At 61.2% G+C, this 65151-nt stretch overlaps 5 protein-coding genes and 1 non-coding gene across 11 annotated transcripts; 3 read left to right on the top strand and 3 right to left on the bottom strand.

Annotated features, from left to right (window-relative positions):
- The first annotated feature begins 9108 nt into the window (after positions 1-9108).
- LOC125917086 (PDZ domain-containing protein 4) lies at positions 9109-15272 on the top strand. Of its 2 annotated transcripts, none has more exons than XM_049623347.1 (7): positions 9109-9341; positions 10285-10375; positions 10886-10984; positions 11971-12033; positions 12503-12604; positions 12882-12992; positions 13153-15272. In XM_049623347.1, the coding sequence occupies exons 1-7, from the start codon at positions 9289-9291 to the stop codon at positions 14671-14673; spliced, it is 2040 nt and encodes a 679-aa protein (XP_049479304.1). In that variant the 5' UTR covers positions 9109-9288; the 3' UTR covers positions 14674-15272. The 2 variants fall into 2 exon arrangements, with proteins under 2 accessions (XP_049479304.1, XP_049479303.1); XM_049623346.1 differs by having other exon boundaries at positions 9109-9359.
- Positions 15273-17793: 2521 nt separating this feature from the next.
- On the bottom strand, positions 17794-21790 carry LOC125917083 (translocon-associated protein subunit delta). 2 transcript variants are annotated; one of them, XM_049623338.1, is made up of 6 exons: positions 21692-21790; positions 19695-19813; positions 18829-18903; positions 18539-18628; positions 18152-18217; positions 17794-17959 (listed from the first exon to the last, which is right to left on the bottom strand). In XM_049623338.1, exons 1-6 carry the CDS (start codon positions 21756-21758, stop codon positions 17855-17857), a joined length of 522 nt encoding a protein of 173 aa, XP_049479295.1. In that variant the 5' UTR covers positions 21759-21790; the 3' UTR covers positions 17794-17854. The 2 variants fall into 2 exon arrangements, with proteins under 2 accessions (XP_049479295.1, XP_049479296.1); XM_049623339.1 differs by having other exon boundaries at positions 19695-19810; positions 21692-21773.
- A 132-nt stretch (positions 21791-21922) lies between these two features.
- LOC125917084 (isocitrate dehydrogenase [NAD] subunit gamma, mitochondrial-like) lies at positions 21923-31869 on the top strand. Its single transcript, XM_049623341.1, has 13 exons — positions 21923-22231; positions 26342-26380; positions 26682-26693; positions 26927-27024; positions 27450-27562; positions 28803-28863; positions 28962-29094; positions 29211-29344; positions 29666-29768; positions 29864-30010; positions 31154-31248; positions 31334-31394; positions 31676-31869. Exons 1-13 carry the CDS (start codon positions 21938-21940, stop codon positions 31775-31777), a joined length of 1392 nt encoding a protein of 463 aa, XP_049479298.1. The 5' UTR covers positions 21923-21937; the 3' UTR covers positions 31778-31869.
- A 51-nt stretch (positions 31870-31920) lies between these two features.
- On the bottom strand, positions 31921-36626 carry LOC125917082 (SRSF protein kinase 3). The gene is made up of 15 exons (XM_049623337.1): positions 36499-36626; positions 36282-36412; positions 35982-36090; positions 35756-35843; positions 35459-35546; positions 34833-34939; positions 34588-34753; positions 34455-34480; positions 33861-33990; positions 33538-33780; positions 33343-33443; positions 32865-32972; positions 32703-32772; positions 32530-32622; positions 31921-32387 (listed from the first exon to the last, which is right to left on the bottom strand). The coding sequence occupies exons 1-15, from the start codon at positions 36624-36626 to the stop codon at positions 32203-32205; spliced, it is 1773 nt and encodes a 590-aa protein (XP_049479294.1). The 3' UTR covers positions 31921-32202.
- Positions 36627-38111: 1485 nt separating this feature from the next.
- On the bottom strand, positions 38112-54516 carry LOC125917085 (plexin-B3). 4 transcript variants are annotated; one of them, XM_049623344.1, is made up of 36 exons: positions 54427-54516; positions 52890-52996; positions 50090-51130; positions 49518-49697; positions 48697-48825; positions 48514-48614; positions 47825-47954; positions 47466-47622; positions 47269-47377; positions 47065-47179; positions 46854-46979; positions 46664-46780; positions 46261-46354; positions 46008-46177; positions 45620-45771; positions 45261-45366; positions 44433-44563; positions 43999-44175; positions 43694-43889; positions 43314-43553; positions 43048-43209; positions 42816-42967; positions 42556-42656; positions 42247-42470; positions 41948-42126; positions 41589-41655; positions 41078-41405; positions 40845-40948; positions 40661-40754; positions 40153-40331; positions 39825-39985; positions 39451-39598; positions 39152-39216; positions 38988-39063; positions 38797-38871; positions 38112-38486 (listed from the first exon to the last, which is right to left on the bottom strand). In XM_049623344.1, the coding sequence occupies exons 2-36, from the start codon at positions 52947-52949 to the stop codon at positions 38382-38384; spliced, it is 5751 nt and encodes a 1916-aa protein (XP_049479301.1). In that variant the 5' UTR covers positions 52950-52996; positions 54427-54516; the 3' UTR covers positions 38112-38381. The 4 variants fall into 4 exon arrangements, with proteins under 4 accessions (XP_049479301.1, XP_049479302.1, XP_049479300.1 ...); XM_049623345.1 differs by lacking the exon at positions 54427-54516 and adding an exon at positions 51430-51502 and having other exon boundaries at positions 52890-52975; XM_049623343.1 differs by lacking the exon at positions 54427-54516 and having other exon boundaries at positions 38810-38871; positions 52890-53041.
- Positions 54517-61834: 7318 nt separating this feature from the next.
- Positions 61835-61938, top strand: LOC125917087 (U6 spliceosomal RNA). The gene has a single exon (XR_007456090.1). It is a non-coding gene; the product is annotated as a U6 spliceosomal RNA (small nuclear RNA).
- The last annotated feature ends 3213 nt before the right edge of the window (positions 61939-65151 follow it).

Genomic DNA, 65151 nt, shown 5'->3' with positions numbered 1-65151 from the left:
TTGCTGAATTCATGGATCAGTTCTAGCAGTTTTTTGGTGGAATCTTTTGGGTTTTCCATACAGAGTATCATGTCCCCTGTGAAGAGTGAAAGTTTGAATTCCTCCTGGCCGATTTGGATGCTTTTTATTCCTTTGTGTTTTCTGATTGCTGAGGCTAGGCCTTCTAGTACTATGTTGAATAACAGTGGCGAGAGTGGACATCCCTGTGGTGTTCCTGACCTTAGGGGGAAAGCTCTCACTTTTTCCCTATTGAGGAGATATTAGCCATAGGTCTTTCATATATGGCTTTTATGATCTCGAGGTATGATCATTCTCTCCCTACTTTCTTGAGGGTTTTTATGAAGAAAGGATGCTGTATTTTGTCAAATGCTTTCTCTGCATCTATTGAGAGGATCAAGATCACATGATCTTGTCCTTTCTTTTATTGATGTGATGAATCACATTGATTGATTTGCAGATATTGAACCAGCCCTGCATCCCAGGTATAAATCCCACTTGGTTGTGGTGAATAATTCTTTTAATGTGTTGTTGGATCTGGTTGGCTAGTATCTTGTTGAGGATTTTTGCATACGTGTTCATCAGGGAAATTGGTCTATAGTTCTCCTTTTTAGTGGGGTCTTTGTCTGGTTTTGGAATCAAGATAATGCTGGCTTCATAGAATGAGTTTGGAAGTTTTCCCTCCATTTCTATTTTTTGTAACAGCTTCAAAAGAATAGGTGTTTACTCTTCTTTAAATGTTTGGTAGAATTCCCCTGGACAGCCATCTGGCCCTGGTCTCTGGTTTCTTGGGAGATTTTTGGTTACTGACTCAATTTCTTTACTGGTTATGCCGACCCTCCTTTAAGGCCTGGGTTGTGGTAGGTCCCTGCCCTAGTCACGTCTTGTCTCCTCACCCCACTACCTGACTGGCTACCCCAAGCCTGTCCACCCCCTGGTGGGGAGGGGTCCCACCCCTGCCACCTGGCTTGCATTGAGGGGCTGGGGTGGGCATTGTGGGTGGGATGGGCACGGGCTCCTTCTGAAGGCAGACCTGGGGGCCTGTCTGCTCTGCCTCCCTGCCTCTTGGCTGGTGCTTACGGAATCAGTGCTCTCTCCCAACCCCAGGGCCCTCCTGTCGTCTTCTGCTGAGACACTGGGACCCACACCTTGGTCACCCACAGAACACCTTCCGTAAATCCCACCTTAGAGGGAGCCAGTAGGGAGCAGACAGGGGGGGCTGGGCCGGGGGAGGGGGGGGGGGGTGTCTGCTCAGTCCTGTCCTGTACCCCTAGTTAGCCTCTTTTTTTTTAATTTTTAAAAATGTTTTATTTATTCTTGAGAGAAAGAGAGACAGAGCATGAATGAGGGAGGGGTACAGCGAGAGAAGGACACAGAATCTGAAGCAGGCTCCAGGCTCTGAGCTGTCAGCACAGAGCCCGATGCGGGGCTCTAACTCACAAACCATCAGATTGTGACCTAAGCCGAAGTCGGACGCTCAACCGACTGAGCCACCCAGGCACCCCCCGCCCCTAGTTAGCCTCTTGAGGCTAACTGGCCAGCCCCGTGGTCAGGCCCAGTTGTCTTCCGGAGCCCATTTCCCAGTGGCCCCTGCAATGGGCGTGGGGCCCTCTTGGCCACTTCGTCTAGGGGGTGGGTGGCTGTGATCCATCCCCCCGACATGGGCCCACAGCCCAAGGGCCCCCCGGGGCCTCCTTCACTCCCTCTGGGACTCCAGGCACCTGGAAGCCGCCTCTTCCTTTTGTGGGACACCCAGGCAGGGCAATGAAGGCAGTAGAGGGACAAAGGAGTGTCTCCTGAGCCTCGTCGGATCGGGTGTGGATGTGGAGTGTGATGTAACTTCATTACCACCACTCTCCTTTAATCGGCACCCAAGGGGCTGGAGCCTGGAGGCTGCAGTCCCGGCTCGGGCTGCCCAGGAGCCAGGAGCACAAACCAGAGCCTGCCACCGAGTCTGGAGCCATGGGGAAACTGAGGAAAGCTCGGAACATATCACAGGCCACATTGTTTCTGTATGTATTCTCTCTGATTATAAAGGTGATGTTCATCGGAGAAAGTACTGTAAAAAACAAAAGAGAGAAGAAGAATCCCCTGTAAATCCATCTCCAAGATACAACCACTGCTAACGCTTTTCTGTTTTTGTGAATTTCCTGATAGTCTTTAAAGAAAGTATTGTGTAACGTTGAACCCATTCGCACATACGCACGTACGAGTGAAAACTCAGCCAGCCACCTGTCCCTCCCTGCCTCTGTCCGAGCTGGGCTGCCTCCTACTCACTGAGACCCTTGCTCCCAGAATTGGGGTCACACTGCCTTAAGCAGATCTTTTTGCTTAATATTGTGTCGTGAGAATTTTCCAGCCACGTTCTTTTTTTTTTTTTTTTTGAAGTTTATAAGCATTTTTTTTCCCAAAAACAGTATAGGCATGTTCTATACAGTTTGGGAAAAGGGGGAAAAAATCTCAGATTTCCCTCGCACAGTGTTTTTATATATTCTTTCTCAGCCTTTGTCCATAAACAGATATTTTATAAGATAGGCCTCAGAGTTCCCATGTCATTTTATATCTTTTTTTGAGAAACAGGCTTGCTGTTGGCAGACTGCGGTAGGGCAGCCGTATGCTTCAGTGAGGTCGACACTTCATACCAAAGATCGTTGCCACTAAAACGAATTTTGGTACCTCAATAAGTTCAGTATAGAATGACCTCAGGGCCCGGCAGTTGCACTCCTAGGCATGCACCCCAAAGATCCGAAAACAGGGACTCAGACGAAAAGTCGCACACAGGGGTGCACGGCAGCACTGTTTGCAGTGGCCCCAAAGTGGAAACAACCCAGTGTCTACTGACGGATGAACGGGCCAGCGAAATGTGGTCCCTGCGTTTGGGGGACTAGTAGGGAATATTCAGCCGTAGACAGAATGGAGTGCCGATGCCTCCTGCAGCCTCGCGGGAACCTATAAACCGTGCTAAGGACATTGTTCAGTTGCATTTATGTGTGGACAGAAAAGAGAGCGGTAGGGGCTGGGGTGAACGTGGAGACAAGGGGCAGGGGGTCACCTTCCGGGGGGATGAAAATGTGCCAGAACGAGATACAGGCTGTGGTTGCAGAAAAATGTGAATGAGCTAAGTGCCACTGAAGTGTATACCTAAAAACTTGTTTTAGTTTATTTAGTTTTGAGAGACAGAGAGAGAGAGAGAGAGAGAGAGAGCAGGAGAGGGGCACAGAGAGAGAGGGAGAGAGAGAATCCCAAGCAGGCTCCACACTGTCAGCACAGAGCCCGATGTGGGACTCGCACTCAGGAACTGTGAGATCATGACCTCAGCCAAAGTCAAGAGTTGGACGCTTAACCGACTGACTGCCCCCCCGCCCAGGCACCTCTGAAGTGCACCCTTTAAATGGTAAAAATGGTAAATGTTATGTTAGGTATATTTTACAGGAACACAAAAAACTATGCTGCTCTGCACAGCCTTGTAATTCACGTGCTGTTATTATCATTTAGGATCTACTACTTAGAGATGATTTATTGGATCAAAGGGGAAATGATGAACATTTTCAAGATTCTTTAGAGTTATTAACAAATTTCTCCAGAAAGTTTCCCCTTTTAACAGCGGGTGAGATTCAGACAGAGTGTGTGACTGGGCGACAGGGTCAGCCAGGATGAGGGACCCCTTAGTGCCGTGGGGTCTGCGAGGGGCCACTGCCCTTGGGACCTGTGGAGCCGGGGCTTGCCAGGTGCTTTGGTGTCTGGGGACCCAGGGCAGCGAGTGCTCTCCCAGTGTGTAAATGGGAACTGGGCCACGTGCCAGGAGAGTGTGAGGGCCGCCTGGGCCACATTAGAGCAACGGGGCGTGCCTCCAAGGCTTCGATCCCCTCTCCCCACCGTGGAAGTGGAGTGACTTCCAGCTCAGCCTTGGGTCGGAGCGGCAGGTCTCTGGCCAACCCGCCTGGGCCCATCTCGGCAGCGGGGACCGGCTCCGTGTGTGCGGCGTCCTCAAGCAGGGAGCACCGAGTCGCTCTCCGGAGGGGCAGTGCTTGACGATCCGCTGGCTTTGCGAGCGCACCGTGACACCAGCAGGATTGGCAGTCGGGGGGCCGTTGAGGTGGGCTTCGGGCGTGTGTGGGTGTTGCGAGACGAAGTGGATTTCTTCTGGATTGTTCCAAAGGCGGGAGGTTTGTACTTGATGAAAGCAGCATCTTCTAATAGAGTTTCTGACAACGAGCGTGGCCAGCAAGCACCGCTCTCCCCGGATCGGAAGTGACATCGCCAGTGTGATCCTAATTGTGGATTCCCTCTGGATAGAAGGCTCCCTGGCCTGGTGGGAGAGACAGACGTAGAAGCAGAGCTGAGGGCCACCTCGGAGGCTCGGGTGGGGCCCCTCGGGGCCTGGCTTCCCCTCTGAGCTGTGGATGAGGACGTCTCGCCTGCCCGTGGGGAGTCGAGTCACAGGCCTGTCAGGCCACGTCCACATGCTGGGTCTCCTCTTTGTCCCGGGGTGTTCGTTGGGCCTTTCGTGGCGCCCTCAGCATGTGTCTGCTTGCCAGCGAGTGTGACTCTTCGGCCAGGGATGGATGCACCTGGCACCCGTCCTTGCCTGGGTGTGGGTGACAGGAGGGGGCCAGGCAGTGATGAGCGGCTAACAGGGGGGAGGAAAGAAGGATGTGCGAGGCAGGGGACGGAGGAGACCGAATGATAGAGGCTCACCCAGCTTAAGCAGGGACATGGGGGGGGGGGGGGGGAGGGGAGGAGGAGACCCTCTGGAAGGAGAAGGGGATTCAACACAGGGTCAAAACCCGCCCCCCTACCACCGAGCACTAGCGCCCACCCACACGCGCCACCCACTCCCACTCCCCGCCCACAAAGGCCACCCTCACACACGCTCTACCCACACCCCTATGCCCGTTCCCCCCCCCCCCCACTCACATGCCCCCAGCCCCCACCCCTGCCACCCTCGTGGGCACCTACCTCCCACGTCCCCCCCAACCGCTGCTTGTCTAGAGAGGACGGGCTTTCTTCCACGGTGGCCTGAGATGCCCCGGCGCTGGGCCCCCGCTTCCTCTGCTTCCCACCCGACGCGCTTGTGCGAGCACTCTGAACACAGCCTGGCACAGTCGCCCTTCGGCAAACCGGAGCCGCTCTCTATTCCTGCTTTGTGGCTGTTCGCAGTAACAGCCGTCAGGCCACCCAGCCCAGAAAGCTCCATGGCCCCAAGCCCCCCAGTGTCGCCCTCCAAGTAGGCGATGGCATCGTGAGCTGCCCAGCGGGCCTCCCTGCCCCCGGCTGCCCCTCCACACGCAACCGTTTTGAAATATTTCTCAAGTACGGAAAAGCATACAGCCGTCCGACCTCGCCTCTGGCCTGTTGGCCTCAGCGTCTCTCCCCTAAAAAGGCAGGTCCGAAGCCGCCTGCACACACCCATCCCTGACCCCATTCTATTCCTTCCCTTGTGGACAGATTTGGGTTTGTCATCCTGATGTCCGTTTTCTCCTACTGATACCCTTAATGAGCACAAGTGTTTCCATACGCCACACGCACGAGCGAGCCCGATTCTTTGATCGATCCTACCCACGGCACATCCTTGGGCTGTTTCCCCGCCTTGGCCATTGTGACGCGATGCTGCTGACACCCCAGCGGCCAGAAGGGGCATCTTCCCAAATGCTTATGGCTTGCTTCGGGCTCCCTCTTCCGCGAGTGTTGGTTTTCCTGTTGAGTTGTTTGCATTTTCTTATTGTTTTGTTGGAAATCTTCTGTGTTTTGTTGGAAATCTCCTTACAGAAGATAGGATAGTCCTTTATCGGTTCTATGCTTGTAAGGATCTTCTCACAGCCGATCTTCTCTTTTCACCGTGCTTATGTCCTTTGTTCAAATTTGTGTCTTTTCCATTCTTGCTTGTCTGTTTTGTAATCTTAAGAATCGCTTTTCTGTTGCAACATCATTGACATTGGTCTCTCGCCTCCAAGGTAGGCGATTTTGCTTTGTCCATTTAGGACTTTGATCCATTTTGGATCGCCTGTCGGGGGCTTGGAGTGTGGGCAGCAGGGGAGGAGCGGGAGTGGGTCCCGGGTGTCTCCGTGGGGACAGTCTCTGGCGTGTGTGCACGTTTGTGTGTGACCCGAGGAGGGGAATCTGAGGGCAAGCCGGCCTGGTTTCGGACAATGTTGAGGCTGGTGTGCACGACTTTAACTCGAGATGGCAGGACGAGGGCAGGGCTCGAGGCAGGACGAGAAGAGGTCTTAACACAACACTGGGTCCTCACTGTGTGCCTGCCCCCGAGATACTCTGCCCATCCCCCACACTTCCGTAGCCCGCCAGTGGCTCTCACCCCCTGTGGGAGGGGTCATTTCTTACTTGTCACCGGCTGTCTCTGCCCCACTTACCTTCATTGGCTTGGGGGGCCCACCCTGCGTGAGGAAGGGGAAAGAGAGGAGGCTGAAGGAACACGCGGGTCAAAGGGAAGGCTTCTGGGCTGCCCAGGTGTCACTCTGATGACTCATGACCCATCTCTGCGGGCGCCCATCCTCCTCGTGACATCCCAGCCCACCCCGTATTCCCCTCCCCACTGTCTGGTCCCAGTTTCCATAGCAACGCTGCAGCCGGAAAACCAACAGATTCCAGGGAGAAAGACATTCCTGCATTTCTCAGTGTCACCTGAGCATCCTGTTGCACACTTGTGGCTCTGCGCCAGGAGTTCCAGGGAGACACCTACCCCTTGGAGATCCCGAGGACAGCCCAGCCCTGTTGCATTTTAGGGAAGCACTTGACTTAAGGGCGCTGGGGCGCTGGGAAGCGTCCGAAACAAAAAGCCCCACTTTGGAGCGGTTGCTAATTTCTGTGGTGCAAGTACTCCCATCACGGCCACCAGCGTGATGTCACTGAACACGGAAAGAGATGCAGGTCCCACGCCATTATATAGGATGTCCTCTTTCCAGACACGCGACGCATTAGGAACCCTGAGAGTGCAAACAGGAAAGGGTAGGGAAGATCATTAGACAGTCGTGAGCTTGGAGTACTGGCTGCCTTTGCTTGTAATATAATTCATTCCGTTGTAAGATTAGTCCATCAAAATGGCGATAAGGGCTGTGTTTAACAAGGGGCTTGCAAATTTCCTGGCAGCTTCACAGTCAGTTCTGCTAAGGGCTCCAGGGCCGTTCCTGCCATCCCTGTGTCTACAGGCTTTCCCAGACGGCCCTTTCCTCGCCTTTCCAATGCACACCTGCAGCGGGCCTCTCCCCTGCGCGCTCAGCCGCCCTGCCTTGACCCTGCAGCCTCTAGGGCTGTACCTGCCACATTCGCACACTTACCATTAGTTGCAAACCAATACCTTCTTGGCTGGTTTTTGTTTTCTTCTTTATGATTTTCTGTGTTTTTCGAATGCTCTGCAATGAACCTTTGTTTCTTTGATGATTAGACCCGACTGATTAAAAAAATCTTTTCTGACTATGGAGAGTTTGGGGAGAGGGAGATCTAAATACTGAGATTATTATCTACAAGGACATAATCAAGCAGCAGATAGGTAATTATTTGGGCTCCATGGCTCAGAGGAGCCACTGGTTGGCCAGGGGGCCCTAGGACTCCCTGTGCTTCCTAAGACGGCCTTCTTGGAATGACAGCCAGGGCTCGATCTGTTACGCGGCAGCCAGAAGACACGATTTTGCAGTTGGGTTGGGCATCTGTGTGAAGAACCCCATCCCCCTGAGACACCCAGGGACAGAGGTGGCACTGTGGGAATTCGGAGACTGGGACCTGTGCCCAAGTGCGGCCCCTCCCCCCTCTTCTTGCTGAACCTCTGTCCTTGCACGGGTGCTGGGTCCGTGGGCCCTGCACTCTCCGTGCTGCCTTCACTTCCCCTTGCAAACCAGCCTCCCCTCTCCTTTCTCCTGATGCGGGCCAGGTGCCCCTGCTCGGGGAGCCTTCCCTACCCCCTTCCTAGATGGGGTGTGGCAGGCCCTGTGCTTCCTTGGTAGCAAAGGTCTGCTTCAGTGGCGACCCGCTGGGTGTGGCCGTTTGCGGTACCCCCACTAGTGCGTGTGCTCCCTTCCGTGAGCTGCCGCTGCCATTTCCCCTCCTTCTGGAACTGCTTCCCGATCCTCACCCTCCGCCCCTCACTGGCCTCGTGGCACGTGTCCTGAACTCTGTCCGTGTCTGTTGGGGCCTCAGTCTACTTGCCTCCGCGCCAAGGAGCACATGGAGGTCACAGCGCGTGGTGCCGGGTTCGCAACCCCACCTTGGCCATCCCAGGGCCCAGCGCACCCAGGCTGCTGCAGAAATGAGCAGAAACAAGCGGCCAGGCTGGGGCCGGCCCTTTGCCCCCGGTTGCCTTGAGGGCACACCTTGCTCCGCCCAACGGGGCCCAGAGAGCACTCCGCCCTCCGCCCACCACCCACCACCCACCACTGGGGGTCTCTTCCTGGGAGGCTGCAGCAGCCCAGCCTCCTTGAACACCGCCCCCAACTCTGACCACTACAGCCCCGTCTGGTTCATGACCTTGACTCACTCCCTCCCTTCTGCTCCCTCAGTTTCCTCATCTGCAAAATGGTGGTTGGGGTCAGGATTCCGGGGGAGACGCACATCAAGGCACCAGAAAAATGGTGATGGTCTTGTAAGGGTCACTTCCTTGGCACCTCCCTTAGGTTGCCTTGCAGTGTCAGGAGGGAGGCTCTGTGTGTCACCTTCTCTCTTCAGCAAGTCTGTCATTGCCTTGACGACAGAGATCCTGCCCTTCGTGTCTGCGTGCTCTTTCCAGCCCTCCGGCCTGAGCCCATTTATTGACTGACTTCCGTTGGGAGAGGAATCAAGGTCTTCCTCCAGCCTTGCTGTCAGATGAGCTTCTAGACACCAGCTCTGGCCTCAGTACTGCCCGAAGGAGTGAGGAGGACGGAGGAGTGGGTGGCTTCTGCTGGAGGAGGGCCAGGGCGTGTTCCAGGGCGAGGGCAGAGCCCCCAGACCCAGTGCACGGTCGCCGGGGCCCCCCGACCCCCGGACGGCACCGTGTAGGGCAGGGCGAAGGGGGCTCGCTTGGGAATGAGGGTGGAGAGCCCACCCGCCACCGGTGGCAGGTGGCGGAGAGCGGGGCGGGGCTCGCCGCGTGCTCACGGGGGCGTGTCTCTGCCGCAGGTGAACGGGAAGGAGCTCTCCAAGCTGTCTCAGGAGCAAACCCTGGAGGCCCTGCGCTCCTCCAAGGAGCCCCTAGTGATCCAGGTGCTGAGACGCAGCCCCCGCCTCCGGGGGGACAGCTCGTGCCATGACCTGCAGCTGGTGGACAGTGGCACTCAGACCGACATCACCTTTGAGCATATCATGGCGCTGGGCAAGCTGCGCCCGCCCACCCCGCCCATGGTCATCCTGGAGCCGTACGTCCTGTCTGAGCTGTGAGTCGCCCTCAGGAGGGCCCCGGGCCCTGCCTCCAGAGAGGGCACGCCACCCAGACGCTGCCTTGCCGCAGCTCTGGGCACGGCAGGGAGACCCCGACTGGCCTGTCCTCTCAGGCGGGAAGCAGGCTCCTTGGCCTCCAGAGCTGACCGTGGCATCCACGGGCTCAGAAATTTCTAGGCTTCTAGCCTCAGGCTGGACAGCAGCCGGTGAAGGGACCAGGGGAGGCTGACATACAGGTTCCCTGTGGTAGCTACCGCAGGGCCAGGGGACTTTGCTGCCTCGGCCCTTCCTTCTTCCTCCTCTGTCCCCCTCTGCCGTCCATTGTCTTCTGCCTCTCAAGCCTCCCTCTCTGAATCTTCCACCATCCTGGTCTGTCCCATCCATCTCTTCGGCTTCTTTCTGGCCCGCTCAGAAGAAGGGCCTCTCGTCCAGGCCCGTGGCTCACTCCGCTAATCTAAACCCGGGCTGCAGGGAGGTAGTCCCGGGATCCCCTCCTCTACCGAGAGCGAGGCCCCTGGCCGCCAGCAGCCACGCTTAGCCTTGGGGCCAGGAGGGCTGCCCCTGGAGTATCCTGCCCTCCCCAGCAGTCCTCTGGGGCCTGGATAACTCCTGGGGGCGTTGCATGAGCGGGGCCAGTGCCAGGTGGGAGGGACACCTGTAGTTTGGAGAAGTTGGTACCCTGTCGGCCGGCGGGGGCTGGGCGACAGGGTGGGGTGGGGGGGGGAGAGGTAGGCATGCCTGTGTCCTCAGTGCAGTCCCCTGCACACTCCTGTCCAAGAAGCATTCCCGGCCTTTGCATGGATGCATGTAGCTCAGAAGCAGGGGCTCCGTGCTGAGCGCGCTGGGACCGGCCGGCCTGGGGGCTGAGGCTAGGGCACGAGAAGACCAGACGGTTGGCCTGACCCCCCTTCTCCTGGGCAGCCCCCCCATCAGCCATGAGTATTATGACCCAGCGGAGTTCATGGAGGGCGGCCCACAGGAGGCAGACCGTATGGACGAGCTGGAGTATGAGGTGAGCCAGGCGGCCAGGCCAGGGCGGGGCCCACAGCCGGCTCCAGGGGCCAGCCCCGGGATGGCTGTCTGTAGCCCGGCTCAGGCCTGGCTCCTGTTGTCTGCAGGCGGCTGAGCCTTGTGGCCCTTGCCCACGCGCGACTGGTTACTCAGGCTCACGGGCCAGGTTGGGTCAGGTTGGACTGAGTCGGGGAGGGTACGGGAGAGGTCCCTCAGCCAGTCCGTGTCAGCGAGTGTGTGTCCCACGCATGTCCGTGTCCCGTGCGTCCCGTGTCTTGTGTGTGTCTCGGGCATTTCCCGGTAGGGTGGGCCGTGGCACACTCGCGCCCTGGGGATGGCAAGAGAGACCCTCTGAGTCGGAGGCTGGAAGCTTGGCTCAGGTGATGTGCCGCTGCTGGGGGTGGGGCTGGGCTGCGGGGCGGGGCTGCGGCTGCCGGCCCTGCAGCACGCCTCCGCGCTCACACGTTCTGGGGGCTTCCTTCCTCCGCGCCCCCCATTCCCCACGTGGCAGGAGGTGGAGCTGTATAAGACCAGCCACCGAGACAAGCTAGGCCTGATGGTTTGCTACCGCACGGACGATGAGGAGGACCTGGGCATCTATGTTGGAGAGGTACGAAGGCGGGGCGCAGGAGTAGAGTGTTCTAGGAGGCGGTGGAGCCCCACGCCTCCTCCCTGTGTGCCAGGACATCAGGGCCAGACTCTGACGGTGTCCACCTGCACGGCACCAGCAGCGGGGGGAGGCACCGTGGTGGCGGGTGCTGACGCAGGGTCTGGTACGCGGAGAGTCCCCGCACCTACCCCTGTGGCCTGTCCGTGCCGCCCAGGGCACTGAGGCTGCACATAAAGAGCCGACCGCTGGGGATGGGGCCTACTTAGCATCACATAGGGCAGCTGATGGCTTCCGTGTGTGTGTGTGTGTGTGTGTGTGTGTGTGTGTGTGTGTTCATCCCGGCAGCCCTCCCCAGGAGGGGATGGGGACAGTGATGGGGACAGTGAGTGAGGCCGAAGTCCCAGCCAGGCTTTGTTCCCCTCCCACGCCCTGCAGCCAGCCTCTCCCGGTACTCACGGGATCCTTCTTCCCCAGCGGCCCCTGGCAGATGTCTGTGTGTCCGCAGGAGGGTGGATGGCTCCCCAGCTGCCCCCCACGTGCTGGTAGCGCTCTGATCAAGTCAGCCTCCGTATGACTGTCTGACTGTCCACCAAGCCCCAGGGCTGATATTTTGGTGTGGGTGTATGCAAGGGAAAGTGTCCGGCTGCCGCCATTTACCCAGCCAGTGACAGGTTTCCATGCAAAAAGAGTATACGAGTGCCAGCTGGGGGCATGGGCCTGGGCCTGGGGGTGGTGGCCGGGGGCTGGGAAGCTCTCGGCTGGCAAGTTCGCGGCTCGTGCTGGGGAGCGGTGACTAGCCCAAGACCCAGTTTTGTTCCTGCCTCCTGGAGCTTGGAAGCTTCTGGTCTGAGCTGCAGACGGAGCAAGCAAGGAGGAGGCTTCAGTTTGCTTTGGGGGTTTGGGGGTCCCCGAGGTGAGGCTGCCCCTTGCTACAAAGGGAACCTTAGCGAAGCGTGCCGGGCCACCGTGATGCATCTGCCTTGCAGGTGAATCCCAACAGCATCGCAGCCAAAGACGGCCGGATCCGCGAGGGCGACCGGATCGTCCAGGTGAGCAGGGCCGGCAGGCCTGACCGAGGCCTCGCTGCCCTGGCCGCCCAGCTACCGGTCCTCGGCCAGCCCCAGCTCTCTCCGGCTGTGCCTGAAACCAGGGCTGGGTCTCCTCCCTCTCCTGTACTGCTGCCCCTGGTGGCTCCCGTGTGCTCATGGGATCTGCTGGCATCGAGGAGGGCCTGTGCCACTCTGGCACCTAGTCAGCCTCTCCGTCCATCCTGCAGGCATGAGCACCCCCCCCCCCCACGCCACATTGTCCTCGGGGCACAAGTGCTCTTGCACGGGCCGGGCTGTCCTGGTCCTGAGCACCTTGCAGCCAGTTTCCATCCTGTCGGAGCTCCAGAGCCTTTCCTGGCTCACGGTGCTCTGCCTGGAGCTCCCTGTGAGGGCATCCGAGCAGTTCGGCCGGGGCCCGTGCCACAGCCAGCCCTGGCATTCTTGTTGATGGTCCCTTGGCTTGTCACAGATAAATGGCGTGGACGTCCAGAACCGGGAAGAGGCGGTGGCCATTCTGAGCCAGGAGGAGAACACCAACATCTCGCTGCTGGTGGCCCGGCCTGAGAGCCAGGTGTGTGTGCCCAGTGGGATACTCTGGGACCCCTGGCATCGGGCTTCTGCCTTGGAAGCTGCTGATCTGTGACAAGGGCAAAGATATGCCAGCGGCCCGGCCCCGCTGGAGGGTGGGTAGTGTCTTTGGGGCGCGTCTGCCCTTCTGGCCTCGGATGGCTGAGTGTTCACCTTCACTGAGACCAGGAGGCTGGGTGTGAGGCCTAGAGGCCGCTGCGGGGGGCGGTGTCTGGGGAGGTCCTTAAAGCAGAGGGGACAGCACGGGCCTGTCTCTGCAGCTGGCAAAGCGGTGGAAGGACAGTGACCGGGATGACTTTCTGGATGACTTTGGCTCTGAGCATGAGGGGGAGCTGCGCGCACGGAAGCTGAAACCCCCCCCTGCCCAGCAGGTGAGGAAGGAGGCCAGAGGCGGGTCGCGGGGAGGGCAGATGGGAGGCCGGGGCGGGGGGGGGGGGGGGGGGAAGGGCTGGACCCAAAGGCCCTTCCGACCCTCCGACCCTCCGGCCTCCGCGGGCCGCACGCTGAGTGGGGCTCGTCTCTCTGCCCCAGCTTGGCAACGAAGAGGAGAAAGGGGTCCCCGATGTGGGCACGGGCCTGAGCAACAGCCAGGAGCTGGACAGTGGGGTGGGCCGCACCGACGAGAGCACCCGCACCGAGGAGAGCTCCGAGCACGACCTGCTGGGTGACGAGCCCGCCAGCGCCGCCGACACCCCCGGGGCCCTGCGCAAGAGCCGCGACCTGCACTTCAGCATGGACTCCCTGCTGGCCGAGGGGGCGGCGCTGGGCGGGGGCGACCTCCCGGGCCTCACGGAGGAGGAGTACGAGCGCTACCGCGAGCTGCTGGAGATCAAGGGCCACCTGGAGAACGGCAACCAGCTGGGCCTCCTCTTCCCCAGGGCGTCCGGCGGCGGCAACAGCGCCCTGGATGTGAACCGCAACGAGAGCCTGGGCCACGAGATGGCCATGCTGGAGGAGGAGCTGCGACACCTGGAGTTCAAGTGCCGCAACATCCTGCGGGCGCAGAAGATGCAGCAGCTGCGCGAGCGCTGCATGAAGGCCTGGCTGCTGGAGGAGGAGGGTCTCTACGACCTGGGGGCCGGCGAGCCCAAGAAGCACGAGCTGTCGGACATCTCCGAGCTGCCAGAGAAGTCGGACAAGGACAGCACCAGCGCCTACAACACCGGGGAGAGCTGCCGCAGCACCCCGCTGCTCGCAGAGCCCCTGCCGGAGAGCCCCCTGCGGCGGGCCGCCGCCGGCAACTCCAACTTGAACCGGACCCCTCCCGGCCCCGCCGGCCCCACCCACCCCAAGGCAGCCCCCCCGCAGGGGAGCCCCGCCAAGTTCCGATCTCTCTCCCGGGATCCCGAGCTGGGCCGGAGACCGCACTCGGAGGAGCGAGTCCGCCGGAGCCCCAAGCCGGGCGTGACCCTGGAGCGCGTGGGCCCTGAAGGCAGCCCTTACCTCTCGCGGCGCCACCGCGGCCAGGGCCAAGAGAGCGAGCACTACCACAGCTGTGTGCAGCTGGCCCCGCCGCGCGGCCTGGAAGAGCTGGGCCACGGGCCCCTCACTCTGGCCGGCGGCCCCCGGGTGGGCGGGGCAGCGGCGGCCACCGAAGCCCCCCGCATGGAGTGGAAGGTCAAGGTGCGCAGCGATGGGACCCGCTATGTGGCCAAGCGGCCGGTGCGCGATCGCCTCCTCAAAGCCCGGGCCCTGAAGATCCGGGAGGAGCGCAGCGGCATGACCACCGACGACGATGCGGTGAGCGAGATGAAGATGGGCCGCTACTGGAGCAAGGAGGAGCGGAAGCAGCACCTGATCCGGGCCCGGGAGCAGCGGAAGCGGCGCGAGTTCATGATGCAGAGCCGGCTGGAGTGCCTGCGGGAGCAGCAGAACGGCGACAGCAAGGCCGAGCTCAACATCATTGCCTTGAGCCACCGCAAAACCATGAAGAAGCGGAACAAGAAGATCCTGGACAACTGGATCACCATCCAGGAGATGCTGGCCCATGGCACTCGCTCCGCCGACGGCAAGCGGGTCTACAACCCTCTGCTCTCCGTCACCACTGTCTGAGCCCCGCTGTGCTCCGGGGCAGGCCTTCTGCCCCCCCCGCCCCCCCAGGTCCAGGGAGCCTCCCAAGACCCTGTCCCCTGCTCTCCCTTAGAATCTAGTGTGTGTCTGTGTGTACGCACGGCGTGTGTGCACCTGTCTTTGTGTGTGTGCACAGGACCTTGTTGCCAGAGAGAAGCCCCTGAGGAGGAGGGACGCCTCTCTCCACCGGCTACTTCCTGCTCCAAGCACAGCGGCAACGTCGCCAGCTGGCACGGGGGACACCCTTTCCGCTGTGTGCCGGCCACGTGTGCCTAACGCGAGCGCAGGCACACGCACACGCACACGCAGTCCCCTCTCCGGAGCTCTCGGCCTGGGTACTTGGGGACGGGAAAGGACTGAAAAGGAGAGACGAAGAGGACTGTCCTAAGCACAAGAGAATGCCTGGCTGTGAAGCTGAGCACGGCCTCGCCCCCTGCCGGGAGACTTGGTTATTTGTAGACAAAGGCACCCCTGAGTTTTGTGGTTTTTCTCCCTTTCTGTGCTTGCCGGTTGTTGTTTTTGTTTTGTGGACTTGCCCTGGGGGATGGCGGCTCCTTCAGGCGGCCTGACAAAGCGGACCCCCAGTGATGGCTGGGAAGGAGGTGGGGGGGGGGGGAAGGAAGAGAGGGAGGGCTGGGGCAGGGGGAGGGAAGGGTCGGGGGGAAAAAGAAGGGGAGAAGGGGAAGCAGCTTTCTTGGTGGTCTCCGCCGTGAGGTGTGGGGATGGGCAGCCTTCGATGTGGCCTGCGAGGCCCACTCCGGAGCCCACGTCCTTCCCTGATGACCGAGGGAGAGCCAGGACGGAAGTAGCAGTGGAAGAACTCAGTGACAAGACCCGTGCTGACCTTAGGGAGCTGCCGCACCCAAGAGGGACGGGCCGGCCAGCCGGGTTGCCTGGGGAGAAGACGCTCCCCAAGTGTGGACCCGGCCCAGGCTTCGGGGCCATCCCGGCTCAGAGAGCCTCAGACCGGAGGCACACAGGCTGCCTGCCCCTGCCCCCCCATTGGCATTGGGAGAATAAAGTAAGCTGCCTTTTTGAGGGGACTCCTGGTCTGTGTTCATTCTCGTTGGGCCAGGAGACGGGAAGAAGGTTTTGGGGGGCGGGCACGGGCAAGGTATGGGTCAATTGAAAGCTATGCTCTGTGCCTTCTCGGTGTCACTGAGGAACGGCGAGGTCTTAAGTCCGTCGTGTACTCTGGGAGCACACACAACAGTCACCTGAATTATTTCAGAAGTGTGACGTGGTCACAGGGATGGTGCCCAGATGCAGGAAGGATGGCAGAGGACTGGCTTAGCGCCGGTGGCAGGCCTGCCTCCGGCATGTGGGTGAGGCCGGCACTAGGTGCCGGGGTGCGGGGTGAGAAGGCCCGGTGTGATGTGCCATCACACCGCAGGCCTGGAACCCCAGCACATGGGGAGGGAGGAAAGGGCTTGTTGGTGAAAAGGGGCAGATGGGAAAGGAAGGGGTTGGGGCTGGGGACAGGCTTTCTCAGCCCTCCTAGGCCTCTGGAGCCCAGCACTAGGCACATCTGTTCTGCAGAGGGGCCAACTGGGCCCCAAGCAGGCCCCATAGAGGATGGGGCCCCAAAAGCCTGGCCCCGGCTGCGGGAAAACTGGCTGGAAGCCAACTGGAGACGGGCCAACCTCTCTGGCTGCTGAGGGACTCACTTTGATGGCTCTAAAGGCACCCCATTTTTGTCTGGGAGGAGAGAGTGCCGGAAGCCCAGTGTTCTTGGGATGTGGGCCAGGACAGGCCCATAAACTGTGTGGAGTCCCTTGCCACGTGGAAGCTGGCACCAGGGGTCCTGGGAGAGGTGGCACCAGGAGGGCCAGCAACCCTTAGCTATTGCTGCCCTGGAACGGACGTCACTTTTGGGTCCTATTGCCGTGGAGCGGAATCAAAGAGCCACCGGGCAGCCACAAGCGACCACTGTTCGCCCTGCGTGCCTGGCACAGGTTGTTGGCAGAACCCCTCCCCCTTCACCCCTCGGCAAGGCGGGGGAGCAGCAATCCCTGCCAGCGGGCGCCCCCCGAACCACCCACCGCTGGTTTCCCGGAAGTTCGGGAAGCCCATCAGCCAGCAGTCCTAGCCTCGCCTGACCCTCGGGGGACTCTCGGCCCCAAGTCTCCTGCTGCACCCCTGTTTCTGGGAAGGAGTCAGCCCTTCCCCACAGCCTCCATTCCTGTCACTTTGTCCCCACCCACTTCGAGGACTGAGAGTCAAGGAGCGGGGAGAGGCTGGTGTCCCCTAGCCCGAAGGAGGTCCCCAGGCAGTCCCAGGTCACAAGCCACCCTCCACACACCCGGGCCCTCCCAGTGCCACAGAGCACTAGGTGCTCAGGGGAGACGGGGCACTGAGACGAGATGCAGGACGAACTGGAAGAGGCGAGATTGGCTCCTCAGAGACGTGAGGACTCACGTCACCTTTCCTTCCACTTTCCTGTGCCTTCTATGCGTCCCGCCGGACACCATGAAGTGAGAGCACAGGGGGAGGCAACACAGAGGTGGGGTGCGGGACCTGGAGGGACCACCCCACCGCCCGCCACCAGGTGCAGCGGTCTTAGCCGCACCAGCGAGTAGGGGGGCCCACGACACCCCACGGCAACAGCGCGGGAGGTACGCGCTCAGGAGCGCGGCTCGAGCCCGGGGCTCCGCGCAGGTGGCGCTGTACCTACGCGTGCTGCTGACTGCCACGTTCCAGGGAAGCTGGCCACGGCCCCTGACTTTCTCTGGGCAGCTGCCCTTCTGCTGGCAGGTCACCGGGCCCTCTCCCAGGCGGGCCACAGAGACCTTGCCGTGCAGCGGCCAGGTGAGGGCAGGAGAGAACGAGGCCGTCCCCTCTGCCAGAAGACAACAGGTGCTGGGTAGAAGCGCAACCCCACGGCCTGCCCAAACCTATGCGGGTAGCTGGGAGAGGCAGAAGGCAGACACCGTGGGCACCGGGCAGGGAAGGCCTAACTGGGGCCAAGGAAGGACAGCCTGTGGCAGCAGAGTGAGGCCCCAGCCAGTGCCTGCGCCATCCAGGTGGCTAAGGGGACCGGTGGCCCAGCTCTGCGCATGTGCAGAAGGCACGACAACGCAAGTCGGGAGCCCACGTCCCGAATACCGGTGACAGCCAGCAACTGTTTATTGAAAGTAGCAAGGAGGGCCCCTCGGTGCCACCTTCAAGCCTGGATGTGACTCTTGGCACTGAAGGCCAGGTAGTAGATCACCAGGCCGATGGCTGCAGCCAGTACCTCGGTAGAGACCCAGGGTCCATTCCAGGTGCCCTGCAAGAAAGGAGACCAAAGCCACCTCAGGGGAGAGAAGGGCGAGGAACCAGCCAGCCCCGGCCACCTGCCCTCTAGGGCGCAAAGGCACACCGACCCTCTCCCGGCCCGTCCCCACCCCTCAAAAAGGGCAAGGCTTGCGGCACGCTCCCTGCTTCCCCTGAGACCGGCCGGCCTCTTCAGCACGCTTACCCGATGGTCCACACTGACTGTGAACAGGGGTGGGATGATAGAAATGTCCTCATTATTTCTCTGAGCCTGCAAGAGATGCTTGGGTCAGGGGTGCCGCCAGGCAGGGTGGGGAGAGGTTGGACGAGCGGGAACATTGGCCCAAGCCACGGAAGACAGAAGAGCCGGGCAAGAGAGAAACACGGAAGGTGCGAGCACAGGCGTGGCAGGTGGTCAGGAAGGCGTGCCACCCCCCCACCCCCGACCCTGGGTCAGCCTTCTCTGTGAAGGCAAGGCCCCTAGTGGCCCGGAGCTCGGGTAAGAGGCACTACAGGGCGGAGGTGGCCGTGGAAGTGAGGTGCACCCTCCCTCCTGTAGGCCTGGGCGGGGCTCCGGGTCGCTGATACTCACCTTCCTCAGCAGACTGTAGGACTCCTCGTCAAAGAATCTGACCTCATAGGTGCCTGCATGGGCACTCTTGTGGTCTAGGCTCCAGGACACCTGGGTTGGGTAGGTTTGACCGAGGTGGGCACAGTGGACACATCCAGGCCCCCCGGCAGCACTGACACAGTACCACCACCCGCGGCCTGAGTCAAACAACCGCAATCCTGCTCCACTGGGCCATCCCTAGGGCTTCAAAGTCATGCCGGTGGGCAGGTGGCCTCCCCCCAAATGACAACCGCGGCATCAGCATCCCTTACCTGATAACGTCCCACGTCCTGGCCCCGGGTCACGGGAAATTGTTTTCCACTGACATCAGCATAAAGAGCCATATTCTGGGACGGGACAAAGAGAGAGTCACCTTCTCCTCCCCCCCCCCTCCCCCCCCCCCCCCCCCCCCCCCCGTCAGCAGAAACCCCACTGTGCTGTTCACAGCAGCACTCGTGGCCTGTGGGCAGGGAGGCTGGGCACACCAGGGGACCACACTGTGTCTGGCAGGGGGCACCACGTAAGAGCCATGGAGTTAGGCCTGCCGCAACCGGAGCGATGCCAGGAAGCCGACCCCCGTTGATGCTGTTACTGCCTCTGCACATCTACCTATGAGGGGGGCTCATCCCCGCTATGGCCCAACCTCCCTAACCCACGGCAAGCCTGTTAACTGTGAACACGGGTGGGGTAACTGAAGTGTACTCATTCCTCTGAGCCTGGGAGAGGGTGTTGGGGTCAGGGGGTGCCCCCGAGCCACCCAAGGAGTGTTGTACTCAGAAAAGACCACCTAGGCAAACAGCAACCAGTAAAGGGCTCCGGGCTATGGGCGCTCAGGGGCCAAACCTCTGCTGTTTCTCATTTCCCAGTACCCTTACAAGGCACAGCAAGACGTCTACCTACGTTTCCACACCGAGGCAGACTAGGAAAATGTTCTCTTAACACCTGCTTCACACAGTCTGGCCTGGTTGTGCCCTACCCTCTCTCCTCTACCCGTTAAGTCAAAATCCTCAATCTCCCTCTGTCTACATGGGTCCCTGGGTCTGATCCCATCAACTGCCCGTGAGGACCTGATGCCCAAGGTCCCAGGCTCCCTGTGGACCTCTGGCTCTGGCTGAATCCCCCCTGGACCCTGCCTCACCTGGACCCTGTTCTTGCACGTCAGGGAGATCTCCACGATGAAAACGGTCTCGGTGGAAATGACGGCATCCGAGGTGGTGTAGTAGGAAGGGGTGATCTGGGGCTCCACGCAGGCCTCTGCTGTGGGGAGGAGGCAGACGTGCTTACGTAAGGCCCAACTGGTGGGTGCTGGGCTGGGGGGCAGAAGGGACCGCCCAGACCCACTTCCCAGACCTTGTCGGCTGACAGACGGGGCCCTTTGGAACCTGTCAGGTGGGATGTGAGAGACAGATCCGAACACTCAGTCAGAAGTGCAGTGGCGGTGGAAGGGGTAGGGTGGGATGGCCTTGAAGGAAGGCCAGGGCTGCGAAGGCTTTGTACAGGCGGAACCTCAACGTAAGGGCAAAAGAAGAGCAGGTGAGCGAGCACGCACGTGAGAGGGGGTGGAGGCGGCAGCAGCAGGACAGACTCACTGCACAACTGGGGCCTGTGGCTGGACCTATGGACACGGAAGCCATGCGAGGGCTTGGGGTTGCAGCCGGACCTCGATTCAGAGCCGTGCACAGCCCTGGCCGGTTTATTGAAGGCACCCTCCACAGACACCAAGCATGGTGCAGCTTGCAACCCGTGAGGGCTTGAGATGCAAGGGTCTCTGCCCCCACCCACGGCTGGCAGAAGGCCAAGACTGGCCCCAGTGTCTCCGAGGGAAGAAAACGGGCACAGCTTGTACCCTTTAACAGGGCTGCCCTGAGAGAAAAGAGGCTGCCTCAGCCATCATCACGCTGCTCGAGGCTGCAGGGAAGGAAGGACACTGCCTAAATCACAGGGTGCCAAGCAGATGCTACCAGTGGGAAAGTTCTCAGCCAGCTGCTCTCTGAATGTGTCCTGGCACAGCCACGCATGAGGCAGACAGAGAAGCTTTGCAGCTGGGCAACAGGAGGAAGATGCCTGGGAATGTTAGTGGGGGCTGGTTCTCAGGGGCCACATCTGTGCCCCGCTAAGCTTGGCTTTTTTCCTAAGGACCTTGTGGAGCACCACAGGGTTTTACAGTCAGGTTTGTCCCTTCCAGACACCACTGGCTACACCATGGGTAATTCCTGAGGGGCAGGTGAGAAGGGCGCGAGTAGGGAAGCCAGTTAGGCTGATGAAACCCTCCAGGCACCAAAGGCACTGGCCCAAGTGGCGGCGTGGTGTGGCGCATAGGTAAAGTGAATGTGTACGAAGTACCCCTGACTCAGGCCCCCCAGACTTAGCGCTGGCTCCTGCAAGGACCTCCTCCTCAACACGCTTCTGGACTCCAGTTCCTGAGTTCAACCCCGCCACCAGGTGTTAAGAATCTCTCAAGAATGTACATGTAGATCTAACCGTGGCTCAACTCTGCTGAGAAGCCCTGTAAGAATACACCAGGGCCTCAGAGAAAAAGTCAAGGGTCTGGCCCGGCACTCAAGCCCTCCCCCACCCTTTTCCCCTTCCTTCCCTCTTTTCCAATCTAACTTGCCCACGTTCATGGTCCTTCTGCCGGGCCCCATCCCCGCTTCCTCTCTTCACTTACAGCTCCCTTCCTGGGGAGGCCTGGCCCCACTGCACCGGGTCAGGTGGCTCCTCTCCCACTAGCCTAGTCTTTCACTCGGATAGCCCTGCGCTGCCGAGTTTTGCTCTTGTCCGACCACCCCCACCCCCACCCCCTCCAGGACTGGGAACTCCGGTGGGAGCAGGGACGTATGTCATTTTCCCTGCTGGAGCTGGGAACGAGACAGACTCTGGTACTCTTCCTCGGAGGGGCGGACGGGGCGGGGGGGGGGTTGGGAAGTTTTGGCTGTTTCTTCCAGCAGCCTGGCTGCTGGGTAAACGTGTGTGGTGCAGGAGCGTGTGGTGGCCTCGGTCGCCGCGCCCCGGGGCCACCTGCCTCTCGGAGGAAGAAGGCCCAGAACCCCGCTTCGCCCGCACCCCTCCTCCCCCCACGCACCACCAGTCGTGGGAGAGAGGCTCGCCAGAAAGGGGCTCCGGCCAGGCCGCTACCTGAGCAGCAGGAAAGGCTGGACAGCAGGAGTAGCGCCAGGGCGCCGAGAGATGCCAGCGCCGCCATCGCCTCTTCTCTGCCGAGGGAAAAAGGGAGAGACTCCCCTGAACACGAGGGGCAGACGAGGAAGCGCGACGCGTAAGCAGCGGGGGCAGCCAATCAGGCGCCGGCGGGCCAGTGACGCCACAGGCGGCACTGACGTGTCCCCTCCCCAGACCAGAGGCCTCGGTGGCCGCCCCATCAAGATGGCGACGGCGACGGGCGGCGGCAGCGGCGGCGGCGGCAGCGGCGGCGGAGGCGGCGGCGCTCTCTGCGCCGGAAGGGGGCGTGAGAACCGGCGCGTCAGCGCGCGTGCGCACTACTGGGTCCATGCCGGCTCCCGGCACTTCGCGCCCTGCCAAGCTCTCGCGAGAGCGGTGTCTACGTGTCTGGACGTGCGGCGGTTCTCACTTTCCGTCATGGCGCTGAAGGTGGCGGCAGTCATCGGTGGCGCTGCGAAAGCGGTGCTCAGACCGGCCCTCCTCTGCCGTCCTTGGGAGGTGAGAAGGGGCAGCGGTCCGCGGGGACAGCCTCAGCGCTCGCTGGGCCAGGCCGAGGGCGGCTGGCTTGCGGAGCGTCTTGGAGCCCGATTGGCTGTGGGCCCCGTGAGGGGCGGGGTGAGGGCTACGCGCCGGAGTTGATTGGCTGCCTCCGCTGTCAGTGAGGGGATTGGATCAAGTGGGCCCTTTGTTGGGCTTTCCCAGGGGTCTCGGTCTTGGGCGGGGGGAGCCCCGGAGGGGCGGGGAGAGCGGGCAGCGGCCGGCAGAGTGTCAACTCCCTAGTATATTGTGGGAGCCCTGCCGAAGCGGTCACGTGTCCCGGCCCGCCTTCCTCTTGCGGCCTCAGGAATCCTGTTCCTAGCCCCAGTACCTCCTCGGGTTTTTCTGTTGCGGACCTTTTTGTCACTTGTCCCAGTGGAGTTGGAGAACCGAATTTTGCCAAGTGCATCACCCCCCCCCCGACATTTTTATAGTTCCAGATGCTTTTTCATCCCCCAGGCGTCCGGAATGGGAGGGAGTTAGATTTTCTGACGCTGGTGAGGTGGGGTGGCCGTGGGGGCTTTGTTTCCGCAGTTCTCCGTTTAGGACCTTGGTTATTCACTCAAGTCTCATTCCTCTCTCTTTACACACTTAAATGAGGATAACTTAGTCCCTGGGTGGGTCAGAAGCCATCCGAAGCATCAGCGAGCCAAGACTGATTTTAGGGGACAAGAGGTATGACCTCCTGGCCTGGCTCCCCCCAACTAACCTACAGTGTGGCCACCCTCCTGTCTCTGGGTTCCAATTTCCCCCGTCTCAAAGGATCTAGCCCACCCTGACCTTCCAGAATCCTGTGACTTTGCTGACACTCCTGTGGACGCATGTGCTATGCCTCTGCCTTCTGACCCCTCGGGAAGACTACCCTTTGACAGTTTATGCTTTATGAAATTTTCATTTCTCTTAACTTGCTGATGAGGGACTTGCCAGAGGCCCTGATGGCTCTGGCAGCTGGGCTCCCTTGGTGTCTTGGTGAAGACTTTTGTGCCCTCCCTGACCTCCCCTTCTATGTGTGCTTGTGTCCACGTTAGGGTGGGGGGAGGGCAGTGAATGGTTGGTAGCTGGGCAGTGCCTTGCCCTGAGACTGGTTGTCCTGGGTATGGGAAGCTTTAGAGATGAACCGTAGATCTTTGGTCCGACTGATTGGGACCTTGTGGGAAAACATGCAGCCACCATCGGCACTTGATGTAACATAAACATGCCAAGGAAAGGAGCCTCGCTAAGATGTGGAGCATGGGAATCCTTTGTCAGGAACACATACCACCCAGGACCCCTTTCTTTCTGTGGCGCCATCACAGCATGGCTGACGGTCCACCTCCCTGCTTAACGAGTGAGCGGCAGGCCTGAGCATATGTCCCATCCTGCCTTCAACTGGGCGTCTCTGATGGGTAATGTCACAGGGTGGCATAGGTGTGAGGTAGAACCTGTGTAAGCCCTCGAGGGAAGGTGCCTGTATCTGTCCTGAGCAAGGTCAGGGGAGTAAGTCTATCTTGAGAGCTCTCTGGGGCTTTGGCTAAAGCCTGAAGGAAACATCTAGCATCGGGACCAGGTGAGGGAGAGGTTTAGCCCAGGTGGTGATGTGATCCAAGGTGGGCGGTGGGGGTGGTGGCCCAGATACAGAGCTAGGTGAAGGGGCAGCTCACCACCGTGGCCGAGTTACCTGCGTAGCACCAGCGGACTCCCAGGAGGATTTACTGCTGGGAGCTGTAGGGGTCCACCGCATGCCGCCCCCACCACTGGACATCAGCCATGAAAACTGGCCTAAGGGGCTGGTGTAGTGAAGGAGTGGGCCTGCCCTGCTGGGGACCAAATGGCTTGCTGCGTCCTCCCAGCAGCCACGTGAAGTGGGTGCCTCTGTTCTGTGGGTTTTAGACAGGAAGCTCAGCAAGGTTAAACTGTTTGCTACCAAGAGATGGTGGGTTTAGACCGAGGCCTCCCTGACCCCCAAGCCCACCATCTCTTCCTTCATTTTCTGGCGTGTTCATTAATTCAGGAAATGTTTCTTATGTCTGAGCTCTGGACCGGGCATTCTGTTCGGTCTTGGGATGACAGTAGGAAATTGGACCAATATGGCTTCCACCCTCAAGGACTTCGGGGTTGGGGAGGGACCGAGGCAGTTGCTAGGGACAACCTAAGTATATTGTGGTTGGTGGGGTGGAGGGGGGAGACAGTGAATGGTTGGTAGCTGGGCAGTGCCTTGCCCTGAGACTGGTTGTGTCAGCCAAGGGGGACCAACAACTTGGCAGCCTTAGGGCATCAGAGAAGGCTTCCTGGAAGAAAGGCGGTGGAAGCCTCCTTCCACAAGTCATATCGAGAGCCTACAAGTAAGGTGAATCCAGGGGTGCCTGGGTGGTTAAGCATCAGACTCTTGATTTCGTCTGCAGTCGTGACTTCATGGGTTGGGCTCCACACTGAGTGTGGAGCCTGCTTAGGATTCTCTTCCTCTCCCTCTGCTCCTCCCCTGCTTGTGTGCCTTCTCTCTCTCTCTCTGTCTCTCTCTCTCTGTCTCTCTCTCTCTCTCTCAAAAAAAAAAAAAAATGAGTCCAGATACTGATAGGTGCTAGAAAGGAAAATTGGAAAGCCCTGAGTGTGCCTGTGGCTGCAGATCCAGGGGCCACATGGATGAGCAGATACCCCGAAGCCTTTTGTCCTAGTAGTCACCCCCCTCCTGGCCCCTGGCTTGGCTGAGTGAGTGGCACACCTATGCCGCCAGAGCCTGTGCAAGTGGCCGCCTTGTGAATACCAGCGTGGGAAACCCAGAGGGGATGATCAGCCTCTGTCTGAGCTTTCTAGACTTCTAGCAGGAAGGTATGGCTCTTTGCAAGATGGCCACGGTGACCCTGCTGTTGGCTGGAATACTCTGATGCTGCCCCAGTGGGAAATCGGCAGAGCATCTCCAAGTGACAAAAAGGACCTTGGCTCTGCCCCTGCCTCTTTGGATTGAGAGACACCGGGTGTGTTCCCAGGTGGGGAGCAGGAGGAGCAGAGTGAGGATGCCTAGGCCCTCCGCAGTGGCACGTGGCAGACAGGTGTCTACCTCCAGGACTGTGCGGGGACCCTAGATGGATCACTGCTCAACAGCTGTCCCCTTTGACTCGGATGGCTTTTACTCTGAAGCTGTCAGACGTGGCATTGGGGTGGCCAAACATGGCTGTTTCTGAGTCGGGGGGTTGGGGACATTCATCTTCCACGTAGGCCACAGAGCAGTTTTGCAGTCCTTTGTGAAAGCCCTCTGAGAGATTGGCGTCTGTTATTCTTCTAAAAATGGTTAGATTTTCCCTGGCGTGTTTGCTTTGGACTTGTGATTCCGGAGGGCCGTTCCCACGATGCCAACAGTGGCTGTCTCTGGGTGGACAGGGGACTGGGTGCTATCTTTTTGTTCTGATCTCCGTGTTAGGACTGTGTGTTGTTTTTGTAATAAGGAACAAGATTTATTTATAAATTTTTAAGTTTCGCTCGTTTATTTTGAGACGGAGAGAGAGGGAGAACCCCAAGCAGGCTCCGCACTGTCAGCACAGAGCCCGACGTGGGGCTCGATTCCACGAACCGTGAGATCATGACCTGAGCCAAAATCAAGAGTCGGATGCTTAACCGACTGAGCCACCCAGGCGCCCCATAAGGAAAAAAGATTTTAAAAATGACAAAATGATTGTTGTGGCCGCCCCAGGGTTTGCCACGTGCAGTGTGCCAACTTTTCCACGTTATAGACAGCAAACATCACTGGGCAGGACTAATTATTGGCTAATAAAGAATCAGACAACACAAGAGAGAAACATTTCTTAAGTTGATTAAGAGCTGATTGCAGAGCTGACGGAAGCATAGAGGGTCGCCACGACCCTCCATGATGATTTGACTGGCTGGTCCTTGGGAAATGGAGGCTCTCGGGCCATTTGGGTGCGTACCACGTGCCGTTCACCACATGATGGTGCAGGGGTGAGGCGGAGGGATGACGCGTGGGACCTGGCTGGGCATGGTGGGGACGGTTCCTCTTCCCTGCCAAGAGTTCAGCTGGCCTTTACCGAATCGACTTTCTGGGCCGGACAACAACCACTGGCATCTGGTTCTCTTCGCCAGGTTCTAGGTGCCCACGAGGCCCCCCGGAGGAGCTTCTCCGTAAGTACCTGCCAGAGCGTGTACGCGCGTGTGTATGTGTGTGCGCCCGAGAACGCTAGTGTTTATGCACATATGCACCTGTCTGTGCGTGCGTAGGTGTGTGCGTGCATGCACGTATGTGTGCTGTGCCTGCCTGTTTGTTCCCTGGCGCTCCGGGTCCTTCTCTCTGAGGCACAGTCTCAGAGGTCACCCACCCCTCCTCACCCAAAGCGCACTACACAGTATCCCCGTTCCCTGGGCACAGCCTCGTTCCTCCAACCCTGGCTGATTCATGTCTTCTTCCTTTCTGTCCCTCCTCTAGCAACAGACAATTGTGAGTATTCCTCTCATCTGCCTGTTAAGTTTTGGGGCTTTTAGTTGCTCTGGGATTGAGCCAAGTCCAGGCGGGGGTGGGGACTGCTTCTGCCGCCACTCTCCCGACCAAGGAACCCCCCCCCCACCGTGATTAACTTGTCTGGGCTGGGGTGGCGGGGTCAGGTAACCCCAAGCTGGAACCTCATGACTGGCCGGCCCACCGGGCCCACCCTCACCTTCCCGTCTCTCCAGCCTCCGTCAGCTAAGTATGGTGGGCGGCACACGGTGACCATGATCCCGGGGGATGGCATCGGGCCAGAGCTCATGTTGCATGTCAAGTCTGTGTTCAGGTACACGGCCCTTGGGCCTACCTCCCCTTGACCCGTACCCCTAGGGGAGCTTATATCCCGGCGGGGGGGCGGGGCTTGAGAACTGTGCCAAGAGGGACCGTCAGCCCAGAAGCCCACTGGCCAGGGCTCTGCCCCAGCGCCCCTTGAGGCAGCGGCAGGAGGGCTGAAAGCCCAGGCCTTTTGTCCCAGTGCCTGTGATCCCGGGCACGAGGAAGGTGGCAGCGGTCCTGCTGCTAACTGTGTTGTAGAGTTCAAGTATCTCCCCGTCAGTTGGCGCAGGTCGACCCCGTCTCCCCTCAGGCAGAGCCAGGTCAGGGTGGACAGCGGTGGTGGCCAGGCCTCTGCGCCCAGTAGTCCAGGCGGGCTTCCTAGAAGAGGCGTGGGGGAGGCCTGGGGCTCGCCACCTTGACCCAGTTCTGCCCCAGGCATGCATGTGTGCCGGTGGACTTTGAAGAGGTGCACGTGAGCTCCAACGCTGACGAAGAGGACATCCGCAATGCCATCATGGCCATCCGCCGGAACCGTGTGGCCCTGAAGGGTGAGTGCGGAGGCCATGGCGGGGCACCGTGCACGATCCCTCTCATTTCCAAGCCGACACACACTTGTCCCTGGGGCCGCACGACTTGGACTTTAGGGTTTTTTTTCTGGCTGGGGAGGACCCTTGGGCTTGGAGAGTGGACAGAAACTTTTGGGGTCTGTGCCGCGATTCTGAGAGCATGTGGAACTAGGCTGGACAGGAACCTGTTCAGTAAAGGGCTTCCCCCACCCCCTTCTCTCCTGGGGCGCAGCCCTCTCTGCCGGGGTCAGCTTTGACCCTCGGGGTCTTTTTCTCACGAACCGTATGTCACAGGGATGCGGTTTTAACCCTCTCCCGCCGCCTTGCCCGTAGCTGGCACAGCCGTGGATGTTACAGACAGGAATTTTAGCCCTTCCTCTGTTTGCCTGGGTTTGGTACATGTTCTTAAAATGCTTGCATTACTCGTTCTGTAAGCTATAGTCCATCACCTGCTCTGTGTGAGCAGAGCTGAACCCGGGTGGAGCCCCAGCCCCTGGCAGTCAAGCAGAGGGGCCAGCGTGGCAACTGAAGGGTGCCTGAGGCATTGTGGGCAAAGGTGGTGTGGGCAGGGCGTGACTTGGAGGGGGCGGTGGCCCCAGTGGGCCCTGAGAAAAGCCTGCTCTTCGAGGCACCCTCTGACCGCCTTTTCTTGAAGGCTGCTGACCTCCTCTTGCGCCCGTTCTTTTTGCCCGGGTCCGCCCCGGCCCAAACTATAGTCTTTTCCAGGCAGCCACCACCTGCCCCTGAACTGGGGCTCATGTGGCACCTCGATGCAGGGCCTGACGGTGACGCCAGCCAAGGTCACATTGCTGGCGCCAGGCTGGCTAGCCAGCCGGTTAGTGAGCAGGAGTGGTCACTTTCTCTCCAGCCAGACCCCGATCTTGCCATTTCCTGCCCGGGGTCTGGCAAGGTCTCCTAGCCAGCTGCCAACCCTTGTTCACTCATTCATCTGTTCATTCATTAAGTATTTATCGAGTGCCCGCTGCGTGCCAGTCCCTCTCTAGGCCCTCAGAACCCCTCAGTGAACCGCACGCACTCTCTGCCCTCACGGGGCTTACGTGAGAGACCACCCTGGCGCTCTGCGAGGTACCTCTGCCGGTAAAGCCACCTCCTCTGCTTGATGCTGCCTTGGGCACGCGTTCCCTTGCTCAGGATGGGGAATGTGGTGGCATCGCTGAGCCCAGGGGCCCCCTCTCCAGCCTGTCTTTTTTCCGTCCCGCAGGTAATATTGAAACAAACCATAACCTGCCACCGTCCCACAAATCCCGAAACAACATCCTTCGGTGAGAGCCCAGTGCACAGGGTGGGGGCTCGGCAGGGGCGGAGTGTGGCAGCAGACGGTCGTGGCACTGGCCGGCTGCTCTTCTCTCTGTGTTCCCAGTACCAGCCTGGACCTCTATGCCAATGTCATCCACTGTAAGAGCCTGCCAGGAGTGGTGACCCGGCACAGGGACATAGATATCCTCATTGTCCGGGAAAACACAGAGGGCGAGTACAGCAGCCTAGAACACGAGGTGGGTGGGACCCAGGCTGTCCCCTTATTGTCTTGGGTCGTGGGGGCTGGGGACAAGCCTGGCCAGGCCCAAGGAGAAGCTTGTGCTGGAGGGACTCTTCTCCCCGTCTGTCCCAGAGTGTGGCTGGAGTGGTGGAGAGCCTGAAGATCATCACCAAGGCCAAGTCCCTGCGCATCGCCGAATATGCCTTCAAACTGGCCCAGGAGAGCGGGCGCAAGAAAGTGACAGCCGTGCACAAGGCCAACATCATGTATGTCCCACCCCTGCCGTGTCCCTGCCCGTTCTGCAAGCAGTTGTGAAACGGCTGAATTGAACACTCTCCTCTGCCCTGCTGTTAGGGACTTGGGGCCCCGGGCCCCGCTGCCCCCCAAGGGGGCGTGCCCTCTTGCCCCTTTCCCAGCCGCGGCGTCACCACAGCGCATACTTTGGGCAGGTAGAGCAGGATCGTGCCCGTCGTACAGGCGGGGGACTGGTCAGGGGTCAGAACCCAGCTTCTCTGGCCATCTGTACACCCCGTGCCTCCGGCTGACTGTTCCAGTGGCCAAGCTGGCATCTTGTGCCCCCCTCCTAGGAAACTGGGCGACGGGCTCTTCCTTCAGTGCTGCAAGGAGGTGGCAGCCCGCTACCCCCAGATCACCTTTGAGAACATGATCGTGGACAACACCACCATGCAGGTAGGTGGCCTGCCGGGTTCCACGGCAACCTGCCTCCGGTGCGGTGGGCTTCCCGTGCGCTCTAGCTTTTCTGCCTGTCCCCCCTTGCCCTGCAGCTGGTGTCCCGGCCCCAGCAGTTTGATGTCATGGTGATGCCTAATCTCTACGGGAACATCGTCAACAATGTCTGCGCAGGACTGGTCGGGGGCCCCGGCCTCGTGGCTGGGGCCAACTACGGCCACGTGTACGCCGTGTTTGAGACGGTGAGTGTCGCCAGGGCCGCTGGCCTTTCTGTGCTAGAGAGCTCGCATCTCATCCAGTTCGCTGAAAGTATAGGATACGGTGTGGCCATCGCCACTGTCTCGTCCCAGAATGTTGTCGTCCCCCCAGTATTGGGGGTACCTGGGGGGCTCAGTCGGTTGAGCAACTGACTCTTGATTTCTGCTCAGGTCATGATCTCACGGTTTGTGAGTTCGAGCCCTGCACTGGGCTCCGTGCTAACAGCGTGGAGCCTGCTTGGGATTCTCTCTCTCCCTCTCTCTTTGCCCCTACCCCACCTGTACTCTCTTTCTCTCTCAAAGTAAATACATAATCTTTAAAAAAAAGAAGAAACCCTGTGCTTGTTGGTTGTTACTCGCACCCCCCGCCCAGCCCCTGGCCACCACTCATCTGCTTTCTTGTCCCTCTGGCTTTGCCTTTTCTGGCCATCTCCTACACGGAGTCATATACCGTGTGGCCTTCTATGATTGGCTTCTCTCCCTTAGCACAGTATTTTGTTTTCCTTAATTTTAGAGAAAGAGCGTGTGAGCAGGGGAGTGGGGCAGAGGGAGAGAGAGAATCCTAAGCAGTTATGCTCAGCGTGGAGCCCGACGTGGGGCTCAATCACACAACTCTAGGATCATGACCTGAGCTGAAATCAAGAGTGCGAGGCTCAACCGACTGAACCAACCAGGCGCCCCATTAACGTAGTATTTTTAAGGCCTATCCACACTGTGGCATGGCTCTATGCCCCAACAACATTTCTTACGGTGGCTGAATAATATCGTGTTGTACAGAGAGACCACGTTTTGTTGGTCTCTTAGCTTCTATTTTTAGGTCTTTTTTTTTTTTATGAGGTAAAATTCACATAACACTGTGAAACCATTAAAAAAATTTTTTTTAATGTCTATTTTTGCGAGAGAGACAGACAGACACATACACACAGCTCATGAGCAGGGGAGGGGCAGAGAGAGAGGGAGACACAGAAGCGGGCTCCAGGCTCCGAGCTGTCAGCGCAGAGCCCGATGCGAGGCTCGAACTCACGAACCGTGAGATCTGAGCCGAACTTGGGACACTCAGTCGACTGAGCCTCCCGGGTGTCCGACCCTGCTTTCTTACCATCCCCTTTCCTGTCTTGCCCTCTCGAGGCTACGAGGAACACGGGCAAGAGTATTGCCAATAAGAACATCGCCAACCCCACCGCCACGCTGCTGGCAAGTTGCATGATGCTCGACCACCTCAAGTAAGCAGCTCCGTGACCCCCAGCTGCCAGCCCCCCCCGGCCAGCCCCCAGGCCCCAAGCACCGAAAGCTTCCCTCCTTCCTTAGGCTCCACTCCTATGCTGCCTCCATCCGTAAGGCCGTGTTGGCGTCCATGGACAACGAAAACGTGAGGCTCCTCTTTCCCCGCCTTCCCCCAACCCCCCCCCCCCAGTGGGGGGTTGAGCTGGTGTGCTACCTGAGGGGCCGAGGTGATGACCTGGCACTTCCTGCTGTCCCCAAGGGGAGGGCGGTACCGGCCAGGGTAGGGCTCTCTTGGCCTTAGCTGGTACCACCGCCCTCCCGCTGGCAGGTCCCGCCCCTGCAAGCCACGGGAGACCACGGGCGGCCCCGGGTAGGGGTCAGGGCTCAGGGCTCAGGTGTGCGCTCAAGTTCGCACGTCTCCCGCAGATGCACACCCCGGACATCGGGGGCCAGGGCACTACGTCGGAAGCCATCCAGGACATCATCCGCCACATCCGCATCATCAATGGCCGGGCTGTGGAGGCGTAGGCTGTCCCTGGGCCTGCCTCAGCTCACTCCCTCCCGCTCCCGGCGCCCCAGCTTGGTGGGCGGACCCAGAGTAAATCAGCTTCCGTCCCGGGGCCCGGGTCTCTGCTCCTGTGTTTCTGTCACTCCGGGACGCTGACGTTTCAGTTCACACTTTATTAAGAAAAGAAACACGCACACTTCCCATCCGGGGCCCCTCTGTGAGGGCTGGGGACAGAATGAACGCTGAATGGCGGGCCTGGCTCCAGCATCTCTCCGCCCTGCCGCGGGGCGCGGGGCGGGAGAGAGCTCGTACGCTGCCGGGCGGAGGAGGGCAGCTCCCGAAGGGTGGCTCGCAGGGTGGCGGGAGCCGTCCGGCTTTCCCTGAAGGCACTGGGAGGGGGTGGGGGGGCGGGCACGCCTCAAGCTGAGCAGAGTGCCTGTGGGGCCTAGGGGTTGAGCCAAGGGTGCCGGAGGCAGTCGGCCGCGCTGGCCCGCTTCTCGGGGATGTACTCCATCATGGGCAGCAGGAAGGCGCTGAACTGTGTGGCCTGCTCCAGGGGCCACTCGTACTTCTCCATGAGCACCTCGTACAGGCCCCAGTGCTTGAGGTTGTGGATGTGCCGCAGCTCTCCTGGGGGCCGGCCAGCGGGCCGGAGGTTAGGCTCTGCCAGGAAGGGGGCCTCTGGACCCCGTGCCCCCCTCCCCCCGTTCTGGAGCCCGTGCTCCCTGCCCTACCCCCCACATCCAGGGGGCCCGAGCCCGCTCGGCCCTACCTCTCCGGTTGAAGAACTCCCGGGAATAGCGGCCCGAGAGGGCGAAGGCTGGGGGGATGTCTCCCAGAAGCTCCACGATGTGGGCGATGTGGTCTGTGGACAGAGAGGAGGCTGGGCGGCGGCCGGGCGGCCGGGAGGCCCCCAGGCTGAGCCCAGGGCCGGCCTCCCCCTACCCTCGTCACGACTGTAGTCTTCTCCAGAGTGAGGCTCGAATAGGTAGTCTCCGGTGGCCAGCTCGAAGGCCTGGAAGGGGGAGAAGGTGAGGCTGCCGGCTGGGGGGGGGGGGGGGGGGGGGGGCGGGGAACGTGCCCTAGGCCAGGGCAGCTGGGGCGTACCATGCACGCCGTGCTCCAGATGTCGGCGGGGGGGCCGTACTCGGCTCCGATCAGCACTTCCACGGCCCGGTACTGGCGTGTCTGGATGTCCTCGGTGAAGTGCTTGTGCTGGAGGCAAGGGGAGCCCTGGGGAGGAGCTGGGGCCGCGGCTGGCCCGCCCCCAGCGGCCCCCACCATCTCCCACCTCTGGGCCGGGCAACCAAGGAGCTCAGTGGGGCTCCCTCTGAGCCTCAGGGTCCCCAGAGGTCCCGAGAGGGACTGGCCTCTTCCCAGGGGTCCCCGCCCCTTGCAGTGGGTCCAGTTCTGGTGACTGGATGGGACAGACGCTGGTCTGGGCTCGGTCCCGGGTCTGTGTCAGGAGGCAGAGCCCGGGGTCTGGATGAGTGGCGGTTCGGGGCCCGTGGGGCTCGGAGGAGGCCGGCCTGTGCCCCTGCCCTCGCAGCCGGGTGCCCGCTCTGCTCTCCAGACCGGCTCATACCACCCAGCAGGCGTTGCCCAGGTCTGCGATCTTGATCTTGATCTTGTCTGCGTTTTGGGGCTCTAGGGGGTTCACCAGGAGGTTCGAGGCACCAAACGGTGCTGGAGAAGGAAGAGAAGGGGGAGAGGCTGAGCCGGCTGGGCCCCCGCCTGTCCAGCCCCCACCGAGCCCACCCGCAGGCCCGGCCCAACTTACTGCTGGGCGACAGGAGGCCCCCGGTCTCCCGCTGGTTGGAGGAGCCTGAGAGGATGGAGCACGAGGCGGGAGAGAAAAGGGAGCCCGAGAAGCCTGACGTCTGGGAGCCCGGGCTGAGGCTGCGCTCGCCCCCGGTGGCGGGGGAGGAGGAGGCGGGGGAGGGGCCGGCCCCGGCCCCGCCCCCGGGGTGGCAGCCGGAAGAGGAGGTGGAGCCGCTGCCCCCCTCGAACCTCGAGCCAGCGTCTGGGGAGAGGGGCAGAGGCGGGGTGTGAGCCGGCACCCCGGTGGCCTGCGCTTGCCGGGCGCGCGCCGCGGCCCCTCACCCTCGGCCTGGGCCGCCGCCTCCATGGCTTCCAGCCTCTGCAGGTCCCGCAGGCGCTCCTCCAGCAGCCGCTTCTGCAGTTTCCGCTTGCGCCGCATCTTCTTCCTCTTGTTCTTCGACAGCTTCCCGGGCTGCCATCAGAGCCCGGGTCACCCCAGGGTTCCCACCGCCCAGCCCCTGAGCACCCACGCCTCTCCCTGCGGCCTGCATGCTCATGGGGGACGGGGCCTCTGGGCCCTAGGGCCACCGTGGACGTAAACGCCGGGCCACCCCGCTGTGGCCCACACCTCGGCGCCAGTCCTTCGCTGCCCGAAGCTAGACTTTTGGGGGCAGCTGATGGGCCTTCGTCTAGCTCGGAGCCCGCCTCACCTGGGGGGGGGGGCAGCTTGGGCCCCTCGTGGCCCTGGACGCACCGTCCGCCCACGGAGGCAGTGGCGCCCAAGCGACCGCCCACGTGTGCGACCCACCCTGTGTCTCACCCTCATCCCTGGGGAGGGTAGGGACGTGGGGAGGGGATGGGGCCAGAGAGGCCGAGGAGGGAGCTCTGAGGAGATGGGGAGATGAGGCCCAGGCAAAGAGGAGCACCCCAACTTACCAAGACCTCCTGGGGGGCAGTGCTGACTGAGGGGGGGCAGTCGGGGCATCGGGGGAGAGAAAGGAACAAAGACTCAGGTGGGGGCTGAGGCCCACGGGCCCCTCCCTGGGCCCGCGCGGGCTCGCGCTGGTACCTGTGGAGCGGGATGGGGGCGGGGCCCCTGACTGCTGCCACTCTGTGGCCTCGGTGGCCAGGCGCCTGATGTAGGCGTCGCCCACACACAGCAGGATGTTCTCGGGCTTGATGTCTGTGTGGATGATCTTGCACTTGGTGTGGAGGTAGTCCAAGCCGTGCAGCACCTGGGGAGAGCCACTCCGGAACTTTCGCAGCCCCGCCCCGGCCGCCTCGCCACACTCCCAGAGCACTCGTGATGCTCACCTGCCTCACGATGCTCTTGACGCAGGGCACGGGCAGGCCCTGGTAGTTGGACTTGATGATCCACTTGAGGAGCTGGTGGCCCAGGACTTCCAGCACCATGCACACATCTGGGGCTGGGAGTGAAGGGTGGCCGGCGGGCCCACGGCAGCGGGGCACGGGCCCCGCCCACCTGCAGCTGGGGAGCAACGGGTCTGGCGGTGCAGAGTCACCACCTGCCCGGTGTCGTTATGGTGTCCCTGCCACTCTCGGGTGTGCCACTTGGGAGATACCTTGGGTGCTCGTCCCGGGGGCAGGGCACCGGGGGAGCAGACACGGAGGCCTGTCAGGCCAGCCGCACTCCCGTGCCCAAGTATTTGCCAGAGAGCCTCTGGAGCAGCTCCTCGGTGGACGGCACTGCCATTTGGGGGTAACTCGGCAATGCCCGTGGATAACCGATGCCCGCCCGGTCATCCGCTGGCCCCCGCGCAAACACAACCCCCAAAGCGGTGGGGCTATTTTGCAGACTAGTGTCACTAGAAGGGATAAGCCCCCATTGTGCAGATCAGTAAACCGAGGCCCCGGCAGCTGGGATGGCGGGAGCGGGCACTGCTGCCGCCACGCCGCTTTGCTCGTCCTGCAAAGGATACGGACTCCGTTAACCCCTGAGATCCTGAAGTCATCGATGAGCTGGACAATGGTCTCTCTTTTGGGGTCACTGGGGTCACTGTCCCGGACCTGGAGCAAAGCGACCACGAACGAACGGCTCCACCCTGGCCCTCACCGGCTGCTCCCTGCTGCGCCCCCCCGCGCACCTCCGGCCTCGGCTGCGGCTGCGGCTCCCTGGCCTGCTCCCGCAGGTCCTCCCAGGCAGAGCCAGCTGGAGCCTGCCCCTCTGGGAACTCCGCCCTGCCTGGGAGCCGGGAGCGGGGAGGGTGGCGCCTCACACATTTCAGGAGCTTGATCTCATCCACGGCGGTCTCCGTGTAATGCCCCGCGCTCTTCACCACTTTCAGGGCCACGAAGCGCTTGCGCCTGCAACACCGAGCTCCGCGTCGGCCGCCGGCCCGGCCAGACCCGTGGGGGCATCGTGGTGGCCCCAACGGAGCCCAGGGGTGGGCTCCTGGCTGGCACTGGGCCCCGGGGGGGTGGGTGGGCGGAGGGGGCACTTACTGGATATCCCAGCAGAGCCAGACGGTGGAGAAGTGGCCCCAGCCCAGCTTGCGCACCACGTGGTACCGCCCATTGAACAGGTCGCCGATCTTCACGGGGTAGTAGCCGCCTGGGGAAGGAGTCCGTAGAGCGTGGTGGGTGGTGGCGCCTTCCTGGGGCGGGGGGGTGTGGGGGGGCCAGGACGATCCAGCCCCGCCGGCCCCCTGGCCCACGTGGGCCGGCCTCGGCACCCTCCTCCTCCCCAGCTGCCCTGTGTCCCGCGGCAGCCACCTGGCCGCCTGCGCCGAGGCCAGGCCTCACCCTTGCAGTAGTCCTTGGGGTCCTCCTGCTCCTCGTCATCGGAGCCCAGCAGCCCCTGCAGCATCCGCGGCGCCGGTGTGGCGGGGGCGAGTTCGGAGCCCGAAGACTCGGGCCCGCAGGAGGCCTGCGAGCTGCGGGTTGGGGGGCGGCCAGTGAGCACTCGAGGCGCCGGGGAAGGCGGGGGCGGGGGGCCCAGGGCGTCCCGGCCGAACCCTACCTGCTGCTGCTGCCGCCGCCGCTGTCCCCGCCGCCGCCACCGGCGCTGGCGCTCATCCCGGCCGCGCGGCCCGCAGCTCCCGCGCCCCGGGCGGCTGCTCCTGTGGGGCCCGGCGGCGGCCCGCGCATTTATAGCCTCGGCCGCTGATCTCACCCGCCTTTATAAATAGCCTCCCAGCTGCTCGGCTGTGGGCAAGGTATGCGGCGGGAGGAGGCGGTGCGGCCACGGGCCGCCCGGGAAAGCCTGGTCCCCGGGCCCAGCCACCCCCCGCCCCCGCCCTGCCCCAGGGGTGGCCGAGGGGGCCCACTGAGTGGGGACTGCCGGCAACCTGCTTCCCAGGCGGAGTCCCTGCGCTCCGGAGCTGGAGCCAGCTGAGGCGGGGCGGTGGACAGGACAGCCCAGTCCTCAGGTCGGGCGCTACTACACACCCCACATACCCTAGGGCGCCGTGACACTTTCCGAACATTCTCTGGCTTCCTGCTGGGCCTCTGGTAGCCTTGGCGAAGGAGGCCCTCCCCGTTCCCATGGGTGCCCTGTTCCCTGCCCGCTCTCAGTGGGGTTCCCGCTTTTCCTGTGGCTCATTGACCCCTTAGGCAGGCGCCCCCCTCTCCCCTGAATGTGGTGTCGCTGGGGATCCCGGATGATGGAATCAGGGGCATGAGCCGAAGGCAACTGGCGGCTCCCACCAGAGGTGCTGGGACGGTGTCGAAGCCCGGGAACCCACCTACTGAGGACCCCAGCCCTGACGCAGTGTGGTCTCCCCTCCAGCTCCTCAGCGCCCGGCCATCCCTGCCTTCCTCCCTGCGTCCACCAGCATGTGCCACGTGCCCACGTGGGGGGCACAGGGACCCATCTACCCTGGCCCTGCCCTCAGGGGTCCTCCTCCGGTGGGGCCCAGACAAGCCCCCAGCTCTAACAGGCCGGTGACAGAGGGACCTCCAGGTCAGGCAGAGCCCTCTGGAGCCTGTGACTTTGGGGCTGCATCTGAGGGACCAGACCAGGAAGAGTCGGTTGCCCAGCAAGGGGTGGGTGGGCAAGCTTCCAGGGCGGTGCAGGACCCGGCTGGGGTGAGGTCTGCAGCAGGATAGGCCGGGGGCCTCTTTGGCCACAGAGGGGTCGGGAGTGGGGAGAGGCAGGGAGGCCCTGGGCGGCCAAGGGTCCTCACGGAACCCGTGGGCGTTTGTGTGAGATCCTCGCAGAGGCTGACGGGCACTTTTGGTCTTTGGAAACATCACTCTGGCTGCTCCCAGGAGGGAGCGGAGGGGGCCGGTGTGGAGCGGGGAGGCCAGCTGGGGACTGTCGGACAGTCAGAAAGAAGCAGTGGGGGCTCGGCAGTGACCGTGGTGAGGCGAAGATGGGAGATGCTTGGTCCTGCTGTCCCTGGGCCAGGAACGAATTGGTAGGGGTAGGGTGGGGTGGCCGTAGGTGGGGGCGGGTGGGCCAAGGGAGGCGGTGAGGGGACAGAAGAGAGGAAGGCACGGGGGGGGGGGGGTGTGTGTGTGCCGGATGGCCCTTTTTCCTCGGGCAGAAGTCACAGCCGTGGGGCCGAGGGGAGGACCAAGAAGGGAGGCACTGAGTAAACTCTCACAGGGACAGGCACAGGCTGGGGTTTTTTCTAAAAAGATGTATTTCTATTTTATTTCCAGATGTGATTCTCCAGCAAGCAAATAAATATAGTGGGGGAGGCGGGGGAAAGAGGTAAGGATTACGATAAATTAGAAAGAAGCCGGGGTAGGGGAAGGAAGGGCGGGTGGTGGGAGAGGTGGCAGGGAGCCCCCTGGCGGGCACGACCCCCTTCCGCACCCTGCCGGCCCCTCCTCGGCTGCTGGCTCCATCCGGGCAGTGCTGCTCCTCTCCAGGCCGCTGGGCCTCAGGTGACCAGCTCACAGGTCCGTCACTTTGTTCTCCACCAGGGCTGCTACCTGCTGCAGGCGGCAGGCCAGCTGCATCTTCTGGCCCACGGGATCCTCCTCCAGGGCACCGATGATCTGCCAGGGCAGAAGAGGGTGCCCTGCCTGAGGCCTCCGTGCTCTGCCTGTTACCCAGGGCCGTGCCAGCCTGGGGGGGTCCAGCAGGAGCTGCCCCAGGCCTCCCCGAGGAATCTGGACAGAAGCCACGCTCCTTCCCCAACCTGGGCCCTCCCTCCCCCCTGCCCAGATTGGCCCAGACACCTGCTTCCACCGGCAGGGAGGATCCTCGGGGCCTGGCTCTGGGCTCTGGGGCCGTGCCCCCCCCCCCCCCCCCCCCCCCCCCCCGCCTCGAGCGCCCCTCCCCCCACTGGAGCGCGGCAGGCCTCACCTGGTCGTAATACCTGTGGATGTGGTTGTAGAGCTCTTGCAAAGCTTCCAGGCAGTGGGGGGCTGATGTGTAGTTCTGGGGGCGGCACGTGGAGGGGTGAGCCCTGGCCTGGACCTTAAACCCCAAACCTCCCCCCTCCACCCCGCCCCCACCCGAACATGGAGGAGTGAGCCCCCTGGGCTGCGCCTCACCCCGGAGAGCTCGGCCAGAGCCGAGTTCATCTCCTGATAGCTGGCCGGGGAGCTCTGGCGGATGTCGGAGTAGTATCTGGCAGGGGAGACACGGTTAGGCGCGGGCAGCCCCCCCCCCCCCCCCCCCCCCCCCCCCCCCCCCCCCGCCGTGGCCCGACACCTACCTCTCCACCATCTGCTTGTAGCGAGGGATCTCCCGGGCATACAGCAGTTTGTTCACTGGGGAGTCCTGCTCCGGGTAGGGGTGGGCCTGAGCGGGGAGGCGGGGGAGCTCCGGCCCTGTCACCCTGAATGCATCACCGGTGCCCTCCCCCCACCCCCGGGCCTCCCGGCCCGTTAGGCGCCACCACCCCACCCCCACCGCCAGGCCCATTCAGGGCTGGGTACTGAGCCTCCGTGGCGTGTGCCCTGAGCCTTTCCTCGTCACCCCTCTGGAAGCTACCAGGGCCGGCTCTGCCTTTACCCGGCCCACTTTATGCTCCGAGATAGTGCAGGAGTCGATGAAGGTTTGGGCGATGACCGCCAGGATGGCGTCCACGTTGTCTGACACGCGCACGTCAAAGATGAGCTGTGGGTTCTTCAGGGCGTTCACCCAGAATCGCAACAGCAGGCTGGGGACAAGGGTCGGCCACAGGCATCGTCAGCCCGGGCCTCGGACCAGAGTTCCGCAGGGAGCTGTCTTACGAGTCCGTGTCGGGGGCGGCCAGAAATCCAGGGTGCGTGACACCACACGTAGGTTCGCGTCCTGGCCCTGTGGACCCCACCCCGGGCAATGCCCTTATCCCTCTGGGACTCCATGTCTCGACCGCATGGGGGCGGGGACAGTAGGCGAGGCACCTGTTAGTCTTCCAGATGTGCAAGGTCTCCGGGTCCTCAATGCCATGCTTCTCTGCCAGCTCGTCCAGGAAGTCGAACAGGTACTTGACGGCTATGGGCACGGGCCTGTTCACGCTGAGGATGGCCTGGAACGTGTCGTCCACAAACTTCTGCAGCGTGCCCTAGAAGGCATGGGAGGGGCCGTGCGGGAGGCCGGGGCGGGCTCCGTCAGTGGGTGGGGCCCCTCTACCTCTCGGGACCACGCCCTCTCCACCGCCCAGTCAGGGCCCCGCTCCGGGAACCTTCCCAGCCTTGTGGCTCCTCCCCCCAGCTCCGCAGCCGCACCGACCTTCATGGAGAGCAGGCGGGTGAGGTAGATTTCTGGAATTGCCTTCGCGCGCGCCCGCTCCCGTTCTCGCTCTCTCAGGCTGCTGCGCCGGGCCTTAGCCCCTTCCGGCTCTTCGGTGGCTTTCACCAGGTGCCAGAGGTGGACCCCGCCCTCCTCGCCATCCTCCAGCATAGGGGTGTCTGAGGGCGCAGAAGCCCGGCCTCAGTCCTGTGCCCCTGCCTGCTCTCCCACACCACCGGCCGGGGATGCCCAGCCTGGGAAAAGAGAGGCAGAGAGGGTGGCAGCCGAGGGGCTCGCTCAGCCCAACACCCCGTTGTCCCAGAGCTCCCCAACCAGGACGAGCTGGCGCCCTCGTCTGCCCCAGGCCCTCGGCCCAGTCTAGAGCGTTCGCTTGCCCACTGGCGCGGTGTGGGGGACACCCAGGCAAGGCAGACGGCAAGCCCAGGGCTCCTGCCTGCCCACTTCAGCTCTGGGGCACAGATGGGCACATGGGGGCCGCGGGACTCACTCTCCCCCAAGAGGCAGCTCTGGGCCAGGCTCTGGGAGACGGCGCCTCCCTTGTGCAGCTGGGGGATGAGCCTCACTGTGGCTCCGTCTGGGACCTGGTGGGGCGATGAGCAGAGGCTGGGCTTCCTCCCTGGCTGATCCAGAGATGGGGGCCTGCCTCCCCCCAGCACCTGCCCGCCGGTTACCTTGTAGTGCTGTAGGGTGTTGAGTCTCTTCCAGTGGTTCTGGGTCACCGAGGTCAGGTCCTCATCTGACAGGGTCAGATGACCAGCGAGGCCCGAACGCCACTCTGGGGGCACGCGGGGAGGCCGATTAGCCTGCAGCCTGTCCCCCAAGCCTGCCATTTGAAGCAAGGCCCGGCTGAGCATCTACAGGTGGGAACAGGCCCAAGCGGGGACGGGTGGGTGGGCTCTCTCACCGAGGTCCAGGGCGTGCACTGAGGGCCTTTGGGAGAAGGGGGTGCCCTTGTAGACTTGGTCCAACACCTTCTCTTTGACCTGGGTGATGGTGTCTGTGTCGAGCACCCGGGCAGGCACGCGCTGTGCCGCACCGCTCCCCGCGGCCCCGCCGGCCCTGGGGCCCACCAACACCATCAGCGTCAGGGGCCGGAAGTCCACATCCTCCCGAAGCAGGCGGCTGTCATTCAGGGTCCGTTTTGCCTTGCCGGTCACGGCGTCCACGGGGCCCTTGTCCACCTGGTACTGGATGGCCCGGAGGAGCATGTACAGCGGCTCACCGGCCACCTCCTGCAAGCATCGGGACAGGCCCGTGTCAGCTCCGAGGGGAGACGCCTCCGCCCCACGCCTTCCCCCTTTCCAAGCCCTCGTAGCCTGAGGCCCCGGGGGGAATTGGGGCCAGGTCCGCGAGGCCACACGCAGCAGCCCGCGCGTGAAGCGAGGGGATGAGGTGTCACCTGGGGCGCCTCTCACCTTCAGGAAGGCGTAGAGACAGATGGACAGCCAGTTGGTAAGCAGTTTCTCTACCATGGTCTCTGTCCTGGGGGGAGCAGGCCCCAGGTCAGAGGGGGTGGTGCTGCGGGGCCACCCCGTCCCCGGGCCGAGGTGGGTAAAGGAGGGAAGCCAGGGCTCTGCTGCCTGTCGGTCCCCTTTGCCCGGGCCCCCGGGAAGGATGCCCATCTACCTCCCTACCGGTGCCTTCTGTCCTGGCCTGCCTCCCGGGGGTTCCCGGCCCTGCCCGGCCCCAGGAAGGGGCAGGGCGGGCGGGTGGGCAGCTCAGCGGGGAGCCCCCCACCCCTGCTCCCGGGCCCTGTGGTCGGGCCAGAGCCAACCTGCGCAGCATGAGCTTGGGGTTCTTGTGCACGTAATGGGCGGCCAGGTCACTTAGCAGAGTCCTCATGATGTCAGTCAGGTACTCAAGCTTGCCGTGCAGCGCCAGAGACAGCAGAGAAGCCACGTGGCAGCGGTCCCGCTGGGAGAAGCCGGGCTGCTCCTCCAGGGTGTGGATGAGCTGCGGGGGGGGGGTACTTAGGGGAGCCCCGCGTATTCTCCCACCTTTGTGCCCCCACCGGCTGCCCAGCCCCGCCGCACCCCCGCCCCCGGGCGCCCTGCCCAGCCACGTAGTCCTCACCGTGATGAGGAAGAGCTTGCTGTTGAGCAGATTGGAGAGCTGCGTCAGGCCCTGGCGCACGGGGGCGCGGCGGCCCTCTTCGCCAGGCCCCTCGGGTGCGGGCTGCAGTGGGCAGCCGCCGCGCCCTGGGAAGAAGACTCGCTCGGCATACGTGTGGTAGTCCAGGAAGGGGATCCCGCTGGCCTCCAGGTCGCTGCTGAGGTCGGTCATCTCGGTCATCAGGTCTGCGGGCCGGGAGTCACCCAGGCGTGGGCTCGGGCCCAGCCGGGCCCTCTGCCCACCACCCCCTCCCCACGGCCCCCACCCCACCTGTGAACTCCTTGCGGCACTGGTCACCCACGCCAATCTCCAGGTTCTCCAGCTGCACCAGAACCTTCTGATAGTCCCGCAGGGCCTGCTTGCTCTTGTGCCTGCAGCCCAGGGACCAGGTGTCAGCCTCGGGCCCGAGCCTGGCGGGGCCGAGGTCACCGAGCCAGGGTAGCCAGCTGCCTGGAGGCCTGCCAGGGGCAGGGGGCGCCTCTCCACCAGTGAAGGGGGAAGCTCGCTCAGGGGTTGCGGGGCGCTCTCACCTGTACATGAGGGTGAGGAGGAGTACAGCGGCAATGAGAACCGCCGCGCCCATGCCCAGGCCCACCTGGGCCTCCACAGGGAAGGCGGACAGAGGGGGCTCAGTCTCGTACTGGACGGGGCCCAGGGCCAGGCGCACGTTGCCCATCTGAACCTGGGGGGACGGGGCTCCTGAGTGCGGGCCTTCAGGGCTCCGCCCGCCCAGCCGCCTCGGCACCCGGAGCTCCGCCTCACCACGAACTGCGGCAGGCTACTGGAGCCGTTGGCGGGCTGGGGGGCCCGCGACGGCGGCTCGCAGTAGAGGTGGGTAAGCGTGAGGGTCTTCACCAGGCACTCGCCGTCACCGATGTGCACGCGCACCTCCTCCTTGCTGATCCCCAGGTTGAGGCCCTGGCCCTGGGAGACACACGGTGGGGGGGGGGGGGGGGGGGGGGCTCGAGCCAGGACAGCCAGCCTAGGCGCGCGCTTCCCGCACAGAGCCGGCTGGCAGAAGCCCTCACCTCCACGTCCAGGACGTTGCCCGGCTTGAGGCGGTAGGGGCGGGCGGGCTCCTCGCGGCTGAGGGGGGCCAGGCGGGGGTTGGGCTGGTACAGGAAGTCCTGGCCCCCGCTGGCGCTGGCGAAGTCTACGTGCACGTTGTCTAGGGTGAAAAAGACCCGCTGCGGGTGCGCCCCATCTGGCACGGCAGGGCTCTGGCACAGGAGGAGGCTGGACGAGTTGACGGAACAGACGGTGGAGCACTAGGAGGCAGCCGGGGGCAGGACCAGGTGGGGTGAGCTGGGGCTCCCTCGCTCGCTCCCCGGGGGCCAGGTGGACCCCGGGCCGCCGTCCTCCCTCCGCGGGCACGACCGGCCCCGCCGCCGGCCGGTGGGGCGCTCACCTGCAGCAGGCCTCCCTCGAGCTGGATACAAGCCTGGGGGGCTGCAGCGGGGGTCCCGCAGCTCCTCGTCGGGGTTGAGGACGGGGGCCGGGCCCCTGCGACCTGCATCTCCGCCGGGGCCTCCAGCCACACGGACAGCAGGGGCTGCCGCACCACGTCCAGGCCCGTGCCCCTGGCTCGGATCAGCCGCCCGCCCCTGTGCCGGGGCGGCAGTCAGCAGGGGCGGGGCGCGGGCGGGAGGCCCCGCCCCCGCCCCGCTTCCCCGGCCAGGTGCGGCGGCGACCCCGAGCGGACTGGGTCCTCACCCCCGGAAGCTGACGCTGGGCTCTGCCGCCACAAGCTGGGGGTTGGCGGTGTAGTGGAACGGGCTGGTGGGCAGCGTGCGCTGGGCGTGGCCAAACACCACTCGAACCACAGCTTCTCCTGGGCTGGCCTGGGCCATGGTGTGGCACACAATGGCCTCGGGACACACCGGCTCCCGGCTGCAGGGTGGGGAGGGGTCTGGCATCTTGCACTCTAGCCTGGGCCTGGCCACCCCACCAGAGACCCAACGTCGCCTCCCTCAGTGAGGGCACAGGGTACTAGGGATGGGCACAGTGGCCATTTCTGTTGCACTTTGATGGGGGCTTTTAGGGAGCCCTGACTCCACTGCCCCCAGTACATGAGGGGACAGTGAGGCCTGCAGAGAATGCCCCGAGCTGACAGCAGCCAGCTTGGGGCCAGGAGGAGAGACACTCACATAGGACAGGGTTGTCCACCCACAAAGACGCTGACGTTGCCTCCTGTCTGCAGGTGCTGCCCGTGGATGGTGAGCTGGGTACCCCCTGCCTGGGGGCCCCACTGGGGGCTCAGGCTCAGCAGGACGGGGTCCTGGGGGACAGAGCAGCCTGGGGCAGCCATGGCAGCCTGGCCTGGCACTCACCCACCTTGGCTCTGGTCCCCGAGGCACTTGTGCTTCGTCACCCGGGCCACCGCCCACCACACCCTCCTTCCGGAACCCCTGTGTCAGGGCTTCTGCAGCCCCGCGGCTCTCCTTCTAGCTGCCCTGCCCTCGGAGGGGGCTCTTCTCTCCTCGCTGCGTCTCTGCCCCTCGGGATGGCCTCCTCTGCCACGGCTTACACCTCCCAGCCCCCCCACCCCACCCCAGCTCTAAACCCTGAGATCCAATCACCACCTTTGGGCGCCGCAGAACTCCCGATACTAACTGGGCCCTGCTTCCCCCCGCTCCCGCCCTGGGCTTCCTGGCTTCAGAATTAGCCCCAGTGGGTGGCGGGGACTCAAGCTAGTGTCTGGAGGCGTCCCCGCTCTCCCTCACTCCCGAGCTGTGCCGGCAGGAAGCTCCAGTCCCTCACTGCCCTCTCCTCGGCACCGGGACAGATGCCACCACTGTCCTCGGCTCAGGGGCCTGAATGAACAGTCAGATCCGTGGCTTCGCTCCTGGACAAGTGGCGGCCCTTCGTGCGACCTCCCAGGCCAACTTTGAAAGCCTCACCTAGATGTCCATGCCCTCCGGCCCCTCCCTCCTACTGTCGTTCTGCTCGGGGACCACCCAGGCGTGGGCACTGACCTGGTAGGTGAAATGCTGGGTCGAGACGCCTGGTGGCCGATTCTTAATGGCCACTTGGACTGGCCCTGTGGTGCCGTTGGGAGCAGGGGATGTCACGCACACAATCCTGGGGAATGGAGACCCGGTGGCTGGTCAGGCCCTCGCTCAGCAGGAGCCGTGGGCCACTCACCGGCCACTGCCCAGGACCTGCGCCCTCTCGCTGCCAGCTCCCCTCTCCTTCCCTCCCCTGGCTCATCTTCCTTTGGCGCATCTGGCCCGGGCCCACGTTCCTTGGCTCCAGGCCTCCCTTCTCTGAGGGCCTCCCCGGGAGGGCATCCCTCCCCCGCCCCCCACCCCCCCGGGGGGCTAGGATGCCTCACCGGGCAGAGGTGCGGTAGAGGGAGGGCTCAGGGCTGCAGGGCCGGCCAGCCACATTCACGGCGTCTCGCACCTCAGCGAAGTCCCGGCCCAGGTCGGAGCCCCAGATGGTGAGGGCCAAGCCACCCTCGGGGGGCCCGGTCAGGGGCTCGATCTGCAGCAGGGAAGGGTGACGATGGAGTGTTCGGATCCCACCTCCGACCTGCAGTAGGGGTGCCCAGCCAGCTGACCAGCCTGAGGCAGGACAGAGCCGCTAGGGCTCGGGGGCCTGAGCGCAGGCTGGTCTGACCTGGGTGAGGTCAGGAGAGTGGAGAGCGCAGCAGGGCGGATGGGGAGGGGGTGGAAGGGTAGGCCGTGGGATGGGGGGCGGCAGAGGGGCTGGGGGCTCACTGCGTCGATGCTGGGCGTGGGACACAGCAGCTCCACGGCCCCGGGGGGGCATAGAGGACCGTAGCGACAGGCGGGCTGCCCGTGGCTGCACCACAGACAGCCCAGGCTTCCGTTGGCCGCCTGGCAGCGGCTGCAGTCGGGGTGGCCCACGGCACAGTCGTACAGGGTCACTAGGGAAGGCCAGGTGGTGCACTGAGGCGCATCCCGTCTGCCACGCGCCTTGTGCCACCCGCCCTGCCGTCCCCAAGCTCACCATGAAGAGTGTGGGCATTGTCCAGCCGTTGCCCCTTGCCCCGGGTGATATAGATGGGCACCGGGAGCTCCTGCTGGGCCATGGAGGGGTAGAACTGTGGGTGGAGGCTGGGGTCAGGCTGGGCCCGACTCAGGACGCCCCTGGCCCCCGTCTCCTCCAGGACCCTCCTCCCAGAATGGGTGCCTCGCTTCCGTGCCCACGTCTCCCGGCAGACTGCGAGCCTGGGGCAGAGGCTGTGGGTGCCATGTTCCCGCTGCACGCCCCGGGCCTACGCAGAGCAGGCAGCGGGATGGCGACAGGACACCGATGGCCCGGAAGGGTCTGCGAGGCAAGGGCCGTGCGGGGCCCCCGAGGGCTACAGAAAGTGTGTGGTGGCAGGTGAGGCTGTGGGGCGGCCACACACCTGCTGGGCCTGGCAGTAGATGAGGCCCACGTCCCCGGCCGTCTCTTCCAGAGAGGCCGGCAGCCTTCGAAGTTCTCCGGGCAGCTCCAGCCAGCAGTGGTACGAGGCGGGCAGGCTCTGGGAGGGGACGTCGTCAGGACCCTGGACACGGTCAGCCACCCCACCCCCACCGTCCCCATCCCCCACTCACTCCGAAATGCTGAAGGTTCCGCACGCGCAGGGCCAAACGGCTCTCCCAACCGACAGGCACCAGGAGGGGACCCGCTGGGCCCTCCACCCGGGGACAGGCCCCTGGGCCACGCACCCGGACATCCGCCTGCGGAAAGGAGACCCTTTAGCCCTTCGGAAGTTGAGGGGCCCGGGCAGGGCATAGCGTGGGTCGGGGGGCTGGGCCCACCCACCTCCTGGGCGCTGTAGACGGTCACCTCCCCCTCTGGGCAGTGCTCCCCGTACACACAGCGGCTGCTCCGTGGGCACCAGTGGCACCGCCAGAGGCTGCCCACACAAGCGCGGCACCTGGAGGGGCGGGGGGGGGGCGGTGGCTGCTCAGGCTGGGCTCTGTCGGGGGCTGCCACCCCTGCCCAGCAGCCAGGCCCAGCACTCACGGAGCGGCCGCCTCCAAGGCCTGGACGGCGCTGCAGTCGTAGAAGGAGAAGTTGGTGGCGGCCACGGCCACGTCCTCAAACATCAAAGCCAGGGGCAAGGTGACGTGGTCTGGGAGGGGATGGTGGTAGGTCATGCGGCTCCTGCCCCTGCAGCTCTCGCCCCGGTCTCCAACCTCCCCGCCCCAGGGGCCCCTCACCTGTGCCTGGAGGGTTCAGAGGCAGCTGATCTTGGGGAGGAGTGATGCAGGCTACGTGGGGCCCTTCCACGTGAGCCAAACTGTCGTAGTCCCCAAAGGCGCAATGGAAGTATTCATCCATGGCCAGGGTGGGCAGCCGAGGGACAGACAAGGTGACCTGGGACACACGCAAGGAAAACAGAGCAGGCAGGGGCTTCTCGTTGGGGGGGGGGTGTCTCAGGAAAGGAGATGCTGCTAGGGCAGAGCAGGGGTGAGGGCGGAGCGGGGTGGGAGCAGAGACAGCAGGACAGGAGGCCGGGGAGGCCTGGGGGCAGCCCCCCACCCCCACCCCCGCAGGCAGCTAGCGGCGGGCATCTTACCACGCCCTGCTCCTGGCGCGGGCGGTGGGCCGGCAGCAAGGTCTGCACATGCGGGCAGTGGCTGTCCTCGTAGCTCCACAGCCACTGGTTGGCCTGGGCTGCTCGGTCGCATTGGCCCTTGCGGGTACACCTGTGGGACAGGGGCCCGTTGGCCCGCCACGTGGGTCTCAGGGGGAGTGAAAGGGACTACGCTCAAGAGGAAGGGGCCAAGGGGGCGCCCGGGTGTCTCAGTCACTTGAGTGTCCGACTTCGGCTCAGGTCATGATCTCGCGTTTCATGGGTTCGAGCCCCGCGTCGGGCCCTGTGCCGACAGCTCGGAGCCTGGAGCCTGCTTCGGGTTCTGGGTCTCCCTCGCTCTCTGCCCCTGCCCTGCTCGTTCTCCATCTGTCTCCCTCCCTCCCTCCCTGTCTCTCAAAAATAAATGAAACGTTAAAAAAAAAAATATATATATATATATATATAACATTAAAAAAAAAAAAAAGAGGAAGGGGCCAAGCAGACAGGGCTTCCCGGTCAGTGTGCAGGCTTTGGGGGCCACTGCCGCACGGGGAAGGCTTGCCCCCCGGCGGAGGCCTGGCTGGGGGCGGGGCTGGCAAAGGAGGAGGAAGCAGGCTGGGCCTCCAGGGGCAGGGTGGAGGCAGTGCCCCTGGGGCGCCCTCGGGCACACACCACCTGTCAGCCACGCTCACCTGCCCTGGAGGACGCACCAGCCACACAGCGGGTCCCGGGCCTGGAGGCAGCTGGCACAGTCAGGGAACTGGGGGCACGCTGCCACGGGCACCCGGTCCACCTGCGGGGGCGGCAAGGGCCAGGGGCGGTGGGTGCGGGGACTCGGGGTGCGTGTGCCCTCCCTGCCCCGGGACAAGCCTCACCCGCTGGGCAGTCAGGACGTAGAGGTGGCTGCCCCCGCCGTCCACCAGCAGGTCTGGGCTGATAGCTGAGCCCAGAAGCCCCACTTGCTGGGAGTGGTACACCTGGCCTCGGGAGCCATTGACAAAGACCTGGAGGGACGACAAGGCCTGCTCCTGAGATGGCCACGGGCCGGCCACCCAGGGCACGTGCTCTCCTCTCGGTTGGGGCTCCCAGGAGGCACCCTTTCCCGTAGAGCCGGCTCTTCTTCCTGCCAGACCGGGGTGGCCGGGCCATGGGCCGTGTGTGGGAGTGGGGCGGGTCCACGGGCGCCCTGTTCTGCCGGCATCACCTCCCTCTTTGGGCATCACCCGGCCACCCCGGCTAAGGGCCTTGGGAGCCAGGGGCAGGAGGGCAGCTGCAGGGAGGTGAGCAGGTCACGAGGAGGCCAGAGTCTGCCTCGCAGAGACCTCCGGGGCCAGGCTGACTCTGGGGACCGGGCACTGCCCACCCCATTCCCGTGGCAATCCTGCCCGCCTTGACCGCTGGCTCCCGCTACGATCTGGAGCAACGGGGACTGCCCAGGAGGTTCCTGGGAAGTCGTCCCAAGTCACGCACCTAGGCGTCCCAGGAGGCGGCACCCAGCCAGCCATCAGTGTGTGGCGTGGCCTTCCGACCTGCCAGCGGGACGCGGCCCGAGAGGCATGAGGGACCTGGGGCTTCCCCGAGCAGGGCAGGGGCACCCCCAGTCAAGCCAGCGAGGCCAGGCCTTGCCGGGCAGCGTGGAGGCCTTTGGCGCCCAGGGCCCAGGGCTCAGGTAGCCCCTCCTCCGTCAGGGCCTCACCTTATGCAGCTGCCCCTGGGTGTCCCCCAGGACAGCTATCGTGTGCCCATCTGCCTGGAGGCCTGTCACGGCGCTGATGGGCTGCCGGAGCTGCAGCAGCGGCCTGGCCTCCAGGGGCTGGCGGCCAGCAATGGGGCTGGGCGTGTGCTCGTCACCGCAGGGGTATGACTCGGGGGAGTCCTGGGTGGACAGGGAGGGGATCAGATTCCTGGAAGAGGCAGGAAGTGCCTTACCCCGGGCCCAGAGCTAGTCAAGGCTGGAGGGCGAGGCCAGGGAACCCTGGGGGACCCGGGACAGAGTGGTCAGGCCCCCTGCCCCGTGTCAGGACAAGCTCACACAGCAGAGGGACACAGGCCAAGAGCAGCTAGGAGCCCGGCCCTCCTGGACATCCTCTAAGCGGCTGGTTGTCACCTGACAGCATCCAGCCACCCACAGCCTGGGACTACGCGTGGCGGTCCCCGCCTTGGGCCGAGAGACACCGCGGAGCGACAGGGACGGAGAGGCAGGCCAGGCAAGACGGGGCCGCCTCACGAAGGCGGCACACGAAGCCCGCGGTGACAAGGGGCACTCACGGGGGGCAGGGCGACGCAGCGAGACGTGACTCCATACTCCACGGAGGCCTCCTCCGTGCCGCTGGGGCCCCGGCCACCCGCCGTGTAGCAAAGGCGCCGGGCCCGGTCCATGCTCCCGTCCAGCTCAGACAGGGGAAAGGCGCACAGGGCCGCCTGCGCCCCGCTGGGGCCTGCGGCAAATGCCCCCAGCAAGGTGGTCGGGGCGAGGAAGGCAGCCTGGATGAGGCCCTGGCCCTGGCAGGTGAGGGGCACCTCCACGTAGGAGTAAAGGTTGGCATCCCCGAGACAGAGCCGGGCCACGTAGGAGCGGTACTCGGCCTGCGCCCGTGCGCCCCGGCGGCGGAAGACGAAGTAGGCGGAGCGGGCGTTGGCAAAGGCCCCCACGTAGCTGTTGTTGTAGTCCGAGAAGTCGCCCACCACCAGGCGGCCCAGGCCCTCGCTGGAGAAGGGCTGCGGCCCGGCCAGCTGGCGCACGGTCAGGGGCGGCACCCCTCCCGACAGCTTGCCCGCCAGGCCTCTGGCCACCAGCAGGAGGTCCCGGCCTGGCGTAGGCACCACCAGGCCCACCGTGGCCACCCCCGGGGCGTTGGCGGCCACGAACTGCCCGTCGCCAGGGTCCTCGGCCTGGTACAGCACCTGGGCCACATCGTCAAGGCGCCGCTTCTCACACACGCCCTGCCGCACCTGCCCGCAGGCCACGAGCTCCCCGGCCCGGCCGCTCACCAGCAGCAGCTGGTTGGCGTTGTCGGTGAGCCGGGCCTGCGGGCAGTCCGCCGGGTCACGGAAGGGCACGCAGTCGGGACTGTCGAACACAGGGCCGGTGACAGCCACGGCCTCCAGCTGCAGCTCGGGGCTGAGCTGGAAGAGGCGGTTCACGGCACCCACATAGAGGGTGCCGCGGCCAGGGGCCAGGGCCAAGTGGTTGAAGGTGGTGTTGGGTGCGGAGAAGTGACGGGCCTCGGCCAGGGGCGGCGGCGGGCACAGCAGCAGCACGAGCAGGAGGTGGGGCCCAAGGGGAGGCCGGGGAGCCATCACAGGTACCTGGGGGGAGAGCGGAGCCAAGCGAGGCCTGGTGGGGGGGGGGGGGGGGGGAGAGCACCAGCCTCCACACCCCACGCCCGCACGCACATGTCAGGGCAGCGAAAGACACCGACGAAGAGGGGTGGAGAGAGCACCAGAGGAAGAGGAGGATCCAGAAGGGAGACAGATAGGAAGGGAGGCAGAGGACAGAGAGAGAGACAGAGGGAGACAGGGAGAAAAGGGGCAGAGAGAGAGACAGAGAGAGGCACAGAGACAGTATCCATGAGATGGGGAGAGGGTGGGCTGGGGGGCACACACACGTGTGCCCGAGGAAAGAATTTCTCTCATCTCCTACGTCTTAAGCATCTACATTGTTGAAGGACGGGGCGGGTCCTGAAAAGGCACAAGAACAAAACAGAAGGACTCTGAGCCACGGAGGGGCAGTGAGAGAGGGGAAAGGGCGGGAGAGGAGGGAGGGGCAGGGGAGAAGCGGGAGGTGCTGATGGGGAGACACCAGGGGAGGCAGAGAGGCTGCGGCAGCCAGGCAAGCGGGAAGGGGAGGGAAAGACAAGGAAGAGGACAGGGACGTAGAACAAAGGCTGGTGGCAGTTGTCAGCCTGGGGGCAAGGGGAGCCGGGCCACCATGCAAGGTGGGGGACAGCCACAGCACGAGAGAGACGGCGACGGCGTGGAGAGAAACCTCGCCCTGGGCAGGCAGGGCCAGATGTAAAGAGGGACCCTCTCCAGGGTGCCTGGGTGGCTCAGCCAGCTGAGCGTCCGACTTTGGCTCAGGTCGCGATCTCGAGGTTTGCGGGTTCGAGCCCCGCGTCGGGCTCTGCGCTGACAGCTCGGAGCCTGGAGCCTGCCTCAGATTCTGAGTCTCCCTCTCTGTCTCTCTGTCCCTTTCCCGATCACGTGGCAATGGAGGCAGGGCAGAGGAGAGGGCTGGGAGGGGGTCAGAGTGGGGACTGGGGGACACCTGGGAGCCAGCCAGAGTGGGCACTTGGGGAGGCCGTGGGGAAGCACCGAGAGACGACACCGGGTGCAGGGGTAGAGCGGGGGCCCCAGCCCCGGGGTGCTGACGTGCAGGCGTGAGAGAGAGAGAGAGAGAGACAGAGAGAGAGAGAGAGAGAAGGGTGAGCCTGCCTGAGGAGAGGGCACTCAGGGGCGAAGCCAGGCCTGGGCACCCCCACCCCCACCCATGTGGAGCCATTCGGAGCTCACGCTAAAGCTATCTCCCTTGGGCCTGTGGGGGCCCCGAGCCTCCAGAGGAGGCCGCCCCGCGTCCTGGCCCCTGCTCCACAACCTCGGGTCCCCACGGCTGCCAGGTGACGAGGCGACAGGAAGTGCCGGCTCACCACGCAGAGCCCCTGGGCGCAGAGCCGCAGAGAAGGGGACAGAGTCCAGGTCCTAAGTTGGGCTGGGGTCCTGCGCAGCTGGGCATGGCCCGCTGTCCCTGGGTGCCCTGCGGCTTGGCGGTGGAGACGCCAGCCCGGGCCCCGGCGGGTGTGCCGGCTGGAGGCAGAGCCCCGAGGAAGGCCCCGGAGCCCCTTATCTCAGGGACACAGACAGGAAGGCCAGGCCCGGCCTGGGGACAGGGGCATTTCCTGTGGACCCGGGATCTCGGCGGCCAGGCCCGGGCTGTGTGGGTGAGGGGAACAGACGTGGTGCACGGGAGCCCCGCGCCCGGGCTCCCCTGGACCACTGTGCCTGCCCTGCCTCGCACCCCCGCCCCCCACCCCTGGCACCACGTCTGTGGACGGGGGACCCAGGCGCTTACCGCCTCGAAGGGGAGCGACAGAGGGGTCTCCTGGGCAGCGTGGCGCCGAGGGAGGCCCATCTCCTCAGTTCGGCCGGCCCAGGGCGGCGGCGACGGGCACAAGGCGGCTGTGGGGGGCATTGTCCTGAGTGGGAGGGAGACACTGGAGCCTCGGCCCCGGGGGAGGAGGGAGGCCAGGGGGGCCAAGGGCCCGGCGGCTGGGCTCCACCGCAGCTGGCAGCTTTGTGAATAGTGGCCGGGCCAAGGCAGCCCTGCCTCCACCCCAACAATGTCCCCTCTGTCCGCGGGCCCGGGCCAGGGACTCACTGTCTGGTGCTCTCACCCCCACCCGGGCTGTTCGGGCTGGGGGGCTCCCCGCCACGCCCCACCCCCAGAGAGACACCCCCCGGGACCTGGGGACAAAGGACAGGGTTTCTTCGAGCCAGCAAAATGAGACCCACACGGCCGGCCCCGGCCCACTCCCGCCCCGTGCCAGCCAGCGTGCGCCTCTGTGTCCCGCCCCCCGGGTCCCTGTGAAGGGCACAGGGTAGGCCACTGGGCCCCCACGGGAAGGTCAGGGCGCTGAGCCCCTGCGATGCCAGCCTCAGCCTTGGTAGCCTTGGTGCCCGGTCGAAGTGCCAGTCCTGGCCCTCAATGCCTGCCTTTGTCCAGGCTGGGGGCCGGGAGATGCTGACAAAGGCAGCCCGTCCAGGAGACCTTGCACCCCCCCCACCCCCTTGGCCCGGAATAAGACTGTCCAGAGAGCAAGCGACCTGTGTCCATCCAGCCCCGCCCCGGGGGACTGGGAAAGTCGTGCCAGGTGCAGCATGATGGTAGGGGGCGGTGCCCGTGGGGGGGGTGCTGTGTGGGGGGGTGCTGAGGCAGAGAGGATGCGCACGAGGGGGCGGGGGCATGGCCCCCAGGAACCCAGTACTTAGCCTCAGTCGTGGCAACTGGTTTCCCTCGCCCGGGAAACACGGGCCCGAGATGGGCCTAGAGGTCCCCTCTGTGTGTGGGGCGCAGGAGGGGGTGGGAAGGGAGTGGCGACCGGCAGCTGGCTCTCTGGCCAACCTCACAGGGCACCGTCTGCATCCCAGGCTGGCAGAGCAGGGGTCCTGGGATGTGGCGCGGGGGCAGGTGCACGCGGGGTGGGGTGACCACTTTCTCCACTGTGCACCACAGCAGCAGCTTCGGGGCAAGGTGGTGGCAGCGGGGCTCACTGCCACCCGGTCGGGCCGGTTGGGTGGCTGTGGGGGTGGGGAGCCAGGCGGGCCTCCTCTCTACCCTGCCCCCTGCCCCCAACCCCGCCAGCTTTCCCATTTGGGGGGTAGAAGCCTGGGGTCCCGCTTCCCAGCTCCAGGGCGCCCCCCTCAGGGGGTGCCGTGCCCCTAAGGCCTCAGGAGGTGTTGGATCGGGGCGCCTGATGGCCTTTGCCCTCTCCGGCGAGCGGGCCCTGCAGACCCCCGGCTTCTCCCAGACCCAGCACGCCCCAAGGCAGCACCCCACGACCCAACGTCCCTTGCACCCCGCGTCCTCGCCAGCCCCAGTTCCTGCCTACCTGGGTGGGCCGCTGGCAGGGGTTGAAGAGCAGCTGGCAGTGCCCGAAGTGCGTCCCCAGCACAGCCCTGGCCTCCCTCCCCACAACGCAATCGCGCCCAACCCCACTTCTGGCGGGGCCTGCCTGGGCCGCCCGGCCCCTCCCCGCCCGCCCCTGTGCCTGCCGGTGCAGGGCAGGGCGTTGCTGCCCTCTGCTGGCCTCGGTGGGCACCTGGCTGGAGCAGGTGAGAGCGGGCAGTGCCCTCCCGTTGGGTGGGCAGGCAGGCATTCCGTAGCGCCTACCAGGTGCCGGTCTTGGGCCTCACAGTTCAGAGACAAAGCCCACTGCCACCTGATCCAAGGGTGTCTGTCCCGGGCCTGGGCGGGGGGCAGAACTACGTGCCCACCGATGAGGCTCCACTGCTGGAACAGCTCATCTCTGGAGGACACCTCGTGTGGGAGGGAGAGGAGGCAAGTCTACGGGGGCTCAGGGCATCAGGGAGAGCTTCACAGAGGAAGTGAGATTTAAGCTGACCTTGAACCACACATTTCTGCTACTTCTGATGTCCTCCTGACCATCAGGGCCGCTCTAAGTGTTCTGCGTGTGTGAACTCATTCACCCCTTACCATGACCCCAGAAGGGGTACCCTGATTTTCTACAGTTCACAGGTGGGGAAACTGAGGCATGAGAGGTTAGGAAACTTGCACAAAGTTGCAGGGCTAGTTAATGGCAAGGCTAAGAGTCAACTGTAGGGCCCCTGCACTTAACCAGCAGGCCACGTGGCCCTGAACTATGAACCGAGGCAGGCATTGGGCAGCAGGGGAGATGGGGACTGCCCGATGCCAGGCCTGCAGGTGACATAGGCGCACGTGCCTCCCCGTGCCTGGAGCACAGTTTTCGTCGAACGGGATGCAGAGGTCAGCCAATCAGGGAGAACTTGGACTTACGGCAAAAGTCACCATGACCTTGTAAACAGCTCGGAATTTGGACAAGTGTAAGCTGGTGGCCCTGGGTGGAGGGCGTGGGAGAATGTGGACCAGTGGGGGCCATGGGCACGTGGAGAGGTGGGTATGCTCCAGATGTGCCGGAGGGGGCAGAATCCTGGAGACCTGGTGTTCCATGGGGTGTAGGCAGTGCGGGCAGGAGAATCCGGGGGACCCCTGGGCCCTTTCTGCGGGAAAGTGGCTCCCTGCAGGGCAGAGGTGCGGGTGGAGGGGTGGGCGGTGCAGGGTAGGACGAGAGGACTGAAGGGCCTATGAGGTGAGAGATGGCCGAAGGAGTTGTTGGGGTGTTAGTGTGAGAAGCTCGGCTCAAGGGGACTGGGGCACTGGGATGGATGTGTGTCGCTAGAGGGGACTTGGAAGCAAGACCAGGGGCGTCCAGGCAGGTGAGTGACCCTGAGCCCGAGGGCCCGCGGATGTGGAGCACAGGTGCTCAATATGTTACTGCCTCCCTCTCCGTGCCCTCCCAGGGGGAAGACGAGGTGCCCACAGGGGGCCGGGGAGGGATCTAGGAGCCCCAGGAGGGCCGGGCTGTTGGGGAGGGACAGTGTGTGTGGGGGGGACACAAGGGCAGGGCTCTGAACAGTAAGACTGGAAAGACCGTCCCCCAGCAGCCCCGGAGCCAGCCGGCCCCCCAACCTCCCAACCCTATCCACCCCTCCGCCTCTGCACCTCACACACACGTATGTCCTGACTGACCTCGGGAAAGACATCTTCCATCTCGGCAATGGCAACGTTTTTCCTCCCTTTCCACAGAAGAAAATAAACCTGTAGTCTCACGGCACCGCTTTTTGTAAGTTTATTTATTTTTGAGAGAGACAGAGAGAGACCACAACCAGGGGAGGGGCAGAGACAGAGGGGCACAGAGGATCCGAAGCTGGCTCCCTGCCCACAGCAGAGAGCCCGACCCGGGGCCCCGAACCCGCCAACCGTGAGATCATGACCTGAGCCGAAGTCGGACGCTCAACCGACTGAGCCATGTCTGCGCCCTGCGCAACACGATTTTGAATAGCTTTGCGCGCATATGGCCTGCAAGGCCATCTGGAGCAGGTGGCGGCCCCGAGCCTGAATTTGGTGGCAACCATGGAGGATGTTTCCAGGTTTTGTGCGCTTGAAATCTCCTAGAAAGGGAGCCGTGTGGTGGGCTTCCTTCTGCCGACGACCCCTTCCCCTCACCACGGCCCTGGGGAGATGTGTTTGTGCCGATCCTTGCCGATGGCGCATTTATCAGCGTCCCCTCGAGGGGTGGGGAGGCGGCCGTCGCTGGTCCAAGCGCCCGGTGGTGCCGTGCCCGGCGTCCTGGCGCTGACTGCTTTCCCATTGCCAGACTCTCCAGACGCTGGCGGGAGGCTCGCCGGGTCACAGGCCATGTGCCACCGCCGTAATTTCCTACTCAGGTATCCTTCCGTCCCTCCGGAATGGGTTTGTTTGCATGTACCTTCTCCTTTTCCACATGGGGGGCTGTCCTCCTTGCCCCCGTGTTCAGCCCACCCAGCTCCACTGACTGTCCCAAGCCTATGTGGCCGTGGCTCTCTCTTCTGTCCTTTTGGTTGATTTCTCTACCTCTGTTAAACTTACTAAAGCTTGAAAGCTTCTTTTTCTTCTCTTCCTCCTTTTTCTTCTCCTTCGCTCTCCCCCTCAGTTGGCTGCTCCTTCTTCTCATCATCTTTCAAAATTATCTCGCCTATACTAGACCCTTTAGTTTTCCTTAAAAGTTTAAGAAACAGGGGCGTCTGGGTGGCTCAGTCGGTTGAGCGTCCGACTTCGGCTCAGGTCACGGTCTCACAGTTTGTGGGTTCGAGCTCCGCGTCGGGCTCTGGGCTGACGGCTCGGAGCCCGGAGCCCGCTTCGGATTCTGTGTCTCCCTCTCTCTCTGCCCCTGCCCCGCTTGCACTCTGTCTCTCTCAAAAATAAACATTAAAAAAAAAATTTTTTTTAAGCTTAAGAAGCAGTTTGTCAAGTTCCAGGAAAAACTCTGTTGGGATTTTTTCGAAGGGGTAAGTAGAGATTTTGTTCCATTTTAAAACCCTTTGGAGACTAGCTACCTCTAAAATTTTGTTTCCCCGTCTATGAACATAGCGTATCTCTATTTAATAAGGTCCTTTAAATACATATTTCCCCAAAGGACACGCGCATCATTTGTTAGATGTCTCATACCATGATAAATGCTGTCTTCTTTTTAATTTACCTTCTGATTGTGCTGCTGGTGTTACGTCTAGTAATGCTTTTTGGAATCCTTTTGTGGATTCTGTTTGTTTTCTATTTATACAATCATGTCATCTGCCTAGTGACTACTTTGTTTCTTCTTTTGCAGTCCTTTTTTTTTTCTCAAAATGTTAATTTGAACTCTAGTTAGTTAACCTATAGTGTCATGTTGGTTTCAGGAGTAGAACTCAATGATTCATCACTTACATACAATACCCAGTGCTCATCCCAACAAGTGCCCTCGTCAATCCCATCACCCATTTTCCCCTCCCCCACACCCCCTCCCTGCAATCAACCCTCAGTTTGTTCCCTATCGTTGAGTCTCTTATGGTTTGTTTCCCTCTCTTTTTCCTCCCTTCCCATATGTTCACCTGTTTTGTTTCTTAAATTGCACATATGAGTGAAATCATATGGTATTTGTCTTTCCCTGACTGACTTATTTAGCTTAACATTATACTCTCTAGCTCCATCCATGTCATTGCAAATGGCAAGATTTCATTCTTTCTGGTGGCTGAGTAACATTTCATTTCATTGTCTATATGAACCACATCTCCTTTATCCATTCATCCGTCGATGGACATCTGGGCTCTTTCCATACTTTGGCTATTGTCGATAGTGCTGCTGTAAACATGGGGGTGCGTGTGTCCCTTCGAAACAGCACCCCTGTATCCCGTGGATAAATGCCTAGTGGTGCAATTGTTGGGTCGTAGGGAAGTTCGATTTGTAACTTTTTGAGGAGCCTCTGTACTGTTTTCCAGAGTGGCTGTACCAGTTTTCATTCCCACCAACGGTGCGCGACGGTTCCCCTTTCTCCACATCCTTGCCAACATCTCTTGTTTCCTGAGTTGTTAACTTTAGCCACTCTGACCTGCATGAAGTGGTATCTCAGTGTGGCTTTGATTCGTATTTCCCTGATGATGAGTGAAGTCGAGCATCTTTTCATGTGTCTGTTGGCCATCCGGATGTCTTCTTTGGAAAAGTGCCTATTCATGTCTTCTGCCCATTTCTTCACTGGATTATTATTATTATTATTATTTTTTTTTTTTTTGCGGGGGGATGTTGAGTTGGATAAGTTCTTTATAGATTTTGGAGACTAACCCTTTATCTAATGTCATTTGCAAATATCTTCTCCCATTTTCCAGTCCTTTTAACTGTAGTTTCTTTTCTTTCGCTTCCTTCCCTGGATAGTACAACATGGAATCAAAGCAGAAAGAATGTTCTCAGTTTAACCGTTAAGTAGGATGTTTGCAGGCGGTGTTTGCTAGACGCCTTTATGAGAGTAAGGAGACTCCCTTTCAGTCCTAGTTTGCTATGTGTTCAACTCTTATCGAATGCTTTTTCTCAGTGTATTGAGATGGTAACAGGAGTTTCTTCCTCTCACCTGTTAATATGGTGAGTTACAGTAATTGATTCTCTAATGTTAAACCACTTTTACGTTTTCTGGGCTAAACTCAACCTTGTCATGGTGTATTCTCTTCATATATAGTTCGGGATTGGCCTTTCTTCCTTCCTCCCTTTCTCTCTCTCTCCCTTCCTGCCTGTGTTCCTTCTTTCCTTTCTTCCTCTTTCTTTCTTTCTCTTTCTTTCTTTCTTTCTTTCTTTCTTTCTTTCTTTCTTTCTCCCGTCTTGTATTATCCTTGTTGAGTTTTGATATAGAGGCATCATAAAATGTGTTGGGAGAGCATTTTGCCTTTTCTGTTCCTTGGGACTAGTGAGCTGAGAGAGAGAGTTATTAGTTTCTTGAAGATTTGATAGAATTCATCTATAAACCTTGTTTTTGCAGTCTTTTGCCCCTCTTTCCACACATTTTAACCTTAAGAAATGTTTATTTTTGAGAGAGAGAGAGAGAGAGAGAGAGAGAGAGAATGGGCAGGGGAGGGGCAGAGAGAGGGAGACAGAGAATCCTAAGCAGGCTCTGGACTGTTAGTGCAGAGCCCGTCTGGGGCTCGATCTCACAAACCAGTGAGATCATGAACTCTCATGAGCCGCCATTAAGAGTCAGATGCCTAACCAACTGAGCCACCTGGACGCCCCCATCCGTACATTTTAAACTACCTATCCAATTTCTTTAATAATTATGGGACTGTTCAGGTTTTCTGCTTTTTCTTGAGTCAATATTTTATTGTGATAGAAAATTCATAAAGTTTACCATCCGAACCATTCTAGGTATACAGTTCAGTATGTTAAGTACACTTACATTGTTATGAAACAGATCTCCAGAACTTTCATCTTGCAAAGCTGAAACTCTATACCCATTAACAACTCTCCTTTTGCCCCCCTCTCCAGCACTTGGCACCTATCATCTTATTTTCCATTTTTATGAATTTGATCCCTTTAGATTCCTTGTAGAAGTGGAATCATACAGTATTTGTCATTTGTGCCTGGCTTATTTCACTTGGCATAATGTCCTCAAGGTTCATGCGTGCAGTAGCCTATGACAGGATTTCCTTCCTGTTTTAGGAAAGTAGTGTTGCATGGATAGACCACATTTTGTTCATCCATTCATCAGCTGGTGGCTGCTGAGGTTGGCCATCGTGAATAATGCCGCCATGATCATGGACATACAAAAATCTCTGCTTTCAACTCCTTTGGATATATATCCAGAAGTAGGATTGCGGGATCACGTAGTGGTTCTAGTTTAAATTCTTTCAGGAACCTTCATACTGTTTTCCATGGCGCTTGCACCATTTTATAACTCCCAACAGTGCACACGTTTCCAATTTCTTCTCATCCCTGCCAACACCTGATATTTTCCGTTCTTTTTCAAGTTTATTCATTATATTTTGAGAGAGAGGGGCAAAGAGAAAGAGAGAGAGCAGGGAGGGGGCAGAGAGAGAGAGGGAGAGAGAGAATCCCAAGCAGGCTCCATGCTGTCAGCACCAAGCCCGACACTGGGCTCGAACCCATGGACCGTGAGATCGTGAGTCAAAGAGCCGAGTCAAGAGTGGGTCACTTAGCAGACAGAACCACCCAGGCTCCCTGAGATCACGAACTGAGCCAAAATCAGGGGTCGGACGCTAAACCGATTGAGCCACCCAGGCGCCCTGGGAGTTTTATAGTCTTAGGTCTTACATTTAGGCCTTTAAGCCATGTTGGATGGGTGTGTGTGCACGATGCAAGGTAAGGGTCCAACTTCATTCTTCTGCGTGTGGATGTCCGGTTTCCCAGCTCTGTCTGTTGAAGAGATCATCCTTTCCCCCACTGAGTGGTCTCGGCACCCTTTCGAAGATCGTCTGACCTTCTCTGTCAGGATTTATTCTGGGGTCTGTGCTCTGTCCTGTCGGTTTGTCTGTCTGTCTTCATGCCACACCACATGATTTCGGTTCCTGTAGCATGTTTTGAAATCAGGAAGTGTGACTCCTCCAACTTTGTGCTTCTTTTTCAGAATTGTTTTGGCTGTTTGGGGTCCCTTGAGAGTCCATATGAACTTTTGCATGAGTTTTTCTACTTCGACTTAGTTTTTGATAAACGTATTTTATTAGGAGCATGTCCCTTTCGTCACAATTTTGCATTTGTTAGGATAAAGTCTTTTGGTTTTATTATTACGAAATTTGGTAGGTCAAAAGCAGATGGAATTGCTTAATATCCAGCTATCTTTGGCTTGTAAAAATGGCAGCTTCATCTTATCCGATGTAATACATACACAAGAGAACACACCAGTTCTGTGGACTGTGTAGAGAATGACGAAAAGCGCTATGCCTACATCCCCGCCATCCCCTGGAGGACTGCACTCCCAAAGCCTCTGAAGCCCCCAAGTACCCTCCTCCTCACTCAATGGAGGTAACCACGATCCCTCCATGTTTTTCTTTTTTTTTTTTATGTTTATTTGTTTTTGAGAGAGAGAGAGACAGAGCATGAGCGGGGGAGGGGCAAAGAGAGAGAGAGGGAGACACAGAATCCGAAGCAGGCTCCAGGCTCTGAGCTGTCAGCACAGAGCCCGACGCGGGGCTCGAACTCATGATCCGTGAGATGATGACCTGAGCCAAAGTCAGACACCTAACCGACTGAGCCACCCAGGCGCCCTTCCTTGTTCTTCTTTATACTTATCCCAAATAAGAATTATCCCGAAACAGTATGATTTAGTTTTGTATATTCTGCACTTTATATAAATGGAATCGTACCAGATGCAATTTTCTGTAACTTGTCGCTTTAATCCCATATCACACTTGTGACAGAGTCCAGACTGCTGCGCGGGGCTGCGGTTTCCTCACTCTTATTGCCGAGGGCTCGCTGCGGCAGCACATACGCTGAAATTGGCGTGATACAGATATTAGCATGGTCCCTGAGCAAGGATGGCACTCTTATTGCCGAATAGTTTCCTGTCCTATGACTCTAACATACCGTGTTTATTCTCCTGCTACTGGACGCTTGGCTCGTTTCTGGCTTTGGCTTGTTATAAGATGGTTTATTTGTAAACCATCTGGTTTATTTGTAAAAGAGCCTCTCCAGGATGTGCCCAGGGGTGACATCCTTAGGTCATACGTATGTACATCTTTAAGTCTACTGGATAAGGACAGATGGTTTTCACATAGCACCCTCCGCTCCGCACCGCAGTGTAAGAGTTCCTGCTGCCCCATAGCATCGCCAGTGCCCAGGGCGGTCACACTTTCTAATTTCTGCCAATCAGTGGGAATACAGGGATATTTCACCGTGACTTTAGCTTGCATTTGCACGGGCCTTCTGTCCTAACTACATCAAGGGTGAAGTCCGGTCTTCTGCAAGAGGTGGGGCAAGGATGTGAGTGTCTAGCAGTTTCTTTATTTTTTTTAATATTTTATTTCATTTTATTTCATTTTATGTGTATTCCATCTTGAGAGAGACGGAGGGAGAGCATGAGCAGGGGAGGGGCAGAGAGAGTGGGAGACAAAAGATACGAAGCGGGGTCTGCATTGACAGCAGAGATCCCAAGGTGGGGCTGGAACCCTGGAACAGTGAGATCATGACCTGAGCCGAAGTCAGATGCTTAACTGACTGTGCCACCCAGGTGCCTCTTTATTTTATTTTATTTAAAAAAAATATTTATTTATTGAGAGAGAGAGAGAGAGAGAGAGAGAGAATCCGAAGCAAGCCTGGTGCTGTCAGTGCAGAGCCCAACTTGGGGCTCGATCTCACCATCCACAAGATCAAGGACTGAGCCGAAATCAAGAGGCTGACGCTTAACCGACTGAGACACCCAGGCCCCTGCAGCTTCTTTATATGTGTGTGTGTGTGTGTGTGTGTGTGTGTGAGTGTGTTTAAGATCAAGCAGCTTCCTATACAGATTTTCCATCAATCCCCCCCCCGCCACCCCTGACCGAGCATGCACACATATTTTCTTCTGAGAGATCTCATGCCTCCAGGTCTTGTGCAAACCAGCCCCTGCTCCTGGCTGCCTCTTCCTGCAGTTTTAAAACTTTGCTCTGGTCTCCTGAATCACCTGTTACTCCCCCACCTGTCTTCCAGCTTCTAAAACATCCTTGGTAGGCACCCATCCCATTTCTGTGGTGAGTTCATTCCTTTCCACCTTGGTCATCCCCTTAGTGTCATTTGCACCAGATTTGTCGAGCCAGGACTCCCCAGGTGCCCACGCTCCCTCGTAACTTCTCTCCTTCCGTTCTGGCCAGAGACTTGTTTATTTTACGAGTTTCAGAGAATACACTTTGCGTTTTATTGATCTTTCTTTTTTCCATTTCATTAATTTCTGCTGTCTCCGTGATTTCCTTTGGTCTGCTTTCTTAGCGTTTATTCTACCGTGGTTTTTCTAGCTTCCTGAGTTGTGCTCATCTTAAGCTCTTTAAGGCTATACATTTCCTCCTAAGCACTGCTCGAGCTATACATCCCGTAAGTTTTCATACGTAGTGTTTTCACTGTTGCTCACTTCCGTTTTTAGAATTTCATTATAATTCTTCTTGCGCCAGTTAGGTGGAAGTGTATTTTAAAATTTACATTTGTACATTAAAATTTCCAAATATATGAGAGGACTTAGTTGTGTTACGGACTTAGGATTTTATTCTCTCACAGTTTGAGAACGTCATTTGTACAATACCAATTCTTTTAGTATTTGTTGCAGCTCGTTTTGCGGCCTGGGACATGATGAGTTTTAGTAAATGTTCAAGGTGAACTTGAAAAGAATGTGTAGTCTCTAGTTTTGCGATGTCCATTAATGAAGCGTGTTCAATTTTTCCTATAGCGTTACAAGTTCTTTCTTTCTTTAATGTTTGTTTATTTTTGAGAGAGAGAGAGAGAGAGAGAGAGAGAGAGAGATGGAAAGAGACAGAGAGAGGGGGACAGAGAATCCGAAGCAGACTCCGTGCCAACAGCACAGAGCCCGATGTGGGGCTAGAACCCATGAACCGCGAGATCATGACCTGAGCCGAAGTCAGAGCTTGGTGGACTGAGCCACCCAGGCACCCCTAGTCCCACAAGTTTTGTCTCTTTGAGCTACCAAGCATAGTGAGGAGCACCTCCTCCCCAGGCTCCTTGTATCTTCACCCGCCACCTGCCCTCCTTCAGCGAAGGCTGCCATCACCCACCTGGCCACGTCAGCCAGAGCCCAAGGGTCATCTTGACTATCCCTGTCTACCTCCCCCCGAGTCTGATCCCCAACCCCCATGCTTCTTGACTTTCTTCTAATCTCGCTCTTATATATCCAGGATCTGAAGCGTCAGCACATCTTGCCTGGGCTGCTTAAAGTGGTGCTTTAAGGGCTTTTACCTTTATCTATCATCCATCATCTCTCTGTATATATCATCTCTCTATTACCTATCGATCATGCATCATCCAGCTATTATCAATCAATGTATCTATCACGTATTATCTACAGATCTATTTTCTGAGGTGAAATTCACATGACCTACAATTCACCCTTTTAAAGGGCACAGTACAGTGGCACTCGGTACAGTGACCATCACCTCTACAGTTCCAGAACCCCACCCCAAAAGGAAAGCCCATGTTCCTTACGCAGTCCCTCCATTTCCTACCTCCCCGGCCGCTGGCACCCACCCGTCGGCGTTCGGCCTCCGCGGATTTGCCCGTCCTGGACATTTCCGGTCCGTGAAATCACGCACCATGCGGGCTTCTGCGTCCGGCTGCTCTCACTCCACCCCGCCCTCCAGGTCCTGTTGTGGCAGGTCCTGTTGTGGCAGGGGTCAGAACCGCATTCCTCGTTCCGGCCGAGTCGCCGCCGTCACCCGGACGGACCGCATTCTGTGTGTCCGTTCATGTTGATGGGCTTCTGGGTTGTTTCTGCTTGCAGATTATCATCAACACCACTGCTATGAACGTTCACATCTAAGTGTTTGATTGAACATCTGTTTCCAGTTGGCTTGGGTTTAAGCCAGGAGTGGACGTGCTGGGTGGTATGGGAGCCCCATTTCCCTTGCTGCCCGCAGGGGACGGGGACCAAGCTGCGCCCTCTTGCCTCCTTCCAAACAGCCCTCCACACACCTGCCATAAGCGGAGCTGCGGGCCGCCTCCCTCTCTCCTGCTGAAAACCCTTTGCTGGCTTCTTCTCGTCGTCGTAGCCTCCGAGGTAAGTCCAGGCTCCCCAGCGTGGCCCCAG

This window comes from Panthera uncia, unplaced genomic scaffold (assembly GCF_023721935.1).
Source record: "Panthera uncia isolate 11264 unplaced genomic scaffold, Puncia_PCG_1.0 HiC_scaffold_1467, whole genome shotgun sequence".
Classification (NCBI taxonomy): domain Eukaryota; kingdom Metazoa; phylum Chordata; class Mammalia; order Carnivora; family Felidae; genus Panthera; species Panthera uncia.
The sequence above is the reverse complement of the archived record's forward strand: the minus strand, read 5'-3'. Positions and strand labels throughout refer to the sequence as shown.

Bases quoted from the DNA above. Each gene is read 5' to 3' on its own strand.
- LOC125917086 (XM_049623346.1), top strand. From the start codon at position 9,289: ATGGCGCTGGGCAAGCTGCGCCCGCCCACCCCGCCCATGGTCATCCTG. The intron at 12,034-12,502 runs GTGAGCAGGGCC...GGCTTGTCACAG, and splicing joins AGGGCGACCGGATCGTCCAG to ATAAATGGCGTGGACGTCCA. The intron at 12,993-13,152 runs GTGAGGAAGGAG...TCTCTGCCCCAG, and splicing joins AACCCCCCCCTGCCCAGCAG to CTTGGCAACGAAGAGGAGAA.
- LOC125917083 (XM_049623338.1), bottom strand. From the start codon at position 21,758: ATGGCGGCGCTGGCATCTCTCGGCGCCCTGGCGCTACTCCTGCTGTCC. The intron at 18,629-18,828 runs GTAAGGGATGCT...TACCCAACCCAG, and splicing joins AGGACGTGGGACGTTATCAG to GTGTCCTGGAGCCTAGACCA. The intron at 17,960-18,151 runs GTAAGCGTGCTG...CCTTTCTTGCAG, and splicing joins CAGTCAGTGTGGACCATCGG to GGCACCTGGAATGGACCCTG.
- LOC125917084 (XM_049623341.1), top strand. From the start codon at position 21,938: ATGGCGACGGCGACGGGCGGCGGCAGCGGCGGCGGCGGCAGCGGCGGC. The intron at 27,025-27,449 runs GTACACGGCCCT...GTTCTGCCCCAG, and splicing joins CATGTCAAGTCTGTGTTCAG to GCATGCATGTGTGCCGGTGG. The intron at 29,345-29,665 runs GTATGTCCCACC...CCCCCCTCCTAG, and splicing joins GTGCACAAGGCCAACATCAT to GAAACTGGGCGACGGGCTCT.
- LOC125917082 (XM_049623337.1), bottom strand. From the start codon at position 36,626: ATGCGCGGGCCGCCGCCGGGCCCCACAGGAGCAGCCGCCCGGGGCGCG. The intron at 36,413-36,498 runs GTAGGGTTCGGC...CCCAACCCGCAG, and splicing joins GGCGGCGGCAGCAGCAGCAG to CTCGCAGGCCTCCTGCGGGC. The intron at 32,388-32,529 runs GTAGGGCCGAGC...GCCGGCCCCCAG, and splicing joins GGAGTTCTTCAACCGGAGAG to GAGAGCTGCGGCACATCCAC.
- LOC125917085 (XM_049623342.1), bottom strand. From the start codon at position 53,009: ATGCCCCCCACAGCCGCCTTGTGCCCGTCGCCGCCGCCCTGGGCCGGC. The intron at 42,657-42,815 runs GTGAGAGCGCCC...CCTGGGCTGCAG, and splicing joins CTCCTCACCCTCATGTACAG to GCACAAGAGCAAGCAGGCCC. The intron at 40,949-41,077 runs GTGAGAGAGCCC...GCGTGCCCCCAG, and splicing joins AGTGCACGCCCTGGACCTCG to AGTGGCGTTCGGGCCTCGCT.